The 63,360-nt window shown below is 41.9% G+C and overlaps 1 protein-coding gene and 1 long non-coding RNA gene across 2 annotated transcripts; one reads left to right on the top strand and one right to left on the bottom strand.

The window, feature by feature from the left end:
- Nucleotides 1-16,180: 16,180 nt before the first annotated feature.
- RSPH3 (radial spoke head 3) lies at nt 16,181-63,102 on the bottom strand. The gene is made up of 9 exons (XM_020809422.3): nt 60,897-63,102; nt 49,838-49,925; nt 46,484-46,625; nt 45,603-45,748; nt 40,746-40,949; nt 32,888-33,050; nt 29,672-29,758; nt 24,299-24,502; nt 16,181-16,728 (listed from the first exon to the last, which is right to left on the bottom strand). Exons 1-8 carry the CDS (start codon nt 61,019-61,021, stop codon nt 24,339-24,341), a joined length of 1,119 nt encoding a protein of 372 aa, XP_020665081.3. The 5' UTR covers nt 61,022-63,102; the 3' UTR covers nt 16,181-16,728; nt 24,299-24,338.
- LOC144585917 (uncharacterized) lies at nt 20,748-54,517 on the top strand. The gene is made up of 4 exons (XR_013540542.1): nt 20,748-21,130; nt 40,782-40,991; nt 45,626-45,740; nt 54,434-54,517. It is a non-coding gene; the product is annotated as an uncharacterized LOC144585917 (long non-coding RNA).
- Nucleotides 63,103-63,360: the final 258 nt, after the last annotated feature.

The following is a 63,360-nucleotide window of genomic DNA, read 5'->3' as shown; positions in this document are numbered from 1 at the left end:
GCTAGCTGGTCTCAGCGTTTCCAGCTTCAGTTAGATGTAGATCAGTTTAGAACCCAATCTGATTTACAATATAGTTTATTTGCATGGGGAAATCTGGTGGAGGGTTGAAGGGCAGGAAGACAAGGAGGTATGGGGGCTGCCTTTGGCGCCCTGGGGCTGCACACAGTTCAAAGGACTCCCTTTACTCACCCATGGTTTAAATTATAAGCATTATTTCTAAATCTGCATCTATAAATTAGCATTCACATATTCCCTCAGACTGGTGTTCCCTTTGGCCCTCTTTCTCAGTAATATACAAGTGACCACCCTGTTAGTAGCACAGATGTAGAAGTCATGCCATTTAGTTGATAAACACTAGAGCTGGCTAACAGCTCTGTGTTGGATTGAAGTAGAGCTGCTGCTAAACATGGTTGGAGGATCCTTGCAGAGAACATAAGCCCTAGATGAGGGCATTCTCTGTTTCTGTCAGTACTTACTGGAGATCATGTGTGGCAGTGGATTAAGGCCTCTTCAAGTGGATTACCCGATCAAGGCATTGTACTTTGCCTCTGAGAGCTTCTCAGCTATGCTCCAGTTTTGTTTTTCATCCACAGCTAGGCATTTCTGAAAAGGAGAATTGCCAAACACCGTTGTGATCAATATATGCCTGAATATGGTGAGGAAACATGCTACCTACATAAAATTGCCACTGGAGGGATATCTTAGGGAGATGGAGGCTACAGATCCAGAGAGCTGCAAGTTTGATTCCCCTCTGTGCATTGTAGGAAAAGATCCAGCCTCTGTGGTTTTGGGCAAAGGGCCCAGTCCCGGGGTACCCCGAGAAGAAAGAAGTGCTAAACCTCTTCTAAGTTTACCTGGAAATGTCATAAGTGGGAAAGGACTTGACAGCATGTTATTATTATTACTTTATTAGTATTTGTGTAGCTAGCTATTAAAAAAAACCTAAACAAACAGAAAGGGGCCAAGTTTCCATTACCAGTATGTGCAATGACAGAAACATTAGAAGGACTGTATTTGGTTACAGCAAAGGCTTGTCTCATTTTCTGTATTTTCCCTACAGTGGCCAACTGGGAAGCTCACAAACAGAATGAAAGCCAAACAGCATCATCTCATTCATGGTTCCCAATAATCTATATTCATGGGCATAGTGCTTCTTATACTAGAGACTAGGGGACTCTGTACAATGTAGTTCAAAAATCAACTTTTCCAAACTTTGATTTTGGGATTATTATAAACCATAGTCAGCAACGCAAGCATACTGGAAAGATGTGATATTAATATTTTAAATTATGTAAATAAATATTTTTCAAACTATTCAGTGTTGTCCTATCAAGTATTACTACTTTTTCAGTATTCAGTAAAGAGAGAGAGAGTAAGATAGAGTGCATAGAGTGTCAGTCTGGAGAAGCATATTCCCATAAACTAATCAGGTAACTTTAGGTTAGTCACCACTGTGAGAATAAAGTGGGGAAGATATGTTGCTCTGAGGTCCTTGGATAAAGAGCTGAAAGTAACAAATGAACATAACATTGTAACTCAGCAGAAAATGATAGAATGATAGATCTCTGATTTAAACTGGAGACTTACTTCCCTCAACTAATTATGTGAAGACAGAGGACTTATTTTCTTACATAATTACTGTTTCTGTAGTCTCAAACGTCCTTCAGGGCAGGGAACTGTCATTCATTCTGCAGGATTCTATGCTGCATTGGCACATTCTTGCTCTGCATCTTCTAGAAACTTCTGTTCCATATTTGAAATGAAGGGAGGCAAAGAAAGCTGTAGATGCTCATTCATGTTAGAGCATTTTCTCTATAATTTAGTATCAGTATATGGCTGCTTCTTGATGCGAGACATGCCAAAACCCAGGCATTGATTCCAACACTCAGGTATTGGGATCTATATATCCCAGGCTTTGGACTGATTTCTCTGGAAATGAGATACATATTGTGAGCTTAAGATATACAGGGTCAGATGGCTGACGGCTTCAGAATGTGGCTTTTAGATGTGCAGAGACACACCCTTGTCTTTTTTATTATCAGGTATGCCCTAGAACTGTGGTTGCTGCTGGAATTCACACATTGACCTTTAAATTTATTTCTGAATCACCACATTGTCTCCCACTCTCCCACACACTTCATTTTGTGGTTGTTGCTGATGGACCTGCTCCTGTGCCATCACAAGAACACACTCCCTAGTTTCAAGCTTTGGCTCTAAAATGTCAGGAAATGAGACCTGCTGACTGGGCAACTCGACTTGTCACTAAAGAGAAAAGCATGTGATTAGGCTCCACTATTTGAGAATGCAAGTGTGGGCTCAATTAGTCCCTGCACACAGAAAAACTAGCATGTTATGAAGAACACATTGATACTAGGTCATGACCTTTCTTCACAGTATTACAAATGTCCTCAGCCCACACTTAAAAAGCAAAGCAAGAGTTGCATTCCGGAATATGAGTAATTAGAAAAATATTTCACCCCATGTAATAATATAGAGAATGCTTTGTACTGATTTATTGTTTCAGAGATGAACTATATTAAGTTATACAATTAAAGTGCAACCACAGCTCTCTCTTTGAAAATCTACATGAGGTAATGGTGTGGCTAAAAAATATTGTAAATAAATAAATAAATAAATAATACATATTTTTATTCCCTGTAAGTCTCTGTAGGCATCCTTCAGTCTCGAAAGACTATGGTATCGTGCTCTGTATGGAGGACTTGGAACAGCGTCTAGTGTGGCTGAGGAGGCCAATTCGAGAGTGACAATCCCTTCCACACTGGAGACAAATCCAATCTGTCCCCTGTCCAGCTCCCTGGTTTTGCTTCCTTTGTGACTTCCTCTTTGCCTCAGCCTGCTGGACAAGGGTCTCTTCAAATTGGGAGAGGCCGTGATGCACTGCCTGCCTCCAGGCTGAACGATCAGATGTCAGAGTTTCCCATCTGTTGAGGTCTATTCCTAAGGCCTTCAGATCCCGCTTGCAGATATCCTTGTATCGCAGCTGTGGTCTCCCTCTGGGGCGATTTCCCTGCACTAATTCTCCATATAGGAGATCCTTTGGAATCCGACCATCAGCCATTCTCACAACGTGCCCAAGCCAGCGTAGACGTCGCTGTTTCAGTAATGTATGCATGCTGAAAATTCCAGCTCGTTCTAGGACTACTCTATTTGGAACTCTGTCCTGCCAGGTGATACCAAAAATCCGTCGTAGGCAACGCATATGGAAGGTGTTCAGCTTCCTCTCCTGCCGGGCACAAAGGGTCCAGGACTCGCTGCAGTACAGGAGTGTGCTCAGGACACAGGCTCTATAGACCTGGATCTTGGTATGTGTTGTCAGTTTCTTATTGAGCCATACTCTCTTTGTGAGTCTAGAGAACATGGTGGCTGCTTTCCCAATGCGTTTATCCAGCTCGACATCTAGAGAGAGGGTGTCAGAGATGGTTGAGCCAAGGTACACAAAGTCATGAACAACCTCCAATTCTTGTGTGGAGATGGTAATAGAGGGAGGTGAGTCCACACCCTGGCCCATGACTTGTGTTTTCTTCAGGCTGATTGTTAGTCCAAAGTCTTGGCAGGCCTTGCTGAAACGGTTCATGAGTTGTTGGAGGTCTTCAGCAGAGTGGGCAACAATGGCTGCATCGTCTGCAAAGAGGAAGTCCCTCATGCATTTCAGCTGGACTTTGGTCTTTGCTCTCAATCTAGAGAGATTAAAGAGCTTTCCATCTGATCTAGTCCGGAGATAGACACCTTCTGTTGCAGTTCCAAAGGCATGCTTCAGCATGACAGCAAAAAAGATCCCAAAAAGTGTTGGTGCGAGGACACAGCCCTGTTTCACTCCGCTTCGGATGTCAAAGGGATCTGATGTTGAGCCGTCAAAAACTACAGTGCCTTTCATTCCATCGTGGAAGGACCTGATGATGTTAAGGAGACGAGGTGGACATCCAATCTTGGGAAGTATTTTGAAAAGGCCATCCCTGCTAACCAAGTCAAATGCTTTTGTAAGGTCTATGAAGGCCACTAAGAGTGGCTGTTGTTGTTCCCTGCATTTCTCCTGCAACTGTCGGAGGGAGAATACCATGTCAGTGGTGGATCTATTTGCTCGAAATCCACACTGTGATTCCGGATAGACTCTGTCTGCAAGCACCTGGAGCCTCTTCAGCACAACACGGGCAAGCAGCTTCCCTACAACGCTAAGAAGAGAGATACCACGGTAGTTATTGCAGTCACCCCTGTCACCTTTGTTCTTGTACAACGTGACAATGTTTGCATCCTTCATGTCCTGTGGTACTCCACCTTCCCTCCAGCAGAGACAAAAGATTTCATACAGTTCGGTGATGATGATCTCCTTACCGCATTTCAGCACTTCAACAGGGATGTTGTCCCTTCCAGGTGCCTTGCCAGAGGTGAGGGAATCCAAGGCCGCATTTATTTCTGCTAGGGTTGGTTCACTGTCCAGCTCTTCCAAGACAGGCAGGCACTCAATGTTATTTAATGCTTCTTCGGTTACTACATTCTTTCTGGAATATAGCTCGGAGTAGTGCTGCACCCAGCGTTCCATCTGCTGTGCTCGGTCCTGGATGATCACACCTGTAGTAGACTTCAAGGGAGCAGATTTCTTCTGTAATGGACCTAAGGCCTGCTTGATACCATCATACATTCCTTTGATGTTACCTGTGTCCGCTGCTATCTGTATCTGAGAGCAAAGCTGAAGCCAGTAGTCATTGGAGCATCTCCTGGCAGCCTGTTGGACTTGGCTACGAGCAGCTCGAAGAGCTTGCAGGTTGTACTCGCTAGGACAGGCTTTGTATGCTGCTAGAGCTCTTCTCTTATCCTCAATGGCTGGCATTAACTCCTCCGAGTGGGCTTCGAACCAGTCAGCCATCTTTCTGGTCTTCTTGCCGAAGGTGGACAAGGCGGTGTTGTAGACAGTGTTCTTGAAGTGTTCCCATCGTTCAGGTGCATTTACATTAGCTGGACCTGGAAGGGTTTCCTCGAGTGCTTGGGCAAATTCCTTCACTTTTCTTTGATCGCGAGTCTTGTTGATGTCAATACGTGGTCTTCCTTCCTTTTTCATGTGATACAATTTCTTTGTTCGCAGTTTTACTCTACTACACACCAGGGAATGATCAGTATCGCAATCAGCACTCTGGTAGCTGCGTGTGATCGTAACACTAGGAAGGCTAGAACGTCTAGTGAGGATCAAATCGAGCTGATGCCAATGCTTGGATCTTGGATGTCTCCAGGAAACTCTGTGTTGCAGCTTCGTATTAAAGAATGTGTTGCTGACACAGAGACCATAGTAACAGCAAAACTCCAGTAAGCGTTGGCCATTTTCGTTCATCTTTCCAATGCCAAAACGGCCTAGACAAGTGGGCCAAGAATTGTGATCAGCACCAACTCTAGCATTAAAGTCTCCAAGAATGAACAGTGACTCTCTTTCAGGGACTTTTTTGATAGTAGCTGCCAGATCGTCGTAGAATTTGTCTTTCACTTCTGGAGTGGATGACAGTGTTGGTGCATATGCACTAATGAGGGTTACTGGTCCTGCTGATGAGTGGAGCTGCAGAGACAGGATTCTTTCACTCCCCACAGTGGGTGGAACAATGCATCTCAGGAGAGTGTTTCTGACTGCAAAGCCAACACCATATTCCCTGGTCTCATTCGATGGTTTTCCCTGCCAGAAGAATGAGAAGTTTTTTTCTTTGACAGATCCCGAGTCTGGCAGTCTTGTCTCTTGCAGGGCAACAATGTCCATATGCAGTCTACTCAGTTCCATGTCAATGACAGCTAGGTGACAGGTATTCTGTCACAGATTGGTTGTATCACATATCCAATACATGTGCCAATACTGAACCTTCCCGAGACCAGCCTTGATACCTACCACACAGTCCAGGTGAACCTCTTGCCACATAATGTATGGAAAGGCAATTGTGTTTTAAACAGCAGCTGCCCAGAAAAGGATCTGTGGGAACATCTTCTACAGGAATAACCTATGAATTATCCCATAATTATTTTTAAAACTTTCCTGTAGACGTAATGCAAGGGGCTCAGTGCTTTGGAAATTTCCCTGAAAATAAGGTTGTTCAGGAAATAAAATGTCACAAAAGTGAAGTTTACTGGATCAAAGTCAGTTTTGGGAAATTAATCTTCAGAGAGACAGTGATATGATAAAAATCAGATATTTTTGATCCATAACAATAATAATAATTGGGTGCCATGAAGTCAATTCTAACTTATAGCAGCCCTTTCCAGGGTTTGCTAGGTACAGAGTGCTCAGAAGTAGTTTCTCATTCCCATTTTCTGGGGTAGCCTTGGGACTGGGCATCTTGCCCAAGGCTACACAGGTTGGCTCTACTTCTGGGAGGCATAGTGTGGAATTGAACTCTCAACCTTTGGCTCTGCAACCAAATATTTAACTCGCTGAGCTATCCAGCCAGCTTTGATTCAAACAGAAGGTGGTTAAAGAACTGTGAATCCCAACCTCAGTAGAGCCATTTAATCAATAGAATGTACTGAATTGCATACTTTATTGTTGTTTTGACCACTTTGGTCATGCAACTTCTACCAATTTAAACTTAAGTACAAATAGTAATATGTACACACAAACATGGTGCCAGCTTAACAAACACAATGCTAGCCAATTAAAAAATACAAATACAAATACACGAATTTGCCCAAATGCTGGATTAAAACAAAATACAAAAATATTAAAATGCACATGCATTCTCAATTTAAAAAAAGTTATTTCACCAGCAAAGGACATAAAAGAAATAGAACTTACATAAATGTTGATTTAACAAGTCCAAGTCATTTAGTGTGTTTACTCTAGTTAGAATTAACAACAGGATTTATTCTAGGTGGTTTGGCTGGTTTGAACTCATGTTATTGCTTTGTTAACTGTATGTAACTGTTTTAAAAGGAGGCAAATAAGATAAGAAAATTGTGATAGTCAAATGGTGACAAGATGATACCTTTCCAGTTAGCTTCCACTCATTAGTGAATCTTCTTTTAGCAAAATGGAAAAATGCAATGGGTTGCTATGGAAAATATTATCTAGGAATATTTGCACAGCATTAGGATGATGGGAGTTTCACAGTTATTTCTCAATAGGAATTCCCAATTGGAGATAATTAACCTTTGTAGCTGAAACGCTAGGTGAGAGAGGCAAGATGCCAGGAATACACCTACTCAAAGAGATTCTCTTTGTTCTGTGATACCATAAGCTTGCTAAATTTAGGTTTGGTGCAAACAAGGGCAGTGCGACCGAAACAGAAGAGTTGCAACACAGAATTTTGCATGCCTCTTCCCTGAACTTAGCAGAGGCTAATGTGATCCAGTTTCCCTCAAGATGCTCTCATAGGTATTAATGTGGCATTTCCCAAGAGTTGCAAAGTATTATGAACAACTTAGCTGTTACAACTTAAGATCTAAGAGGTCAAGTATGCTTCCAGCTTAATTTAAAAAGTGTATATAGTCAGATTTCAAGCTAATAGATCTACCACCGACATGGTATTTTCCCTCAGACAGTTGCAGGAGAAATGTAGGGAACAATGACAGCCACTCTTTGTGGCCTTCATAGATCTTACAAAGGCCTTTCATTTGGTTAGCAGGGACGGCCTTTTTAAAATAGTTCCCAAGATTGGATGTCCACCTCGGCTTCTTAACATCATCATGAGGAAATGAAGGGCACTGTAATTTTTGATGGCTCAACATCAGATCTCTTTGACATCCAGAGTGAAACAAGGTCCTCGCGCCAACTCTGTTTGGGATCTTTTTTGCTGTCATGCTGAAGCATGCTTTTGGAACTGCAACATAAGGTGTCTATCTCTGGACTAGATCAGATGGAAAGCTCCTTAATCTCTCTAGATTGAGAGTGAAGACCAAAGTCCAGCTGTAATGCGTGCAGAACTTCCTCTTCACCGATGATGCAGCTGTTGTTGCCCATTCTGCTGAAGACCTCCAACAACTCATGAATCACTTTGGTAAGGCCTGCGAAGATTTTGGATTAACAATCAGCCCGAAGAAAACACAAGTCATGGGCCAGGGCATGGACTCACCTCCCTTTATTACCATCTCTACACATGAATTGGAGTTGTTTACAATTTCGTGTACCTTGGCTCAACAATCTCTGACACCCTCTCTCTAGATGTCAAGCTGGATAAATGCATTGACAAAGCAGCCACCATATTCTCTAGATTCACAAAGAGAGTATGGCTTAATAAGAAGCTGGCGGCATATACCAAGATCCAGGTCTATAGAGCCTGTGTCCTGAGCACACTCGTGTACTGCAGTGAGTCCTGGATCCTTTGTGCACGGCAGGAGAGGAAGGGGAACATGTTCCATATGTGTTGTCTCTGACACATTTTTGGTATCACCTGGCAGGACAAAGTTCCAAATAGAGTAGTCCTAGAAGGAGCTGGAATTTTTAGCATGTATACATTACTGAAACAGCAACATCTATATTGGCTTGGGCATATCATGAGAATGGCTGATGGCTGGATTCCAAAAGATCTCCTGTATGGAGAATTAGTGCAGGAAAATTGCCCCAGAGGGAGACCATAGCTGCGATACAAGGACATCTGCAAGCAGGATCTGAAGGCCTTAGGAAAGGACCTTAACAGATGGGAAACCCTGACATCTGAATGTTGAGCCTGGAGGCAGGCAGTGCATCATGGCCTTTTGCATTTTGAGGAGACACTTGTTCAGCAGGCCGAGGCAAAGAGGTAGTCCTGAAACCAGTAAAATCAGGGAGCTGGACAGGGGACAGATTGTATTTATCTTCACTGTGGAAGGGATTGTCACTCTCAAACTGGCCTTCTCAGCCACAATAGATGCTGTTCCAAGACCTCTATTCAGAGCACGTTACCATAGTCTCTCAAGACTGAAGTATGCCTAGACACACATATAGTCACAGTGTTCACCCGGATCATTAAACTCTCCACATCAGTTTCTATTCCTTTATTCTAGTATTATACCAGATTTCCTTTATCTTCCTCTTGAAAATAGATAAGGTTTAGATGAATTTTGAACTCAGCACGCAAAATATTGCTTGTTTGTTTTGATCTGGAAACAACCCTGCTCCAGATTGCTGTTTTAGAGTTCTTTGTGTATGTTATGTGTTGTAAAGTCAGAAATGACTTATAACAATCCTAATAACCCAGATTAATTAAATACTTTAAGGTGTGGTTTTACCAGTACCACCCTCCTGATAGTTTCCATGGCCAACAGGGTATTTGAACCCAGAATGCCTGAGTCCTTATCCATCACTCTATCTCCTAGACCACACTGGATTAGGAAACTGTTTTATTATGCTGTTCAGCAACTCTGTAAGTTATTAACATGAATACTGGATTGGAACAACAGCTTTGACAAATACATATTTAATTCTTCTCTTGAACTACTTCCCAAGTCTATACAGCCCCTTCCATATATTCAATGGATCTAACAGATGGAAAGACCATAGCTTTGGCAAATAATCAGTTGGGAGGCAATGTAGAACAGGAAACTAGATATACCCTTAAAATGGGAAATGCAGTTACTTGACCTTGTGCAACACTCTGTCTGGTCAACTAATTCTGATGTTTTTCTTATTTATAGAATGTATTCACAGTTTTTGAAAGCTAAGGCATGGGCTAACACAGTCCTAGTGCAGAGTTGGTTTTTTGAGCAACAGAAAGATGAAGAGAAAGAAAATAAGGTTTCCATTGCTTTTAAGGATGTCAGTCTTACTGGCCCTTCTTGCATTCCACAGCCTTACGTGCAAAAATTCAGCAGCTGAAACTTTTCCTGGTAGAATTGATGGGAGGAGAAACTACTCATGCTTCATTTGTGTGTGTTAAACTATTGTCATAGGAACAGGAACATGAGCAAGACCAGTTAAAGACTCAGGAACTTTAATTGCTTCTGTATAATTATTGCAGCTCTGCACCAGTGTGTCCTGTTCTTGAGGAATGTGGAGACTAGCAGTTTTGTACTCACTGCTGTTCCTTATCTAATCAACCCCTGCAGCTCCTTATCTAAGCCAAATCATTGGGACTTTTGGAGTGGCACTGCAGAAGCAAAGAGCTATTAAGAACCTCTGTGGACAGGATGGGAGAGGGGTAGGAAAAAGGAAAAAGGAAGCATAAGAGGCTGCTTCTCACCTGGCCACACAGAGCACTGAGGTAAATCTAAAACAGATGGCTTATTCACTGCCTCCTCATGACACACCCAGCCTGATGTACACAACTGTGGAGGAATTCACTATGATTCACGGCACAAAAGATAAAAAAAAAAAGTACAGTGCAGTGTGGGCTAGAAACTCCAGTCTAAATCCTTCCTTAAATCGTGTTCTGCAAACTCAGGCAGTTAATTATTCTCTTAGAACAGTCTCACGCCTTCAGATCACCCCCGCTGTTTTTCGGAAATAGTCTGATCTGTGAAATGTTTTAATTTTTCCTTCCTTTGTCTTGGTCATGGAGAAGCCAGCTTTTGAAGGAACTCTGGTACTTGTCCCCTTTAACAATAGTTTGATCGGCAGCAATAGCACCATTAGCACAGTGTTACAAAATTTTAGACAGCCGAGTTCTTTATATTAAACACCTTGTTAAAGCAGCATACATTTTAAATAGTGAAGCTGGTATTTTTTCCTGGCCCATTTGTAACTGTTAAAACCCCTGTTGGCAAACAGCTAGTGAAGATTTGAAGGAGAAAACACACATCCAGACATAGAAGGAACGAAACTGAAGGAATTGGGTTGCGAGTTACTTCTTTCGGGTATGCAGTTTCAGATCTCAGCAGGACAAATTAAACAGCACCAGAGGAATAGCTGGCCCTTACGCAGACTTTCCTCCAAACAAGTCCCATTGAACGGAAACGTACTGTATATCGGAGCACATTATTAGCGTTTGGAAACATTTCCTTTTATTTTATTTATTTTGTAGCCGTAGTCGGTGTCTCCCCCCCCCCCCCACTCATGCGTCACCTCCCCAGGGGCTGATGGGAATTCAGGGATCGGAATGCCCGAGTCTAGTGTAGAAAGGCGAGCAACGCACCCCCCCCCCGTTGCTGCTTTTCGGTCAAGCAAAAAGGGGGGGGGGTCAGGTCAAGGCCGAGCTCCCCATCGCCCGTCTTTTGACTCTGGAAACTCAACTGCCCCGGAGGGCTCTTGAAGCCAAAGTCTCCCTCCCGCTAGTCCTGCCCAGCGCGCCGCTCCGACCAAGACCGCGGAGGCAGCCGCTTCCGGCTCTGTCAATGGGGCCCCACCCGTCCTTGTCTAGTTTCGCTCTCTCGGGGAAAGGGGAGGCCGTGGAACTTGCCCTGGGTGCGATTGTGACGGCACAAAGGGTGGCCGGCCAATGAACGAGAGCGGTTAAAATAGCGCCTTATAAATAGCCACGGGAGGCGGTGAGCCGCACCGCTCAAGAGCACCTCCGGGGAGTTCCCGCAGGTAGCGCTCCTTCCTGCCGGCGTCAGGATAACCTTCCTGCTACCCTTTTGTCCTTCACCTGCCTGTTTCCCCGGAAAGCTGCCTGGCTCTGCTTGGCTTTCCGTATCTAATGTATAGAGTGGTTAGTACTGCCAGCTGGCAGGATTAAGCTTATGTTCTGGAATTTTTATAAGTCCTGGTTTGTCCGTTTTCCTGTCTCTGGTTGTGATATGCAAGGACCTTTTATTATGCCACGTTTAAAAACTGAGTGATTGAAAGGGAACACTTAGTTAAGTCAGGGTAGGTCTGTGCTGTTCTTTTTGTTGATAGCAGGTAGCGATGGTTGCTCAAGTGAATGGCCAAGTGTTTTTTCCTTTTTAATAATTTCTTTCTTGTTGCATTAATTATATCCTGGCCCTCCTCCAGTGAGGGGCTGAGGCAGCGCTACATAGGGCTTTCCTTCCCACTTTGTCTGAGCCTGGCCTGCGATTGTAATGGGACTGGGCCTGAGGTGATCCAGTGAGCTTCATGGCCAAGTGGGGATTTGAACCCTGGTCTCCCAGTCCAAGACTCTAACCAGGACACCGTGTTTACTCTCTTGTTTCTAGAAGTGGCGAATTTGATTCCTTATTTGTGAATCAGTGAAAGATAACTTGTTCATTCAGCTGAACCCTGCAGGTCAGATGAAAGGTCAAAATATCCAATATTGCATATTGCTTTCATTTTAAAACTTTTTGATTAGGGATGTGACCTGTTTAGTGTCCCCAAAGACACACAGGTTGGTTCCGTTATCTGCCCTGGGCCCTTTTGGAGACACCCTGGCCTGATCTTTGTCTGTGCCAATATTTGTATGTTTCCAGATACAGTATCTGATTGGAGGGGAGGGGACATCATTGCAAATAGGGAAAAGCAAACCGCTGTGACTTGGAGGCTACACAGAGTCCTCAGAATTATTTCTGGCAGAATTATTCGCTCGTTTCTATGCATAGCCATGAGAACACAAGAAAAAGAGAAGTAGAAAACGGCTATTTTTGAAATTCTGCAGTGAGGTCACCACACCAACAAGAAAATGGAAACTAAAAGTGTGGGTGAGGGAGCAAGACAGTCCATAGCATTATAAAGTGAACCACTCAGGTCCATACATTAATGCAAGTACTCATCTTTACCTACATGGACCCTCAGTCCTGGGAATGTAACTCATCAGTGTTTTAATAGAAGTGGGGAAATTGATAGTACGAAGTCTAGACAATATGCTACCCTGATAGAAGTCCCTCATTTAGTACTGTAGTTTTCCTGGTGAACTTCCCTCCCAGTGTTTGTTCTCTAGTTAGAAAATGTAGAAAAAAAGGAAAGTGTCTAATTTTAAGACATTTTCAGATCAAGAGCTTCTCATGCTAGCAGTCAGAAAGCTCTGTGCATTGTTCAGTCTTTTTCTCATTCACAAGGAACAGACAGAAGCGGAAATGAAAAAATAACGAAGGTTGTGAATGTAGAATGTTATCATTTTAAGCCCCCATCAAATTTACTGAAAATAGTTGAGTGATGGCATAATGAACTCCCTTATGTGAATGTGCTCTGAAGCCATTAGCTGATCTAGGCCATTGTTGTCAAGAGGGTCTTTTCTAAGCTTTGGGCAGGATTTTTTCTTAGATGCCAGGATTTAATCAGATACCATCTTCATGGAAGGTCATCTACCACTGACCAAAGCTGTATGCACAGCCAGTGTTTTTTTTAATCAAGTTCATAAGGTAAAGATGCCAGTTGCCTGTGAAAACCTTTATTTCAACTTCATCTTCTGGAATGGAGACTCTTTCTTCTGGAAAGCTAGAACAACCAGTATCATCCACATATGATGCCATTCATGCTTTTAGGATAGCTGGTTGCCAGCAGTGAGACCTGGAAACAGAGACATGTTCAAAGTAGTACCTTTCCTGTAGAACTGAAAAGAATACACCTGTAGCTTACATCACTCTTCAAAAACACAGGGAAATGAAGTTCAAGAAAGGCTTGTTATGTTAACAGGTGCTCCTGCTGCAGCTGCAACCAGCACTGCTATCCGTTGGAGAGTGGGCTAATGGTCACCTTTTAAGACTTTGTTCTGGATCATGGATTTAGGGTTTATTCTAAGAGTTCATTTGTGGCCTAGGGTTAATGTTCGCACAAGGCAGCTTGAGATAAAAAGATAATAGGTGAAAGTAAATAAATCTTTGGCAAATGAATCTGTACATATGAAAAAATGTCTTATAATATTTAAGCTATAACCACAACTTTACTGGGTGTGAATAGAAAAAACTGTATTGAGGAAGATGCAATTTAAACAGCCTTTTAATACCAGGTTCTTTGCAAACTAAAATGATTAGCAGATCAAAAAGCAAATGCTCTGCGCAAAACCAGATTGGGAAACTATCATGGTGGGTTTTATGATTAGAGAACACTTATATCATAGAACTATCGTCACACTGTATTTGCCTTCACCAACATAATCTGAAAAAATATGGATAGGATTATAAAATTACATTAGGTTTGTAAATATAAATGTCCCAGTATCAAACAAGTGACCTTCTAGGTAATAAGACTAGGCTATAGTATCCAGAGAAAAATAAACAATATTAATCAGTAGTTGTAAGTATGTCTAGCCAATGTTTGGTTTTATACCAGTAAAGGAATACTGTTTTGGAGCCTAACTGGAAGTCAAAAGGGACACATCGGTACTGCCACCAAGTCTTTCTCCTAAACATTTCTCTCTGAGAATGCCCTAACTAAGGCAAGACTGTGTCCCTGTTACTCGCCAACATTCTATTACAGCATCACACTGTGCAACAGTGTAATTCTCAGCACTAATTAAGTAGTCACTGCAAGGATTCCTCACCATGCACCAATGAGGTGGCCTGGTATACAAGCAAGAATCCAAATGGTGACTCATTAGTGGTAACCTAGTGGTAAATTAGTGGTCATTTGGTGTTGCAAGTTATACTTTTGCCCTTCTGTCAGTGTAAACTCTTAAACTTTGCAAAACAATTCTGGTCTATGGGTATTGCATGCAGGGATTTAGATATGTTGAACATGCCCTTCTTTTATTTGAGCATCACTTGAATCATCCATTTTGGTCTTTATTAACAGCTTAAGGGAGATATGTGCTGCCACTTCAGGTTCCCCACACTTACTATTTATCAGTTTTCAGACTTTCAAGCAACTGCAAGTGATGAATTTAGAATCCCTAACATGAATGAAGGTAATATGGGCTGGATTAATGTGTTTCATTTAATTCTGCTTGGAGCCACATCCTGTGCTGGCAACACATCCCTTCTCCTCCTATAACCCCACTGTATAGCACCCTTTAAGTCTGTATATTCCTGATCAGATGTGGAATTTTCAAGGAAAATGTTAATGTAACTTCTGGAGGCTGTTGCCTTTTGATTTTCAGCACCTTCTTTTTACCTGCTGATAAATACAAACATACTTGGAGTCATCCTACTTCCTGCTTCTCCTCCTCCTCACTTTTCTCCCAAGCCTGCCCTTAATTGCTGCCTGCTTGTTTGCTGGCATGCCACCACTGCTTCTTCTTCTTCTTTTGGCCGTGTGCCTTTGCCATTGCAAAGTTAAAACACTGCATGGAGGTATTGCATTTGTTCTCCTCCCATAGGCAGATGTAGCTGGAAGGACTTGGAATTTGGCTCTTCTTTTTTTAGTGCAGAAAAATGTGTGGAGAGATGTGGTCAGTGTCACCCGGTGCTTTAGAAAAGGAAAAATGACCAATCTGGATGGTTAAAGGATGTTTTTAGTTAAAATTCATGGCTGAAAATGGAGGAGGAAGGAAGGAGAGGCAGCAAACTATAGAAGCAATGGGAAGGAAGGGGTGGTCTCAAAGACTGTGAGGTGTGAGGAAAACCCTCCACACAGCAGGAAAAGTATGGGTCGATCCACTGTGATTTGCACCCATGGCTTCCCTGGGTGAATTCACTGTAGCTGTCCAGATTTTCAGGAGTCAGCAGGGGCAGAGGAAGAGAGTTCAGTTTACACTGAGCTGCAAGAGCAGAAGTTGCCTTAAGAAGGTGATAAAATGCTAATTTCCACTCCCCCATTCTTTTTAATGGGTTTCGTAAGTTTTCTAGGGAAAGCTTGTTCCAGCACTGAGGTGGAACCTTTAAAACACAAAAACTGTTTGGGGACAAGAGGTGTTCAGTTGAGGGGAGCTGACAACCCCACAAGCGCTGTTTGCTCTTGGTCAGGCGATCACACTGACAGAAACTGGTCAGTGGGCTTCCCCACATTGAACTTTATGTTGTGTAGTCACCAGGCTTTAATTCAAATTTCTCAGTACCCTGTTTGACATAAATTGTGGGGTAAATAGCCAATGTAGCCCCTCATTTAACTTTGACAGAGCAAGGTCCCTACAGATGCTGAGTGTTGAAGGAGAACCGTGCAAGAATGTATATTTCTAACAGGTGTGGGCTGAAAATCTAGCATAGATGGTGATGTCTAGTTCATGTGGTGTGTTTTACTCCACTTATCTAATGCAGATTCCACCTTGCAGGTAAATTAGGTCTGCAGCAGTAATTGGGATTACCAAAACCCTAGCCTAGATGCATGTGAGGGAGGTTGTCAGTGAAGGAGGAAGTTAATATTTCCTTAATTGGGAATAGAGGAATAAAGTCTAGATTTGGCCTTGGAGGGCCATTCTCTATAAAATCTAGATTATTTTTAGTTTTTTTCTTTGATTTCAGGAGGAATACAACAGACAGGAAATAATACGACTAAAAATGACATGGCAGCTGTATGAAAGTAATTTATTATGTCCCACAAACAACTATTAGCATATTACAAAAATAAGACAACACTTTCTAAATTATAAGATATATTTAATATATTTTGATTCTTGCTACATAAAGGGTGTATAATAATAAGTATTACTAATAGTTATTTCTGTTTTCTTCTGTTTATATGATGTATGTCTCACCTTTAAAAACAATTCCTGGGGCCATTAAACAAATTATAAATAAAAACGCAACAATACTAAATATACCAGATAAAAGGAGCAAAATCAAAGATGCATGTTGATAAACATATATAACATTTATGTGTGTACATTTTGCTAAATTAAATCAGTGTAAATTTTTTTAACAAGTACAATAAATGATAACAAAAGCAGAGGAAAAATATAACTAAAATGTGAACAAAGTAGGAAACTGGCAGCTAACTAAAATCACAAAGGTTGCAGAAGTTTATAGCATAATGATGCTCAGTTTTCAGTTGAACAAATCCAATATTCAGTAGATATTCTCACATATTTATGGTAAATCTTCTTGTATATTTTAGATTACCTGTAGAAACATTTTGAAAATTAATTTTAATTTATATATGGTCTATTTCATCTAAGAAACTAAAAATGTTTACAGACTTTGCTATGGAGAAATATCATTTTGAACAAGATTCTCTGTTCAGTGGACTACAATCCTTCTACATTCTAGAAGGATTTGAGAACACCTGGCTCTAAATGCTTTCCAACCTTGGCTTCCCAGATGTTCTTGGACTAAAACTCCCAGAAGCCTTCACCACTAGCTCTACTGGACAGGTTTTCAGTGAGTTGTAGTCTAAGAACATCTGGGCACCCAAAGTTGGGAAGCACTCCAAATCATCACTTAAGAAGTCCTCAGTCTATTTATTTATAAAATCCAAATCCAGTTAAAGAGATCAGCAAATCATGAACATTTAATTTTATCAAGGTTCTCAGTCTGGAATGACTCGGCCAGGTTAAAAAAAATTAATTGATTTTAGTGTGAGAAAGAACACAGTTATTATTTTCCAACTGAAAATAGTATCACAAATTTATTAATTTTGTCATCCGTATATATCATGCACTTTTGTAGAAGAACCACTGCTTGATATAGACCTGTTGTCAGATAAAGATAGTATTACTACAGCTGATGGGTGAATAGGGCTGATTCATTTATTCATCTGGACTGCTGGCTAAGAATTTCAGATGGTGGCTTATGCTGTTAATGCTGTCTTTTAATAGTGTTGGAGGATTTTATTTGTTAATTCCTTTTTGGTTGGCAAAGCATAAAGTACAAAAGCCAGCTGCTGCACAGGAGAAACATGAAGAAGAACAGCTGAAATTCCCACCTTCCATCCTGCTCCTTTTGTCCTCACATTTAATAGCCCTTTGTATATAAAAATCACTCTGCAAGTAGCTTAAGTAGAAAAGGGAAACATATATACTCATAGTTGAGAAACTGCAGCCCAATTAGAAAAATAAAAAGAATAAGAAAGAAACTAGTATTAACCATCAGGGAGACTAAAATCCACCATGCTGGCCAGAGGTCAGCAGGAAAAGTGTACGTGTTTGCTCAGGTCAGAAGTCAAAGAAAAAGAGAAGAACAAATAAAACATCTGGAAGCAAACAAATAGAAAGAGGGGGTGGGAACTTGCCTCAAGCCTGGGAAAAAGGATTTTGTTAATAAGTTAGTGACAAGGCATAGTTACGTTAAGCTATGAAGCCCTCTTCCCACTGAAACACAGTGTTAGGTTACATACAAGATTGTTATTTTATCCAGCACTCCTTTTCAAGCATGCATGCAACATCCCTCAAGTTCCTTCTTGCTTCATAGGTTCCATAAACAATCTCTTGGTAGAAGCTTGGTGAGGATATCTTTGAAGCTGGACAGAAGATAATCTGGATGATCCCCATCTTGGTTAGATCTCATATCAAGTGGTACCTCACGCCAATGTGTTTGGTGTATATACTCATCTTCTCACTTTGTGGCAGCTTGATGCTGCTCTCGTTGTCTTCCATTACCTGGATTGACATACAGTATCTTCATCTATCCCAGAGTCATTTAGCAGCTTCTCCAGCCTTAGTGCTTTTGCTGCAGTGGTGAATTCTGATTGTGGAAGACAAAGCTAAAACAACTTGTTTATGACTACTAGCCCATGAAATAGGCCCACCACCCTACAAACACAGGAATCCATTTATGGTCCTTTCTGTTGTTTGTCTTGTCTGCATTTCTGTACCATATAAACCTTTGGTTTCTGATGGCTGACAGTCCTAGCGTAAAGTCCATAGTTTCTTTCAAATATCTAGTTACTCTTTTGACAGTTGCCCAGCCACTTAGTGTTGGTGAATTAACTTTTCTGCTGAGTATTTTTGTAGTGGTAGCTATGTCAAGTCTAGTAATGGTTGTTAAGTGAAAAAAGCTTTCCTATAGCTCTTCTTTACTTACTGTTGTTTGATTCACTGTCCTCTCTACCTTTCAGAAAATCTGTTGTCATGTGTGTTGCCATCTCAGAGGCCTAGTGAGTCTACAAGCTCAATTATCTTTTACTTCTGATTCAGCAAATATGAACCATCTGCCTCCCTTTCAGTTTGAATGGCCAAATGTTGCATCTCCTAACTCCTTTATAACCTCTTTGATAAGCTTCTTTTCCAGTTGAGTTGCCACAGTTAGGTGATCAACATAGGCAAAAATAAGGGATAAATGTCCACTTTGTCTTCTGGTATACATGCACTGTTCTGCATCATCTTGCTTGAAACCTTGTTGCAGCAGCATTTTCTTCATTTTTTTCATTCCAGTGTCAAGCTGCTTACTTCAGTCCATACAGGCTGTTCTTTAGTTTTCAGACAAAATCAGGATGCTTTTGGTTAATGAAGCTGAGTGATTGCTCCATATACAGTTCATCTGCAATCTCTCCACGTAGTCTTGATACCTAGATGCTTGTATCTGTTTAGAGGCTGCTACGCTCAGGAACATTCTTATAGTACTCTCGTTGAACAAGGAACATGGGTTTTCTCCATACTGCTGCAGAAACATTTTTGCAGACAGTCTTACCTTGTAGCATCCCACTTCTCCTGTTCAACTGTTCAGTTTCTTCCTAGATTACTTGCTCATTCACCACCAATGACTTTACGAGGTAGTTCAGGTGAAGAGATGGTACACTGTTGTTGTGTCTCAGTGAGTGTCTGATGGCTGGCCCTGGAGCAGTGGTCCCCAACCTTGGGCCTCCAGATGTTCTTTGACTTCAGCTTCCAGAAATCCTGGCCAGCAGAGGTGGTGTTCATCAAAATGAACCACATGTCTTGTGCTGATTTCACCTTTTTAAAAATATTTAATATGAGCTATCACTTCCTTTCCAAAAAAAGGAAATAGTGGCTTAAGTTCAACATATAGAAAAATTAATTCAAACATGTTTTTTGGGGGGAAAGAGAAAGAAAACCACTTAGACTACATATTGTACTGTAACCTGTAGCTCTCCAGTTGTTGTTAGATTACAATTCTCATCATCCCTTACCAGCACAGCAAATGTTGCAGTCCAACAGAATCTACCCCTAATTTAGACTAGTCAGAATATAGAAGCATTCCTTTTATCTTGGTGTTCAACAGACTTTGCTTTATAACATGGGCTTAATGAATAGTTACAGCTTGTTCTGCAGAGAATAGGCAGAATAGATGACGCAGTTTGACAAGGTGGGGCTGTTTTCCTGTGCAGGTAATGATTAAGCTAACCTGTTACAGTGGAATGCAGCAAACGGTAATATTCCACTTTAACTGGTGGCATAGCTATACAGTATATGTATCCAACAGATACATGAAACAGCAGAGGTAATCCATTCTGCAATATCCTCTGATTGCACATAGCACACAGTGACTCACCCAGAAAACATAGAAACAAGAGCCCCTCCAAACATGCCCTGAATCTAATCTAATCTCTACCTTCATCTTAAATAGTCAGAAAAAAAGAGTAACTGTGCCAGGAATAAAGCCAAACGGCAGCTTCTGGTATGCAGAGAACAAGCTACATCAGGTCTCATCTTCCCAACCTGTTTTCAAACTAATGAAGTAATACTCATTTCTGTTGTCTCTCACTTGTTAAATATATTTAGGCATTATAAGTGAAATGAAGAGTGTCTTCTGCTCCCATGAGGGAGCCTCGTGGTGCAGTGGTTAAACTGCTGTACTGCAACCAAAACTATGCTCACGATCCAGGATCCAATCCCAGGTAGCCCATTCAGGGTTAACTCAGCCCTCTATCCTTCTGAGGTTGGTAAAATGGTACCCAGCTCACTGGGGTGTGTGGCCACTATATGTATCCTCCATAATTAACTCGTAAACCATCCCAAGACTGCCTTAAGTGCTATAGGGTGGGTATATAAGCAGCTCACTTTGCTTTTCTCATCTCAGCTCTCCCTATTACAAGTGGTCAAAATTCCTAGTTTTATTTAGATAGACTGGATTGGATACATTCAGGTACACCATGGCCAGAATCCTACTGGCTAGTTATGCCTGCATATGTATAATAGCATGAATTACTGCAGTGAATTGCTGCTAATTTACAGGTTGCCACTTATATCTCCTATATGATTGGCATTCAGTGAGGGACAGAAGTGGGAGCTTGTTAACTCACAGCAATTCATCGCTGCAGTTTATGCCATTGTGGTTACACCATTGAAATTACTGGTAGAGTTCTGGCCATTACCTTAAAACCACATTTAAAATGATCTGTTAACGTGATTCACCAATTCTTTGTAAGTACTGTATATATTTGTTGACAAAACTGATTCATCAGTCAATATTGATTTTCAGAAACTCTGATTCAACACTTCTGAAGGAAGGACGTTGCTGTGATGGAATGTGTGCATATAATCAAGTTATCGTGTCTGCAAACCTGCTCCATGAAAAGTACTGCTCTCTACATTGAATGGCAGGCAGCAGCTCTCTCAGATTTCAGGTAAAGGACTTTTTCTAAGTTGGCTGCCCAAAGTCACTGGCCATGCCAGATGGGAGAATTCTGGGAGTTTATTTATTTTATTTATTTATTTAATTTATATGCCGCCCACACTACCCAAAGGTCTCTGGGCGGCTTACAGCATCCAAAATACAACAAAGATATGCAACAATTAAAATACAATTAATATATATATAAAATTGCCATCGGACCCACAGCTAATATTATAGGAAAGCAAGTTTCCTAAGTGCTATCTAGGTCTTGCAATTCAAAATCACATGGGTTGAGGGGCTTTAGAAATGTAAAGCATGTGATTCACCACTAAAAAACTATGATAGATACAGGCTAAAGGCTTACATCCTATTATTTGGAATTAGTATAGACGAGGAATTTGTGTAAGTTCAAAATACCACCTGAATTAAAAAAGAATGTTGTATGTAGTACCATATTGTTTTCTTTCTTCCTGGCTTATTTTTAAATTAACAGACATCCTTAGCAACCCAGCATGATTTCCTGCTTGAGGCCCTTTCCAAATTTAAGTTGCGTAGTATCTAAAGCCAGCCAAGTCATCTTTGCAAAGAAGGCAGGCAGGTCCACAAGGACCTGTCCCATATCCAACCAGTAAAAAAATTGAACAACTTCCTATCCTTTCATGATGCCTTAAATCCATGGCCTAAGGCTACTAGTTAAGTCTGGCTAATGGCAGGACTTCTTCTGAAAACCATACAATAACAATAACAATAACAATAACAATAACAATAACAATAACAACAATAACAACAACAACAACAACAACAACAACAACAACAACAACAACAACAACAACAATAACAATAACAATAACAATAATAATAATAATAATAATAATAATAATAATAATAATAATAATAATAATAATAATAATAATAATAATAATAATAATAATAATAATAATAATAGGGTTTTCTAAATATGGAAAATCAGGTATAGAAATTCTAAGTATCAGAAATGGTTTACAAGTCTCTTCTTGTTGGACCAATCTGGGACTGCACAGCTGGCCAAAAGCTACATAGGCTGGCATTAGGGAATGAATTCCCATCCTCAGGCGCCAGAGTCAAATACCCAACTCGCCCCCACTATCTAGCCAACTGCAGCCCAGATATAAGATCTGGAAAATATTAGCAACTGAAGTTACATTCCAGCATGGAAGCATGGCCTTGATTGTTGAACGTTTCCAAGCCTGATTGAAGAGAAACATCACCCAGAACAGCGTGATGACAATATGCTTGAAAAGTGCAGTCCATTGTATGGCTCCCCTGGTGTAAGTCCCACCGACTTTCATATGATTTACTTCAGGGAATTCTGCAAACCTATGTGCATTTTCCATTGAATTCAGTAGACCATAATACTTTCAGACAGATATAACGTCATGGTTTTAATCGAAATATATGGAATGTCAGCAAACGGGAAGGTGTGTAAGTCATAGTAAAGTCATTCACTGACAGCTACAGAATTTTTGCTTTTAACAGTGTCACTGACATCTAGTGGTAAAGCATATTGAACATCTGTGATGTAAATTTAAAATATTTCAAGGATATGTACTACATACTAATGTTGCAGGAGTGGCACATACCTCACCCTTTTTTGCCACATCAGAGCCCTCCCTGCTACTCCTTTTCAGAACTTGTCCTTCCCTGCCATAAAACTGCATCAACTGAAAGTCAGACAACAGGACATTTACATTCTTGCAACAAACCCCAGAGTCTGACCTGCTGTGGTTTCAGGGGAATACCAGAGCGACAGAGCTCTCCACAGGGTTCAGACAGCAAACTCACAACTCTGTAAACATACACAGAGACTAAGAATGTGGCACAAATGAGTTTAAATCCAAAAGATTGCTTTTATCAGTGAGTTTAGTGTGCCCAAAAGTGGGGTTAGACAGAAAAATGTGCTGTGCCAATATCATCTTCTCAACTTGCAATATTTTGCTACAAATATGAACACAGTACTATTTCCCTTCATTTTGAAAGAATTTAATTGCATGGGCTATATAAAGCTGTAGTCATGAAACCATACTTTATAAAACTGTAATTGCTGTTATTTCTTAATTCATCTGATAGTGTAGATGTGAGCATGACAGCCACCATCCTACGCATCTTAATGTGGAACTAAAAAAACCCCACTCTGCCCTGCAGTGGGATGACATCATATCCATAAGGCTGATCCATGGGGTTTCTTTATTCATTGTTATTTATCTAAAACATTGTACTGTATATGCTTCCTTTCTCCTAGAAAGGATCCAGTAAAAGGGGCTGACAGTGCAGATGCAAGAATAGCATTTGTTATCTGAATAGCACAGCAGAACTTTGAAAACATCAGGCAATGTGTGCCAATAATTTGGGCTCTGCTTCAGCAAGATGTCTTGAGACACCACTGTGCAGACCCATTGATTTCAATCAAGGGGTGATATCAGATAACATCAGAAGAAATGACAATACAGATCCATCATGGATCCTGTGAATGAACCCAGTTTCTGATGCCATGTTTTGCATGATGGACAACAAATTTGAAACACAATTCAGATTGTTGTCTTGCCCTTTCTGTTGTGCTCCTGGCCAGCTCTCCAATTTATTTTATTTTTTGTAGCAGCAAATAGTATGCTTTCCTTTTCCACTTACTTGCTATTTAATTTTTCATGCATTATTGTTCTACTGCACTTTGTCTGTGTGGCTGTCTGTCCGTTTCCCCTCCCCAGTTTTAGGGCAGAGCTCTGGAAAAGAGACCACATCTTTAGCTAAATGGGGATTTGTTGTTAGGTGACATCAAGTCACATCTAATGTCTAGCAACCCTAACGGGCTTTTTAAGGTATATGAGATATTCAAGGAAAGGTTTCTACCATTGCCACATCCCAGTGAATTTCCATGGCTGAGTGAAATTCTGTCTTTAGTCCCAGTCTGTCTCTTTATCCAGTCCACCACGCTGCCTCTCTGAATGGGCATGGACACTTCCAAATCAGTCCCATTGCTCCGCAACTTCAATGACTACCTTCACAGTCACCTTTAAGCCAGTGTGTGAGGACTGTAGCCATAAGCAGGCTGACATTCCCAATGTGATAATCACTCTGTTTTCATGGATAAACCAATGCTGAGCATCTTTTTTGATATGACCAGTTATTATTTTTCCCCCATTACCTGATTTTTTGGGTGATTATTGGTCTTCAAGCTTCATAGTTCATGACCAATCTGAGTGTCCTTTTGCACCAAAATAGCTTCTTTCATCATCCTTCTGAGAGGGAAATTGGAAGGTTTTCTGTTTTCGATAACTTTGTGATTTACTGAGCAACATATTTTCTGCAAAGTCGTCCAACCTCCTTTTCTCCACCTCGTTAATTAACACTGAAAAATTAGTTATTTCAAGTTTGTTACTTGGAATGAGATGATCTCTTCTAAATTATAATCAGGAAGGCAGCTACATTAATTAAATTTGTATATATATTCAGGTTCACCCACAAGAAGTCTTGGAGAAATGCATCCTTCTATACACATATAAGAATAGTAGATCAAAGAAGTGGAAGTTTCTTTATATAGAAACATTTAAATTGCTTGTTAATTTTTTAACCCCTTGTCCTTTTTGAACTTTGAATCGTGAAAGGCAGTAATGAGACTGTCACAAAGTCTGAGCAGGAAAAAAGTTATTTTTGACCACAATGCTGGCCAGGGGAATTCTGGGAGTTAAGATCCAAAAAGTAACGTTTCCAAGCTGAAAACACAGTAGGACTGCTTCCACAAGGCTTTGTGTGTGTGTGTGCATGCATGTGCGTGCATGTGCTTGCGTGCATATGCAATAGTTCTGCTGCAAATACAGAAATTTGGAGGGGATCCAGACAGCATCATCTTTCATTTGCAGCAGAGTGCAAAAAATGGTCTGAAGCTCAACATAAAAAAAACACTAAGATCATGGCCACTGGTCCCATCACCTCTGGGCAAATAGAAGGGGAAGATATGGAGGCAGTGACAGATTTTACTTTCTTGGGCTCCATGATCACTGCAGATGGAGAGAGCAGCCACGAAATTAAAAGACGCCTGCTTCTTGGGAGGAAAGTGATGACAAACATAGACAGCATCTTAAAAAGCAGAGACATCACCTTGCCAACAAAAGTCAGACTAGTCAAAGCTATGGTTTTCCCTGTAATGATGTATGGAAGTGAGAGCTGGACCATAAAGAAAGCTGACCGCTGAAGAATTGATGCTTTTGAATTGTGGTGCTGGAGGAGACTGTTGGGAGTCCCCTGGACTGCAAAGAGAACAAACCTATCAATTCTAAAGGAAATCAACCCTGAGTGCTCACTGGAAGGACAGATCCTGAAGCTGAGGCTCCAGTACATTGGCCATCTCATGAGAAGAAGTGTGAAGACAAGAGCAGAAGGGGACGACAGAGGACAAGATGGTTGGACAGTGTCATTGAAGTTACCAACATGAATTTGACACAACTCCGGGAGGCAGTGGAAGACAGGAGGGTCTGGCATGCTCTGGTCCTTAGGGTCATGAAGAGTTGGACACGACTTAACAACTAAACAACAACAACTAAAGTGCTTACCTGCCATGTCCTCCTTTCATTAAGGCAAAAAAGACACTGCTGCAGAGTGCCTCTGGATTATAATACCAGGGAGCTATTTGCATGTTTGCGGGCTGTATATTTGAGAGTCCTCCATAATCCAGCATACAAACAAATGGTGCATGCTGTACAACAAATGACCTTTGAAACATGTGTATTGCTACATTGGTGTTTGTTGCCCTAGGACAGTTAGAAGTTCCACTGGCCACTTGCAAGGTTTAAGGCAAGTCTGGATTCTAGTTATATCTGAGGAAATAGCTTCTCTATGAGTCTTGTGCTTTTAAGACTCTAAACAGACAGGAGAGTAAGAAAGGACAGAATCTGGCTAGAATGAAATACTTTCAAATCCCAGTAATTTCAGTTAAGGAGAAGTGTTCCAGTCAGTGGATCCAAAAATACTTAATTTTGGACAGTAAGTACCTGAAATTCAGAGTTTGTTTGTTTATAAGCCATAATGTTAAAAAACTAAACACAATAAATTATACATTAAAAACAATCAAACTATCAGTAGTTAAAATACATTGACTGATTAAAAACATCCAAAAGTTTAAAAAGAAACTTACTCAGATAAAAACCAGTGTTCAAGGATTCAGTTATGGTTATTAAAGGCCTGCCCAAAGAGGTGGGCCTTCATGTATTGGCAGAAGGATAAAAGGGAGCTGCCAGCCTAACCTCTTGAGGGAGAAAATTCCACAACCTGCGAGCAGCCACAGAGAAAGCCCTCTCTCATATCCCCATCAAACATACTTGCAATGGGACTGAGAGCAGAAGATAATCCAAGAGGATGATCTTAAGTACTAGGAAGTAGGGATGTGCACTGGCACCTGGATTTGGAATTCACATTTGAAATTGGGAGTTATGGCTCTTCAGAGCCAGAATCTGGAATTTTAAAAATTTGGGATATCCAGATACCTGGAACTTAGTTACAGTCAATATGAACATAGTGATTATTTTCCCCTTTGAAAAACAAAACACAAACAGGCAAGACATTTTTAAAGAATTTTCCTGTGTCCTTAGACACCTTCCTTGTGATTGTGCCAAACAAGAAGAATACACACCAACAGACAGCAGCACCTAGGTATTAGGAAATGACTGTAATGGACATTGGGATGTGGTGGCACTGCGGGTTAAACTGCAGAAGCCTCTGTGCTGCAAGGTCAGAAGACTAGCCATCGTTAAGATCGAATCCATGCGACAGAGTGAGCTCCCGTCGCTTGTCCCAGCTCCTGACAACCTGGCAGTTTGAAAGCATGTAAAAAATGCGAGTAGATAAATAGGTACCACCACGGTGGAAAGGGAATGGTGTTCCGCGTCTAGTCGCGCTGGCCACATGATCACGGAAACTGTCTTCGGACAAACGCTGGCTCTATGGCTTGGAAACGGGGATGAGCACCGCGCCCTAGAGTCAGACACGACTAGACTAAATATCAAGGGGAACCTTTACCTTTACCTTATAATGGACATGCTGATGGAATCCTGGAAAGTGGGAATGCCAGCAGGCCCCTGGGCAGCAGTGGAGCAGCATATAGCCTGTGGTGGATAGGAATTGTGCCAACAGGATGGGGCACAGCACAGTTGCATGACCAAGCATAATCTTGGAGTAACAGTTGAAAGAATGAAAGGCAGAAAGAGGGAGCAGCAGATTGAAGCATGGCATACCTAGTACCATTCTCTCTTCCTTAAAGGGGACTTCAGGGAAATTTAGCGGTAGTAGGTGAACCGTAAGGAAAATAAGCTTTTCTACAGATCCATGTTCCCTGTGTGATCAGTGTAGACTGATAATGTTCCCTGCCTAAGAGAACACCCTCTTAATGGGCACATGAGTTGGTGGGCAGGACAGTCTCATGGCCACCCTTGGGCAGACCTCCCCAACCAGACTCCTCCTCAGCCCACCAAGACAAAGGACCAGTCTCCTTTGGCTTGCAGGGCTCCTGCATGTATGCCTGTACCTTTGCCTCTGCCCTGTCCTTCCTCTGGGATGGCATCTCTTAAGGACAGGCCCCTGCCACGCTTGACAAAACAGTGACCCAAAAAGCTTACCCTGATGTTTCAGGAGTGTGGGACTCTAGAATACAACTGATGATACTGCTGTTTGGGGTGCTGGTGTCTTTCTGTTCTGTGTGACCCCTCAGTGCTAGCCAGATTTCCTTCACTAGCTGCTGCTGAATGTGATGGAAGGTTGGCTGGCATTTCCCTCCCCCACTGCTGCTTAAGATCCCTTGCCCGCTGTTTAATTTGGGGGTCCAAGAGGGTTGCTAGAATTTGCTCCTTTTTCCACCTGTGGTGGAGTAGGTTCCTTACTTTGTTGACCAGGGCCACTATATCAGGCTGGGGAAAAATGCTGTTTTCCTTCTAGGGAATCTCCCATTCACCTAGACTGTCCCATCATGCTCTCCATCATGCAAACCAAGCCCTGGAACATTGGCATCACCTGGTTAAGGATGCCAGCCTCCCCACTAAGGACTTGCATTGCACACTCAAACCTTCAGAGAGCACAGAGCACTTGACTCATAGTGCCCCACTCTTCTCTGCCCAGAGGAGCAGTCACACCAGTGGAAGTCTCCAGCGCCAAATACTGGAGTGTCCTTTGTTGCTCCAGCATTCTCCAAGCAGGTAGAAAGTGGTGTGCCATTGAGTTGCCACATCCTGGATTAGATGGTGCAGTGGCCATCACAAATTTTCTCGTCTCTACTGCAACCACTCTCTGCCCCAGACACTGTGGTGAAAACGCCTTGCCACCTTTCTTTCCCACTCCACTATATTGGGTATGCATGGGTCTTCTATACCCTGCAAATGACTAAGGGTCATGCGGGATGGTACTTGGTTAATGAGGTGCCAGTTCTTCCACTAACCTACTACCTCATCTGCCTTCTGATTGACCCAGAGCACCTCTGTCTTGTCTGGATTGAGTTTCAGTTTGCTTGCCCTCATCAAGGCTATTCCTGATACCAGGCAATGGTTTAGAACCAAGACAACTTCCTTAGAATTCAATGGAAAGGAGAAATGGTGTTAAGAATAGAATCATTTATTCTGTATAAATGATCTATCCGAATATGCTGATAAAGTTTTACATACTAGGCTGTGTTGAAAGTGTCCCTAGTGTCAATGGTGATCTAGCTGATGGTTTTAGAATCAGCATCCCTATTGTACATTGACAACAAAAGTATAGTGTTTGAACTGCTTGCACAAAAACTCATGATCTCCAGGCTTTAACTACATTAAGCCTATATGCAGTAACCCTTTATATATGTACTGGTCATGTGTCATTTACGGTAAAACCAGTCATTGTCATGTACAAGTTATTGTAAAAGGCCCAGAACAATTCTTGTGATTAAATATGTTGTTAATCACTGCCTGATAACATGTTAGACTCCCTTGGCACTCTCCAGATGTTTGGACTGTCATTCCAGTCACTCATGGCCAGTGTTCATTTTGGCTGGGGATGATGGGGTTACAGGTTGGGAAAGGCTAGCATATTTGATCAGAGCAATATGATTGTGCTGTTCTGTTATTTCATGAGTGTAATCTAGTTTTCCAGGTGAAGAGGTATCAGAAGACCATGTTTATCAGGCAAAATCCAAAGAAACAAAACAAAACAAGACAAAAACATGTGGCACCTTAAAGACTAACTGTCATATTTTATTGTGAGCTTTTGTGGACACATCCACTTCTACATTTTATTCTGTTTCCATGTGTCTGATGAAGTGGATGTGTCCACGAAAGCCCACATTAAAATACAGTATAATAGGCTTTAAGGTGCCAAATGTTTTTGTCGTTTTGTTTTGTTTTGTTTCATTGAATTCTGCCTGATGTGCCTGCACAGACTAACACAGCTACCTCTTCCAAACGTTGTTTGACTAGTACCTTGGCTAGAACAAGTTTTGATAAATTAGCCATGGATTTTATAATCTATACGAACTTTGGGTACAAACTGATATCTGCTAACTTACAATCGGTCACTATTCTTCCTAGAATCCTCTTCTCCATCTTCTTTTCTACATTCCCCATCACATAGGGAAGGAATTGTTCTTCAATTTCTATATGATATGAGAGAGAAAAACAAGCACATTATTTTCATTTCTGATTGCACATGCAAAATTAGATCCCATTTCCAGTGGGACACCATGGTAGTTTTAGGAGCAATAATAAATAAGAATGCTGAGCAGTAATGACTGGGACTGACCCACGATATAACTTTTGGTATTGTATTTCTCTTTGCGTGTCTCTCTGGATATGTATGTGTGCATTATAAGGTTGCTTGATGCACAAACAAATAGGCAAAATAATGTATAGCCTGATTTTATATACAGTTATTTGGTGGTAAGTTGCACTCTGTGTAGCAGGATTAATCCCCAAGTAAGGGTGTGATCACACAAGGAAATAGATTGCAATTTGGACCACTCCAAATTTATTTATTTATTTTGCAGAGGCATTCCCTAAAGTGATAAAATATGCCTACTCATCACAGCATGCGGTTTTTCTCACCTGTGTATCTTTATATTTTGATTGGTCATTGTAAAAGAAACACAGACTTACCGTAATGCATTTCTTTTTGGAATCTTATTCTGGAAATACAAATAGGCTAACTGTAAGAAGTATCCATTCATTAATGACTGCTGTCCTGCTTTCTACTGCTGTTTTGTTAAGAATCACAGTGTTTCTGTCTCTTTATGGTTCATTGATTTACTCTGTGCTTTTGTTTTAATTTTCAGTTTTGTTAAGATTATTATGATATCATTTATAATTTGGATTTTTGTCTTGTAAACCAAATGGAGGAGGATATATTTTTGATTAATATACAGTGGTGCCTCGACTTACGAACGTCCTGACTCATGACCAATTCGAGTTATGCCCAGCTCTGACCACAAAATTTTGCTTTGACTTGCGACCGGAGCTTCGAGTTACAATCGGGAAAAAAGGCAGGGAATTCAAACTGCTAACCATTGGTGGCCAAGAGGCTGCTTCTTTGTAGCTCTTTTTTCCCAGCGGTTAGAGTGTGCACATTCGGAGGAGGCTTTGGACTGCCTGGTAAGGTGGTGCTTTCTGCTTTCTGAAAACTACCTGATCTGGGTCTGTTTTGAAGCATAGTTTTGGACTGGGGGTTATGTTTCTGTACTGTGATGGATCTTACAGTCTTTGTTTATTTTTTTGGGGGGTGGTTTCCGTGTTTCCGATGGGTCTTGCAGGGTTTGTTTGCTTTTTGGCTTTTCCCCCCCTTCGGCCAGAATGGATTAATCGCATTTCAAATGGGTCTTGCAGTGGTTTTTTTCCTGGGTGTGTGATTTTTTTCCAGCCAGAATGGATTAATCACGTTTCAGTGCATTCCTATGGGAAATGGTGCTTCGACTTATGACCATTTCGAGTTACAACCATCTTCTGGAATGGATTAAGTTCGTAAGTCAAGGCACCACTGTAGACTGAAATTTAGTGCATGAATGTGAAAAAAATTCTGCAGTGTCAAAATAGGTGTTCTGAAATACTGTACAAAGCCCTTTCTAACACTACGGGTGCTATACTGGGCTATCTGTTGGATCCAGGCATTGCCAATCAAAATATTTAGGATTAGTATTTGTATCTGTAGTATAAATGTTTTCAAAGTATGTATCTATGCATCTGTGTCTCTATATATTTCATTTATATTCCACCTTTCTCTCTTGCGTGATTCCAAGATGTCTCACAATATAACTTTAAAAAATATATCAAATTGCAATATTAAAGCGACATTAATATTAAAAGATAGAATTAATGCAAACATTAACATTAAAAACATTAAAACATTTCAAAAGAACAATTGCAACAACAAAAGAACAGCACCCACCATCAAAAGGCTTCCCTTCATCAGTGATACAGCGGCCAAAGGCCTCTCTAAATAGAAGCGTCTTTGTCAGCTGATGGGACAGCAAAGAGTCAGCCAGCCTCACCTCCCGAGAAAGGGAGTGCCACTGCCTGAGAGGAGCCATTGAAAGGACCTCCTCCAGAACCCCTTCCTGTGGTCTCTGTGAAAGCAGTGGCACTGAGAGAAGGTCCTCCTACAAAGGTCTTAAAACATGGAGAGGCTCAAAGAGTAAGATGTGGGCCTTCAAACAGCCTGGAGCTAAGCTGTATAGGGTGCCATGTGCCATATTATACAGAAGGGTTTGGAAAATGATTAGCAGCCACCAGAATTGTTGTAGCATACTCCCTGTCATTAGCCTTCATCTTGTTCAGGGGTGTCCAACCTTTCACCTTCCCTGGGCCACATTAGAAGATGAAAATTTGGTTTGGGCTGCATTGGGGGGGCAGCCCTAGCTGTCCTCCACAGCCCCGCTCCAAGCGCGCTTGCCGGCAGCTGCGATCTCAGACAGCAGAGGCTGCCAGCTTCAATTCCGGTGGTTTTATGGGGCTGGGAGGCGGTCCACCTATTGACAAGGATGGCGCAATGCAGTCATGCAGGCCCCTTCTCCCCTCTCCTCCCCTCCCACTCCTTCCTTCCTTCCCTCTCCCCCCCCCCCACTGTTGTGGCGTGTCCCGGCCGCATTCCGGCCACAAGCGCCGGCAGTGTAACTTGAAACTTTGGAATTTCTTTAAAAATAAAAAATTGCAATGGGCCGCATTATGAGCCGACCTGGGCCGCATGCGGCCCTCGGGCCGCAGGTTGGACAAACCTGATCTAGTGCTAGCCCTCATCTAGTGCTAGAGCATTTTTCACCAATTGCACTTTCTAAATGCTCTTCAAAGCCAGACCCACAAATAATGAGCTGTAGTAGTCCAAACAGGATGTAACTAAGACAAGGGTCACTGTTGTCAGGCCAGACATATCAAGGAACGGGTACAGCTGTTACATTAGGTTTAAGTATGCCAGTGCCCTGGTGGGTCTTGGCCATTTAACCTCAAGGGTGAATCCAAAAGAACCCTCAATCAACAAAGCTGAATTTTCACAGTGAATGCTATTCTGTCTAGCACAGACTGAATCCTATTCCCAAATCTCTCCTTTCAACTAAGCAGGCACACCTCTGCTTTTCTGGATTGAGCTTCAGTTTGTTCACCCTCATCCTGCCCTTTATTGAACCCAGAGGCCAGTTTAAAACTAAGACAACTTCCTGAGATTTGAATGCCGAGAGAGGGAGGGAGGGAGGGAGGGAAGAAATAAAAATAAGAGATTCTGTCCAGTAAAGAATGGCACATACCTCTGTGTACATTGTCATAGAAGAACCCCTTATTCAAAAGACTAGAAAAGACTGAAGGAACGAGGTTTGACAGGTACTGTAGAGCAAATGCCCGAGCAGCAATTTTCTCACGGACTTGTGACTGGTTTTCCTGGGTTGCAGTCTGCTGCTCCATACGGTGTACCTTTAAATAATAATGGAAAGTGTAAGGCAGATATTTTTTCCATTGTCCCCCAAATGTTCTTGGACTCTTAAAAAGACGGCTTGAATTCCCACCTTCCATTGCCCCTTTGGCACTGAAAAGCTTATCAGGTCATTAAATGGTTGCCTGGTTAGATGCGGAGTAACAATTGTTTCCAGGTTACCAAGAGGAGGGTGACCTCTCCCCCCCCACAACACTGCCTTTTCCTGGCCCCCACCATACTTTCTGTGTGGCCACCTTTGTTTTGTCAAAGCATAGCTCTGTGATTTCATAATGAGTGAGTGCTGATCCAGGTCCAAGATTGTGAAGGTGGTGAGCTGTGTGGCGAAAGCTAAGAATCAATTTGTGATAGTGCTGCATGCCTGACTCATCATCACTTAACTGTCAGATGGATTTATATCAATTTGGTACATTTTATTTGGTAGAAGAAAAGCTGTTATTCTGACACAATGTCAGATTTAGAGAGTTGGAGTTTTGATATTAGATGAGTGAAAACCAAACTCTTTAAAACAAATAATTTTTGAATTACCATTTTAGCTATAAACCACTGCTCGTTCGTCTGAGGTGAGTGCAGTGATAGAATCTTATTCATATCCATGTAAGGTTTGTGAAAATTGTGCAGCTGATTGGCTAATGGCTAAGTGCTGGGAAGCATCTTTGATTATACAATCTGCTGCATGACAAGTCACATGACTGAGAAGCACCCATACACCTGGTTGACTTAGGTATACTTAGCTGTGACAAGTTATGCAAACAAGAATAGGATTCTGGCCACTGTATCTGAACTGAGAAAGTATGTGCAAGGGACAATATTTGTTGATGTGGCAGGGTCTACCTTCCTCACCTGACTCATCGTGACTCCACATTCTCATTCTCTTGGCAAATGCAGATTTTGGAACTTAAATTTGATAAACTAACAACATGTTCCGCTTTAGAACATATCACATAACTCTGGAACTCCAAATTGTTAAAAGCCTTTGTAAGTAAGAACAAACAAGGATTGAACAGTCATTTCAGATCTAAGCTTGTTTGCAGCTGGAGTTTAAACAAGTTGTTAATTCCCAAAACTTGGATGTAAGAGAGAACTCTGATTTGCATCTGAAATGGGCTGCAGTTCTCAAAAGCTTATGCCAGGTGAAAGCTTATTCATTTAAAAATAAAGCAAGAGACTTTGGATGTGATCAGATGCACATTTAGCTCTCTGTTTCGTCCACTGCAGGGATGAGTTGGTTTGCTCCTTTTTTCTGCGAGTACGCAAAGTACTCGCTGAAGCAAACCAAACTGTCTCGAGAGCGTTCCTACCTGCACCTTTCTGAGCCCGTGTCCAGGGCTTCTACATTTTGGTGTGGATAGATAACTCTCTTTTGGTCCATTTCCAGTGTGCATGACCTCTGGGAACAGACCAAAAGTGAGCCTTGTGGCTGTCAAGGCTCTTTCTGGTTTGAATTTCTGATGTGATGGAGTGGCTTACGTGAGCCACTTCAGGCTGTTGTCCAATTAAACCCTTCCTCTACTCCTAAGCAGAAGAGCATGGGAAGTGAATTTTTTTCTCATATAGCTATGAAAAATATTTTTTTTTGTTTGCCTTGAAGGGCTAGCTTGTCCTTTAAGACAAATATTTCTTTAAAAAAATAAGTGCTGCAAGCATCAGCAATGGTTTACTACAGTCTGGGGAAAAAAATCACTTCCCTTGCCCCGCTGCTGAGGAGCAGAAGAAGGGTTCAATTTGCCAATATCCTGAAGTGGCTCATTTATTAAGTCACTTCATCACATCAGAAATTCAGATTGGAAGGAGCCAGATCAATTAGGGTCGTTGGAGCTCCATTCTGCCATTTGGATGGCAGAATTGCACCAAAGAGCATATTGTATTTTTAACTGACCCTAGGCAACTCTTATTTAGCCTGCACTAACCTGCTCCAAACCAGCCCATGTAACCAAGCCCTCTTTTGCTTTTGCTGCAAAGGTTAACTCAGTTCTTCTGTCCTGAGCTTCCAATCTCTTTCTCCAGTACCCAGAAAAAGAGAAGGTTGAGCTCATTAGCACGAGACTTGCTGCACTTTTTCTTTATATGACTCTAACCAGTGACAATTGTATCATTATTTTTTTAAAAAATCAAAGATCATGCCGCTAGATAAGAAGTGAGGAATGTAAATTAATGCATATAAAGAAGGAACCACATTTTGTTGGGTCAGCAGTGTCATGGATTTGATTATGAAAATAGAATAGTGTTGTATTTCTTAGGATTTATTTCAGAGCTGCAACGAAAAAGCTAGAAATCTGCTTATGCCCAGGTGCTAATTAGAGAGAAAATGTACAAGGTCAGTTCTTCTCCAGCTAAAGAAAAAAAAAGAGTTAAGAAGAGCAAGCTGACCCATATCTTATCTCAACTCCATGGACAAGGACATAACTTCTTAATTTAAGGAAGATGGGCGAAGAGAGGAGAAGGAGAAGGACGGAGAAGAGATGACATACCGAGAGAAATGCAGCCGACAGAACTTTAATCAAAAGGATTGCGTAAGAATGCTTATTTAAGATCTAGTTAGACATTTTTTATTGTTTTCATTTTATAGAGGAAATAACTGGTGGCTAAGGCTGGGGGTTATTTTGGAAATACTAAATGACGTAAACTAAGCTTGTCGAAATGTTATCTTTTGTAATAAAATATAAAAAGACAAATTGTCTGTAAGCTGTCTCCTTGTTTAGACCATGCTACAGTAGTAAATTGGATATGTTTAAACTAAGATTGTTTTGATCTGGCCACATTACCATATTACCAAATGAGGGTCCTAGAGTAATAAAAGAGGAAGAGCAGACCTTCCAGATTGTTTATATAAAATCGAGACAGACTTGGGTGAAGGAGTGAGAAGTCGCCTAGGGCAAAATTACAGGACCCGGTTTTGCTAGCATTAGGGACTAATCATTCTGAATCCCTCTCTGTCTCGTGTAAAGGCAGTTCTAAGGAACGCTTTTACCACATGGTGGCAGCGGTGGGATCTGAGCCTTACGTGCCGTGTTTACAGTATAGTGGCAGATGGGATTTGGTTTGCGCTTTGCTCAAGGGCTGAATTAGCGCTGGTAATTGTTTTATGAAGGCAGATGTGTGAGCAAGCAGATACACACTGCTAAATAAAGGACAAGAGAAACTTCTCTGGCGTGAGCTTCAGAGCAAAGCAGAGAAGGTTGTAAATTATTGTGACTGGAGAACACTCCTATGCAGAAAGCTCAGGCTAAAGTGATGCAAGGAGAGATTCTGCCAGTGGCTTAAGAGTTCTAAGGAACAAGCATTGTGCTGTTTAAAAAGTGCCAGCTCGATTCACTCAGGTGACAGAGTGGCAAAATTGTTTTGAGTGTAGCAGGAGTCTATAAGGAGCAGCCAGGATAATAAAAGTAATTTAAAAGTGATTAAATAAAGTTTAAAAAGGAAAATTTCCTACCCCAAGCCAGAGCCAAAAGGATTTCCTGGAGGGAAAGTAGGATCAGTCAAAGTTGACAGTTTAATTGTTTTATTGCTCCTCCCGTGCTTCAGCCAAGGCTGCAAGGAGAGAGAAAAAAAAAAGGAAAAATGGCTTTTAGCAGTCGGTTTTCACTGCCTGAAGTATCAGTGGATAAGGAGATTTTGTCAGCAATGGAGCATAGTTCCTTACTGCAGAGTGGAGCAAGATCAACAACTATTAGTAGATCGCTACAGATACCCAAAGAATTTCATATGAGGAGTGCTGTCACAAGATTTACTGAAGAAGATGCCCAAAGGTTAATGGAAGCAAATCCAGAAGTTGTTAAACCAAAAGTGAAGCCAAGAAGGACACAGCAGTACACTGGGGCGGAACAAGTTCCAACTCAGCAGGACCTGCTAACAGGAGAAATAACCATGCAAAGGGGAACAGCTGGAGCAGAGGCCAGCAGCAGTCCAGTAGATGCAAAGGATATAAGTTTCAGGTTGCAAGAACAGCTTACCCTGATGATGGCAGACTTCATGGAGAGCCAGAGGCAATGGCTTGAAGCCCACTCCACGAGTCAGAGAAAAGCAAGGGAATACCATGAGATGAAACTGCATTTTTTGCAGAGGAAGATTGCTGAGGAAGAGTGGACCAGAGGCTCTTTAGGGAGCATGGACAGTGGAAACCTGTCTGATTACCAGGAAACTGAAGAAATAATTTCCTTTAAGAAGATTGAACCTACTCCCAGAGTTAGGAGTATTCCAGAAGTGCCTAGGAGGCAGAGCCTATATGAAGCTAAGAAAACAGTGGTTCCTGAACCAAGACAGTCTTTTGCTGGAGAGCAAAGAAGCATGGACATTAGCCAGATTAGTTCACCCTTGACTTGCTTTCAATGCGGAGGAGCCCATTTTAAAAGGGATTGTCCACGACTGGCGGGATCAACTAATCAAGAGGGGAAGCCAGTTGGCAAAACACCGGTACCTGCCCCACGAAAATTCCGACAGACACCCTTACCCACACCAAGGAGATTCGAGAAGGCACCCATACCAACTCAACGGAAATACAAATCAACAACCCCGAAGGTCAACTATCTCAGTGCAACATCGCTAGAAATACCAGAACAACCAACAGAACCACATGAAGTTAATCAACTAAGGAATGTGCCACCCCAGAGACAAGGAGGAGTCAAGCCAAATTTTTCTGAAAGCAGTGAAATGCAAGCAAAGGAGCCAAGGATTGTGCCAAGGATAATGGGCTTACAAGTAGCTCAAGTCTCTACAACAGTAAACCAGCAGATATCCTCAGGGGAGAAATTTTCAGTTATAGAGCCCAGTAGCATCCTACCGGAAGAACAGTTTTATTGGTCACTGAAAAATTTTTCGGAACCAGTAACCCTACATTTTTCTACGGGAGATTTGACCATAAATGCCTCTAGGGATACCGCTGCAGATATCTCTTTGATTAACAAACAGTTGGTGGATCCAGAACTAATCTTGAATAACCTGAGATGTCCAGTGAAAACATATGGATCAGGAGAAATAATCGAGAGATTCGTACCATTAGTCTACTTGCAAATTAGCTACAAAAATTGGAAAGGCGCAAAATATCTATTAGTGCATGAAGGCAAACCTGATTTTTTATTGGGAAACGATCTAGCATTTCTTAACCACCAACACACTTTAAAATCAGCTTCCATACAAGCAGTGACACGTGCGCGAAGCAAAGCAATAGAGCAAGTCCCAACTGAAGATAACTCTGAGGAGCAATCAGATGGACATGTAACGCAACATCAACCCCTTGCAGATGGAATGGATAGTACAACTGAGATAAAAACTGAACCAGAGGATTTACTAGTACCAATGGGATCAGAGGAATTCAAACGAAAACAGATGGAAGACCCTACATTGGATTCTTTGAGGTCTCAAGCCGACAGTTACGCGGTACAACCGGTACAACAAAAAGTAACCTTTTTGTGGGGACAAAATGGACTATTGTACCGAGAATATTTTCCCAAATCAAATGAACAGGCGGAACCAGTACAACAACTAGTGATTCCACAGAGGTACAGAGAAAGAATTCTGCAACTTGCCCATGATAATCCAAGTAGCGGACATCTTGGAATTCAAAAAACTTTAAGTAGGATTTCGCAGCATTTTTATTGGCCCGGCATTTCCAAAAACGTCAAGGACTATGTTAATTCCTGCAATTACTGTCAGAGAACGGGGAAACAGACCGACAGTACAAAGGCAGAAATGCAACTGACAGAAATCCCAGATCAAGTATTCCAATATCTTCAAATGGACGTACTAGGACCTTTTGTACCCACGAAGTCAAAGAAAAAATACATCATATCGTTCATCTGTCAAGCCAGCAGATGGATCGAGGCGTACGCCATCAGCAATCTTTCGGCCCAAACTATTGCTAGAGTGGTAGTGGATTTATGCTCTAGAATAGGGATACCAACTCAAATTATTTGCGATCAAGCCGGTGCTTTTAAAAGCGAATTGATGAGCCGAATTTGTGAGATCAGCGGAATTAAATTAAACTTTAGCATTCCTTATCATCCAGAATCTCACGGAATGGTGGAAAGAGGACAACAAACCTTGTTGAGAATGATTAAAACCCTAGTCCAAGAATATGGAAACATTTGGGACGAACTATTACCTTTTGTTTTGTTTGCGTACAGAAGTGCACCTCATGTTTCTCTGGGAGGTTTTTCGCCGAGTGAGGTAGTGTTTGGGAAAAACCTACAAGGACCATTAGATCTACTACGATCAGACTGGGAAGGTGTGGTCAGAAGTAGCACGGTTCCAGTCGCGGATTTCGTCCGGAAACTACAAGAAAAACTTCTAGCAGTGCAAGAATTGGCAAGAGACAATTTGTTGAAATCCCAAATAAAACAAAAATACTATCATGACAAGAAGGCCCGTCACCGAGAGTTTGCAGTGGGTGATATGGTACTTGTACTAAACCCGCTCAGACCTTCAAAATTGGAAGTAGTTTGGGAAGGTCCAGGGGAAATCATACAAAAAGTGGGAAATGTGAATTATCTTGTGAAAATGTTAAATTCGTCCAAGAAACCAGTTATGTATCATGTAAATAGTTTAAAAATGTATAGAAACAGATCTGCAAATAATTCTAATTGTAACAATGTGGGGAGAAAAATCGAACTTAATGTAACAGACCGTTAAAAAATTGTATGCTGATGTAATATAGTTACCTTGAATTCATGGTTAAAATTAACTTGCTTATTTTTCTGTATTTTTCATAGAGATGTATTTAGCCATAAGAAAAGATATATTACTGTTATGAATTTAATACTTGGTTAAGATAATTGTAAGTTCACATATAGTCTTGTTAACTTTTCATAATCAAATGTTAAGTTAGTAACAAAATAAGAACTCTAATAGTTCTGTATTTTGTATCTTTAAGGGGGGGCGTGTCATGGATTTGATTATGAAAATAGAATAGTGTTGTATTTCTTAGGATTTATTTCAGAGCTGCAACGAAAAAGCTAGAAATCTGCTTATGCCCAGGTGCTAATTAGAGAGAAAATGTACAAGGTCAGTTCTTCTCCAGCTAAAGAAAAAAAAAGAGTTAAGAAGAGCAAGCTGACCCATATCTTATCTCAACTCCATGGACAAGGACATAACTTCTTAATTTAAGGAAGATGGGCGAAGAGAGGAGAAGGAGAAGGACGGAGAAGAGATGACATACCGAGAGAAATGCAGCCGACAGAACTTTAATCAAAAGGATTGCGTAAGAATGCTTATTTAAGATCTAGTTAGACATTTTTTATTGTTTTCATTTTATAGAGGAAATAACTGGTGGCTAAGGCTGGGGGTTATTTTGGAAATACTAAATGACGTAAACTAAGCTTGTCGAAATGTTATCTTTTGTAATAAAATATAAAAAGACAAATTGTCTGTAAGCTGTCTCCTTGTTTAGACCATGCTACAGTAGTAAATTGGATATGTTTAAACTAAGATTGTTTTGATCTGGCCACATTACCATATTACCAAATGAGGGTCCTAGAGTAATAAAAGAGGAAGAGCAGACCTTCCAGATTGTTTATATAAAATCGAGACAGACTTGGGTGAAGGAGTGAGAAGTCGCCTAGGGCAAAATTACAGGACCCGGTTTTGCTAGCATTAGGGACTAATCATTCTGAATCCCTCTCTGTCTCGTGTAAAGGCAGTTCTAAGGAACGCTTTTACCACAAGCAGCATTTTGCACATACCTTTTCCCCTTTGGCTCGCCTCTCTCTTTCTTCAAGGCGATGGAGTTCAGCTATCTCTGCATTGCGCAGTTCCTGATAGGCAGCCTGGTGTGCCCGAAGCGTGGCCAACTCTTCTTCTTCTGCGACTTCTAACAAAGCTTGCTCTGTGGTTTTTCCAACCAAGACTTCAAGTACTGGTTTCACTTCAATGTCAAAGTCAAAGAGCTGAAGATAGAAATGAGGCTGTTCATCCTGTCTCCACTAAAGGTAACATCTTAAGAAGAGGAACAGAAGTCATTCACTTTAGAAAGAGAGGGTGATATTATAGATGAGTCTGGGTATTACAGTACTCCCCACAGCAGAGTTTAGGATGCGGCTTCTTAAAAGTGACTTGATAGTATTTCTCATCATCAAAATATTAACTTCTTATGTTGTTTGTTCTGGCCAAGAAACTTTTCAGTTTCTTTTGAATTAATTTTTTAAAACAAATATACATGCAAACACATAAAGGGCATAACAACAACATCACCAACAACAATCCCCTAATAATACACCCATGTAATATTTTTTTGAGGAATGAATACATCATTGTTACACTCAGTGGCTGGAATCCTGTTGGAGCAGGACTGGGACTGGCAATGGAGATTTTTGGATCTTAAAGTCTCCCCTCAATCCCAAGGACTCCCAAAAGCTTTCCTAGATTGAAAGGGTTCCCTGAGAAGCACCAGAACCTGAGAGATGGGATAGGAAGTTTTTAATTAAAGACAAAAGGTGATGGCTAATGACATCATTAGCTTTATGTACATGGAGCTGTGCCAACAGAATTCCAGTCATTAAGTAACAATGATTCCAGTTGCTGTGATTTTTTTTTCAACAAAGTAAAAAATTCTAGCAACAAACTAACAATTAGCTGAGTGATGAGATCGTTATTTCCCACATTTCCGTACTGAGACCCAAAAGACAGCTTGCAACATACAAATTACAGTGGTGCCTTGACTTACAAACACCCTGACCTATGAAAATTTTGGCTTACAAACAGCTCCGTTCGCAAAATTTTGCTTTGACTTGTGAATGGAGCTTTGACCTACAAACAAAAAAAGGCAGGGGAAAAGGGCGGGAAATTCAAACCGTTGGTGGTGAAGAGGCTGCTTCTTTGTAGCTCTTTCTCCCCAATGGTTCAGGAAAGGGATGTGGTGACAGCGGGGGTGACCCAGAAGGCTTGAGCCTGACCAGGAAGCCATTTGAATTTCCTGGGCTCCTGCCTCCCGGCTGCTAATCATCCATTACTGCTTTTCTTAGCTCCTGATCGTTGAGAGGATTCAGAGCTAAGCTAGACAAGATGGAATGGCATTTTAAAAAGTAGGGCTTTAACATTTTGCCCCCACCCCACTTCTAGTCCCCTGGGAGGCAGAGCCCGGCTGGGAAGCGAGCAGCGCAGACAGACCCCATGCTGGGAGGCAGGAGCCCGGGATATTCAAATGGCCTCCTGGCATCAATTCTTTGGCGGTCAGCCTTCTTTATGGTCCAGCTCTCACTTCCATACATTGCTACTGGAAAAATCTTAGCCTTGACTATGTGTACTTTTGTCGGCAAGGGGATGTCTCTGCTTTTTAAGATGCTGTCTAGGTTTGTCATTGCTTTCCTCCCAAGAAGCAGGTGTCTTTTAATTTCATGGCTGCTGTCACCATCTGCAGTGATCATGGAGCCCAAGAAGGTAAAACCTGTCACTGCCTCCATATCTTCCCTTTCTGTTTGCCAAAAGATGATGGGACCAGTGGCCATGATCTTAATTTTTTTGATGTCGAGCTTCAGACCATTTTTGCGCTCTCCCTTTCCACCCTCATTAAGAGGTTCTTTAATTCCTCCTCACTTTCTGCCATCAGAGTGGTACAATTTGCATATTTGAGGTTGTTGATATTCCGGCACTCTTAATTCCGATTTGGGATTAATCCAGTCCTGTCTTTCACATGATGTATTCTGCACATAAGTTAAATAAGCAGGGGGACAATATATAGCCTTGTTGTATTCCTTTCCCAATTTTGAACTAATCAGTTGTTCCATATCCAGCTCTAATTGTTGCTTCCTGTCCACATACAGATTTCCCAGGAGATAGATAAGGTGGTCAGGCACTTACATTTCTTTAAGGACTTGCCACAATTTGTTGTGGTCGACACAGTCAAAGGCTTTTGCATAGTCAATGAAGCAGAAGTAGATGTTTTTCTGGAACTCTCTGGCTTTCTCCATAATCCAGTGCATGTTAGCAATTTGGTCTCTAGTTCCTCTGCCCCTCTGAAATCCACCTGTACTTCTGAGAGATCTCAGTCCGCATACTGCTGAAGCCTACCTTGTAGGATTTTGAGCATAACCTTGCTAGCGTGTGAAATGAGTGCAATTGTACGATAGTTGGAGCATTCTTTGGCACTGCCCTTTGTGATTGGGATGTAGACTGATCTTTTTCAATCATTTGGCCATTGCTGAATTTTCCAAACTTGCTCGCATATTGAGTGTAGCACCTTAACAGCATCATCTTTTAAAATTTTAAATAGTTCAACTGGAATGCCATCACCTCCAGTGGCCTTGTTGTTAGACAAGCTTTCGATGGCCCACTTGAGTTCGCTCTCCAGTATGTCTGGCTCAAGGTCAGCCACCGCACTCTACAGGTTGTCTGGGACACCAGATTTTTCTGCTATAATTCCTCTGTGTATTCTTGCCACCTCTCCTTGATGTCTTCTGCTTCCTTCCATTTTTGGAGGTCCCTACCATTTTTGTCCTTTTTCATGTCCATCTTTGCACAAAATGTTCCTTTAATATCTCCAATTTTCTTGAACAGATCTATGGTTTTTCCCCTTTCTATTATTTTCCTCTATTTCTTTGCACTATTTGTTTAAGAAGGCCCTCTTGTTTCTCCTTGCTATTCTTTGAAAGTCTGCATTCAATTTTCTGTCCTTTCCCTATCTCCCTTGCATTTTGTTTCCCTTCTCTTCTCTGCTGTTTATAAGGCCTCGTTGGACAGCCACTTCGCTTTCTTGCATTTCCTTTTCATTGGCATGGTTTCTGTTGCAGCGTCCTGTACAATGTTACGAGCCTCTATCCATACTTCTTCAGGCACTCTGTCCACCAAATCTAGTTCCTTAAATCTGTTCTTCATTTCCACTGTATATTCATAAGGGGTTTGGTTTAGATTATACCTGACTAGCCCAGTGGTTTTTCCTACTTTCTTCAGTTTAAGCTTGAATTTTGCTATAAGAAGCTGATGATCAGAGTCACAATCAGCTCCAGGTCTTGTTTTTGCTGACTGTATAGAGCTTCTCCATCTTTGGCTGCAGAGAACATAACCAATCTGATTTTGGTATTGCCCATCTGGTGATGTCCATGTGTAGAGTCGCCTCTTGAAAAAGCTCTATTGGCCTTCCCCCTGCTTCATTTTGAACTCCAAGGCCAAACTTACCTGTTGTTCCTTTTATCTTTTGACTCTCTACTTTAGCATTCCAGTCCTCTATAATGACAAGAACATCTTTCTTTGGTGTTAGTTCTAGAAGGTGGTATGTCTTCATAGAATTGGTCAATTTCAGCCTCTTCATCATCAGTGATCGGTGCCTAACATTAGATTACTGTGATGTTGAAAAGTCTGCCTTGGATTAATATTGAAATCATTCTATCATTTTTGAGATTGTATCACAGTGCAGCTTTTCCCACTCTTTTGTTGACTATGAGGGCTGCTCCATTTCTTCTACAGGATTCTTGCCCACAATAGTAGATATGATAATTGTCTGATTTGAATTTGCCCGTTCCCGTCCATTTTAGTTCACTGATGCCCAAGATGTCAATGCTTATTCTTGTCATCCACTTTTTGACCATATCCAGCTTACCAAGGTTCATAGATCTTACATTCCAGGTTCCGATGCAGTATTTTTCTTTGCAGCATCAGACTTTCCGTTCACTTCCAGGCGTGTTCGCAGCTGAGCGTCCTTTTGGCTTTGGCCGAACCACTTCATTAGCTCTGGAGCTACTTATACTTGCCCTCTGCTGTTCCTTAATAGCATATTGGATGCCTTCTGACCTGAGGAGCTCATCTTCAAGCGTCATATCTTTTAGCCTTTTGTTTCTATTCATCGGGTTTTCTTTGCAAAGATACTGGAGTGGCTTGCCAGTTCCTGCTCTGGGTGGATCACATTCAGTCAGAACTCTCCAGTATGTTGGAACTGTCCATCTTGGGTGTCCCTGCACGGCATAGCCCATAGGTTCTCTGAATTACTCAAGCCCCTTCGCCATGACAAGGCAGCAATCCATGAAGGGGATAATATTGCATACTGCACAATAATTTTGGGCTACAGCTGTAATAATGTTTGGTATTTCTGCTGGACTCGAAGTGGCAGATGACTTTAATATATCCGAAAAGGATATTGACAAAAGTAAAGTGTGAACCTTACATGGTGCCTCCAAACTATCTCACTTGCGTCTCCCTTCTTCCAGTGCTGAGTTTGGAGGGAATTCAGGGAAATGAGTGATTTGCAAATGCTTTATCTTATGACAGTAAGGTAAGGATGGCTGTGTACTCCCTCAGGGAACCTGTTTTAGAATGATCAGCTATTGGGGTATAAAATAAGCCTGGGATTTGCGTCTGAGGGCATTCTGTGTCATGGAAGGTTGATTTCCACCTGATATGGGTGGTTTGGGGATCTGGGAGACAAATCTAGGCCTTGAGCTGGACTTTGCACATCCCATGTATAAAGAGAGCAACAATATCTGGGAAAAGTTTTTTTTTTTACTATTTTCACTATTTATTTGGTATCAGAGTATTTTAAAACACTTAGTTCGCTTTTTACTATTTTTTCTATTTTTGCTATTTAGCTGGGCCTTTATTAGAATCTTTAATACCTCTCCTTCTTCTATTTGTGTAGATGCATCTGACCCAGTCTTCTCTGGAATGAAGAAAGGGCTGGCTTTTCTCCCCAGAAAAGCATCTGTTTGACATTCCATATCAGCTTCAAGGACACGATCTGCAATTTCTTCCAGGTATAATTCTGAAATAATTATGCAATACAGACTGGTTTTAGCAGAGGCTCAGGGGAGTGGGGGATTCTATCCTTCATTTACCCAACACATTTTCCATAGAATATTTACTAAAGCAACTATGATTCATTCATCTTACATTTATACATTCCACCAATATCGTGGCTTTCCTCTTGGTTCACATGATAGCATGTATGGTATATACATCTTGTGTTCCTCAACCTAGAACTGTCAAGATCAGTGGTTCCCAACTTTGGGTCTCCAGATGTTCTTGGACTACAACTCCCAGAATTTAATAGGAGAAACTGGCTATGGCCTAAACCCAGCATTTTCATAGTGGTCAAATACTAGGATCTTCCCCCTACAGCCATCTGTGCCACCCAAAACCCTGCTTCAGAAAGCTTCCCAGTAAATGCTGAGAATGTTTGGAAAATAACTATGGGAATTATCTGCTCCTAGTTGCAGTCATGGAGAAAGTTCTGCCAGCAGAACAACCCTGTTGGATCCTGATCTATGTATTCCTTTCTTTAAAATATTAGAAGAAAAAAGAGTTTGAAAGAAAAAGACAGGAAAGAAAAAGGCTGCTTTCTGTGAGAGTCTAGGCTCTGTTGTTTTTGACTGATTTCTTTCAGTTTCCCAGAATGTTTATACACTATCTTTTGACTGTCTGTATAGTATAAACTATGTTGATCATGAGACAAGCATTTTTTGACATATGATAACCCCAGGCCTTTCAGGTGCTCTACCTGTCTGCACATCAGCACGTCTTGTAACATCATCAACTTCTGGGGCATGTACTTCACTTTCCTCTTTTGCACGCCTTCTGGCAAGCATCTTTCTGTGGGCTTCTTGTTGCTTCTGAATCTCAATGGGATCAGGTTCAGGACTCTGGAAAGGAGAGAGGAGAGAGAGAGAGAAAAAACCCCTCTGCTATATTAAAGCAATGTTCTAGTACAGCAGAGATGGGGAGGAAGTATTTTGGATGGTAAAGTCATGAGAAACTATTTTGTTTATTTTCTTACAGTATATTTCACTTTCTGCCCCCAAGAGGCAGTCAAAGTAGCTTTCAAAATATTTGCACAACAGTATAATGCTGAAGTCTAGTATCTGGAATAGAAAAAGCATCCACTGTTCCTGTGGTGGTAAGGACATTTCGGGCAGCATCACTGGCCCTTCTTCTTGCTCTTCCATAGTTATCACCTTCATCTGTTCCCTGCTAGGCAGGAGGTTTGCCAAGGACCTTAGTGGCAAGGGGGTGAGTTTAAGCAGCAGCAGCTTGCTCAGTCTATGATGGAAATGAGGGCCAAATTGTACATTACAGATATCAGTGTGTCACTGGAAGCTGAAATCTGTTAATTTTTCGGGGATGTGGTTCCATAAAATCTTTGTGATTGAGCCATCATACTTGTAAACAAAGTCTGTGCTTGCCTCCCAATGACCAATTACGAAGAAAACAAGATCTTTCACAAATCATGGGAGTTGAAGAAATGCTAACAAATGCTCTCGTCTAATAACCCACTCTCTGTAACATATATTTTGGGTCCAGGTCCTCCCTTGCCAGTAGTTGCTAGGTACATCTCTTGCTCAGGTCCTCTCAAGAAGTGTGGGGGGGACCAAGCTCATTCAGACTGCGAGGAAGACATCTGCAGCTTTTGTTACTGCTGTTCAGTGCATTTGCCTCCTGCTTTTAGAGTCACAGGCATTCAACAGAACACAGAGAAAAACAAGTCTCCCTAAATCCCACAGGGTATACAGATTGGATGCATGTTTACTGAGCATTAGTTTTACTGAGTGTTAGACTGATTCTCAAGTACATACTTACAGAAATAAAAAGTCCATGGGACTTAAGTTTAATCATCTTTGGACAGTACCCTATATTTACATCTTAGCCCAACAAAGAACAGTGGTGAAGCCAGAATGCAGACTAGGCCAGTGAGTCTTGCCATGCTTTTGCAAACACTCATAAACAGCACATATATTGGAGAATGAAATATTTTGACTATCATTTCTTGGCAGTCGAAGCTTTCGAGTATTCTATCAATTATGTGTTAAGTAGGGAATAGTTTTGTATATCATGTTCATTGGTGTACTATGTGCAGCTGAGCTCTTGTAAAGTGAATGAGATGCATCAATAGGAAAAAACAGGCATTTGTAGATTTGTGAATTACACAAGGAGACTCATCATGGAAGCCGCAAACAGTGTCCTCCTTGCCCTTAGATTTCTTCCATTCAATTAAGAAATGTCATCATGCCTGCCAAGCACTGGCAGGGGCCTTGGCTTGGAAAGTAGGGCAGATTAGCCTCAAAGAGTCCACAGGAGGAATTTCTCACCCTCCCCTCTGATCTGCAGCCGTCTGTCTTCCCATCCTCTGTAAAAAAAACAGAGGTAGGGCTCACTAAGTTAGGGCTATCCCATTTCCCAGCTGTTTTCCCCTACTTCACATGTTTAGAATGTTTCTCTCCCCACCCCAGTGGATTTATTAGAGGGGGGAGTTGCAGGTGGCTTTTTTTGGGGGGGAAGCATGAATCCAAAATGTTTTTCAGTGACCTTCCACAACTTGTTTTAGTATCTAAGGGATCGTAATAAATCACCCTCTTTGTGACAAACAGATAAGAGAGAAAGACTAGGATAGGTTCGGCATTAGCTGCATAGTATCTTTTCAGACCCACATTATTTAAATGTTCCTTTCCTAGGGGGTAATTGGTCCCAGCTTTTTGTCATCCGTCTCCTCTTAATCTGATTATGCAGCATCCCTTCTGATGACTGATGATTTCTTGTGAAGGCAGATTTTCCAAGTTGTTGCCCTTTTGGTGTATTTAGATTAGGCATCCTTCAGTCTCAAGAGACTATGGTAACATGCTGTGAATGGAGGACTTGGAACAGCATCTAGTGTGGCTGAGAAGGCCCATTTGAGAGTGACCATCCCTTCCACACTGAAGACAAATACAACCTGTCCCCTGTCCAGCTCCCTGATTGTACTGGTTTCGGGACTGCCTCTTTGCCTCGGCCTGCTGGACAACGGTCTCTTCAAATTGGGAGAGGCCATGCTGCACCGCCTGCCTCCAGACAGTGATCACATCTGCTTGGGGAATGTGGTTGTGTCCATAGCCCTCTGCAGGTTTTACACCTGAAAATATAAGGCTAAATGATGGTGGAGACATGGGGCAGACAATCATGCTTGGTCTCCACCCCATCTCCACCTTTCCCAGAAGTAAGACAGACCTTTGGATGTTTAGCATGCAGTGTCTAAGGAGGGTGCTTACTGCATTCCTCTGATCTGGATACTGATAAAGCAGAGCTCTTGATCATGGGAGTACTACACATGCAGTCAGTTGCACACACACCAAAGTACCTCTGCAGACCTTTGCACTGATGTGTGGAGTGGGGCTTATGAGAGTTTCTCCTGCCTCATTCTGTTTAGAATCTTTCATGCTCTCAAGTACAGTAGAACATCTGAATAATAATCTTCTTATACCTGCATACCCTTTCTGCACAGGCAACTTGTGATCTTAGCAGAGGTGGGGGTGAGACCTTTCTGCTCTCAGACCATGAGGTGATGGTGCCTTTCTGTGGCTTTTTGTGTCTTGGACTTAGATTCTAAATTTTGGCGCTAAAGCAAAGCCATCCACTCAAGGCAAAGCAGCAAATTGTGCCATTCCTGACCCTTTGGGGGCATAGCAAAAGTCACAAAGATGGATTCAGTGTGTCTTATAGAATCAGAGGAGCTGAAATTTAAGTGCTCCTTTAAAAAGACATACAACACCAAAGCATTAAATGCGAGCAAAACTATAGGTTCACTGAATACCTAATTTGATATGTCCACAACTGGCTTCTGTGTGCTTAATGACTACTGACACTTGAACTAACTCCCTTGGAAGCAGTTGTGTTTCATTCAGTGTAAGGTAACAGGAGATTTCTATTTTCGTGGCAAAATTGTTCTGGCTCATTTGTGCATGCAAATAACAATTGGATGACTACGCATATGGGAACCAACTTCCACAATATTTTCTGGCACAAATATATCCATGTCCAGTGAACCTTTTCTTCCTTTGCATATTTGTGAAGGAAATAAAGGAAGATATATGAAAAAGAGACCTACCCAAGGTAATGTGTGAGCAGCATATGTATTGCCTCGAACCACACGCCGGCCATACATGAGGTTCCCATACCGAACTGGACCGTCTGGACTGCAATACAGAAAATTAAGAAACACACATTTTAAGTGAAATCTAAAATAGTTTTAATCATGTTTTATTAGAGCAATCCAAAGAAGAACAAAATGCAGGGAATAGCCATCCCAAGTTCAGTGGTGCCCCGCTTGATGATTACCTCTTTAGACAACGAGATCGCTATAGCTATTGCAAAACGATATTTGTATGAGGAAAATCTGCTTGATGATGATTGATTCCCTGCTTCGGGAAATGATTTTTCGCTAAACGACAATCTAAAAACAGCTGATCGGCGGCTCTCAAAATGGCTCCCCACTGTTTTGCTGACCTCATTTCGCAAGACAGGGAGCGGGAAATGGCCACCATATGGAGGATTTTCACTGCACGAGCAGGTATTTCCCTCATTGGAATGCATTGACCAGTTTTCAATGCATTCCAATGGTGTGTTGTTGTATACATGGTGTAGAGGGGCGGGGTAAAAAATCCAATAAATAAATAAATAAATAAATAAATAAATAAATAAATAAATAAATAAATAAATAAATAAATAAATAAATAAAACATACATACATACATACATACATACATACATACATACATACATACATACATACATACATACATACATACATACATACATACATACATACATACATACATAGGTAGACTATCTAACCATCTAGAGCAATATTGTCTACTTTGGCCACATCAGCTAGAGGTCTTCTAGAAGGCTATTTCCCTGGTCCTTGGTTTAGTTGGAAGTGGCAAAGATAGAGCTGGGATGTTCTGCATACTGAGCATCAGGGCCCACAGAGCTGAAGTGCAAGATAGTTTAATTAGCAGAGATGATGACATAATCTCCACATTGCTCAGGCTCCTTTGTTCCTTCTAAATTTAGCTGTAATCCTCATGATAACCATGTGTGGTGGAGGTGAGAACAATATACTATGATGAGCTGTCCCTGCTGTAATACAAAGTATTTGGAAGTAGTTAGATCCAGAATGGGCAGTTATGACCATGACTTTTATAAAACAACTGCCCTTGGTAGAAACAAAAAATGGTAAACTGGTTTATTGACATTGATCAACAGAGCTGTCTGCATTTAAGACTCTCATTGGGGGTGTGGCTGTGGAGACTTGTGATGAGCCTGCACTTCGAAAACTGACCACTGCAACAATGCTAAGCAAACTTTGCTAAGCATGGTTGGGATCTAGATCAGGGATCTCCAAACTATAGCCCGCGGGCCGCATGCAGCGTGCCTTGGAATTTTATCTGGCCTGTTCCGTTCAGCCCATGTGCGCATGGGGTGTAGGTATGGGCGGGCGTCCGTGTGGGTGGGGTTGCGCGTGCACATGTTCCTTCAGCCCTCAAAAAATGAAGCATTAATCAGAATTTTAAAAAATATATTTCACATTAACTAAAATTTGCATTTTTCATTAAAATGTGGTCTTTTTGCAAAATACAATTGTTATTTATTTATTTAAAACATTTCACACCATCTTTCTTCTTTAAAAAGACCCAAAGCAGCTTACATCATTAAAATACAATATTGAAACTAAAACAATAAATTTGCAAACACTAAAAAGGAACAAATACGACTCTGAGAGATAGTAAACACAAGTAGTACTAAAGACTCAGTCAGAGCCACCATGCATAACAATCTAAAACAGGGGTCAGGGAACTTTTTTACCTTTTACCCCCTAAAAATGTATATATGCCGACATTACCCCCTTGATTTAAAAGGAAGGATCTTGGTCATGTGCGTCTCAGTCACACATGGCCAGTCGAGCGCCGCCGCTGAAGCCTTGCTGCCTGCAGCCGGGCCGCCTCCTCCTCCACCTGGCGGGGGTGCGCTCAGTCCTTGGCCCTGCAGGGGTGGCTCTCTTTCTCCGCCGGCAGGCAGCTCCTGGGCGGCCATCGAAGAGCAGCAGGTGGCTCGCCTGCCAGGTGCTGCCTCCTGCACTGGCACTGGCTCCTGCGGCTGCTTGCCGGGTGGCTGCGTCGGGCCTCGCCATTGAAGCACTGCGACAGCTGCCACATGTAGGGTGAGAGGTTCTGCCAGGCCTGGCTGGCCAGCGTGGAGGTGTCGCCGAAGGAAGCCACGCAGCCGGCCGAGCACTGCTGCCGCTCGATAGGCTCCTCCGGGAATGAGGCATGGAGTGTCGTCGTCATCCCGGCACCGGGAGGCTGAGCCTGGCCTGGGCCACCGTCATGGCTGCGCCCGCGATCCACCTCTCTGGACACTAGAAGGAGGGGCTCCTCCTGGCTGGGGCGCTCTGGCCGCTCGCCCCGGCCTCATCCTCTGCCATGGCCAGTCCCGCCGGTGCCTCAGCGGCCGTATGCCGCCGGCCAGGGTCCGTCACCGGCCATCATCCACTGTGGCTCGGTTGCAGCTGGGCCAGAGAAGGGGGCAGGAAGGGGGCAATAGGGCAGCCGGGGACCCCCCTCCGAGCAGAGGAGGAGGAGAGAAGGGGGTTAGGGTCGCATCCTCATTACAGTGGGGTCTTGACTTAAGAACGGCTTGAGTTAAGAACATTTTGACTTAAGAACCACTCTCATAAGAAAATATTGACTTGACTTACATACTTAGATTTGAGTTAAGAACTGGAAAAAACCCATGTGGGAGGCAGGGAAAGTGCAAAATTTGAACTTTCAGTTAACTGTTGGCCAGTGAAAAGGGTGCCTGTCTGCTTCCTCACTCCTCCCAGCGTTTAGAGAGTGGATTGGGAGACAGTCTTCAGACTGCCTGGTACTGCGTGGACTGTATTTTCCCTGCTTTCCCTGAACCTTTCTTGACCTAAGGAAAAAAAAAAGAAACAAAATATCCCCCTCTAGTGGTCGAAGGCGGAATAGCAGCTTCCCATTAGTTTCTATGGACGGAAAAGAGCAGATACGGATCAAATGGTTTTCAATGCATTCCTATGGGAAATGCAGATTTGACCTGAGAACTTTTTGACTTGAGAACCGCCTTCCAATACGGATTAAGTTCTCAAGTCAAGACCCCACTGTACCCCCAGGATTTTCATTTTTACTCCATTTGGGGTAATTTACCCCTGTTCCCTTACCACTCATCTAAAAGTTACTCACATAGCCAGTTGTGTGGTCAGTCACTCATGTAGGCCTTTTGCATTTAGTTAGCAAATGTCTCGGCTCATGCAATTGAATGAGGAACAAATATGGGGCCACTTTTCCAAAAGGCAAAAAGAAGCCTTTGAATATCCCGTTGGACTACCAGCTAACAACAGATGCCATGGGAATCTGGGAAGTCAATATTGGATAGTCTTTTAATAATACAACTGCTGACTTAATGCAGATTGAACTCGTTGCAGTTGAAAGTGATTCTGGGATGTTAAATGGACCAACATGGTAGAAGCAGTAGGATGCTCTAAAATGGATGACATTTTCTTACAGAATGTCATTTGTAAGCAGATTTAAGGGATCAATATTTCAAACCCTTAACAACTGCAATCAAGAACAGCTTCCTTTTATGGACAGTTCCATTTCTGCTAGCTGGTACAGACTGCTATATATCCTATAGGACTACTACATTAATTAAACAAGCCATGGAAAGACCGAACTCATTCCCTGCTTCACAATCTCTCTATAATTTAATTTTACGATTTGATACCTATCTGAAAATACTTATTTTATTATTTTGATATTTTATTATTTTATAATCTTTTGATTATTTATACATATGTATTTACTGTATATTAGATGTCAATTATAAGTGGCTTAATTTCTTTTTATGTGTACAGCCTGACTGGTTATGAAGCAATAGAGTAATAATGACAGGGTTGTTTTGAACAAAAGCCTCTTCTACAGTTTGTTTACCAAAAGGGTTCCAAAATGCAACACACACACAAAAACCTTGTAAACTCATCTATTCTCATTTGTGCGAAATCTGCAAAGGATTACTTCCTTAGTCTTTTTTAAAAAAATCAGCATCTTAAGTGTTGCAGTATTTTCTACCTCATTAACTGGGAAAGTGAAAACTGTTGTGAGGGCTATGTGGAGAATGGCCTATTTTAATGAGCTCATGAGGACTGTTTTGCTTTGAAATCCATCCTTTCTTCATCAAGATCTCCAGATATCTAGAAACACTGTAACACTTCAGGGTAACTTTCCCAACAAATGCCAACAGATGGTAATATTGTATAGCAAGGTGATCTATATCTATATCTATATCTATATCTATATCTATCTATCTATCTATCTATCTATCTATCTATCTATCTATCTATCTATCTATCTATCTATCTATCTATCTATCTATCTATCTATATCTATATCTATATCTATATCTATATCTATATCTATATCTATATATAAGCTGTTATCAGAGAGCCTTTGGTAGACTGCAATTTTCTGATTCGTATTGATTTATCCATTGGCTGTCTAACCAGAAGCTGAGCTTCAGAGAGACAAGGCTGCTGTACAGAATAAGATACATACTTTGAGACAACTAGTTTACACTGTTAATGGGATGTTTTTTGTTTCAATTATTTTCATTTGTATTCTCAAAGGCTAAAACAACCGGAAAAATCGGCAGTAGCTGAACATGCCGGACATGAAATCCTATTTCAAAAGACAGAAGTACTGGACAACACTGTTACATACAGCACTGATGTTACCTGTCTGTCATGGGTTTGGAGGGAAAGTTCCATCCTATGGGGAGTGGAAGGCGGGACATCAGGAGGAGGGGCTGTACTGTATATATGTGTGATGCGTGTGTGGAGAAGGGGAGACGCTGGGATGTGACGAAGCAGCAGCTGGGAAGAAGAAGCTGGTGTGGGAGTCTGTGTGTCAGACAGGGTACTACTGTGTGTCAGTACCAACCTGATAGGTTCAGGTGTCTGTTGGTTAGCCAGAACTGATAGGTTCAGGGTCTGTGCTTCAAGTTAAGGGTTCTGTGTGAACCAAACTGTGTGTATGTATGAGTGAAACTAAGCCACGTTACTATATCTTATTCACCTGATCAATTTATTTTCCCTGTGTGTTGTTTTAAATAAACCTTATTCTTTATTTGTTTAAAAATCCATCCCTGGTCTGTGTGACTTCTTAAAGGGAATGGTTGGTGGCAGCTTAGTTAACGTGTGGCAGATCCCAGTAGGTCTGGGTTTGTCACATTGATTGGTGTCCAGCGTGTGGGATACGACTGGTCCAGTTGTCCAGCGGTCCAGCAAAGCCTTGGCAAGTGTGCCCAGAGCAAGGGGGGTCTAGTCAGGGACAATCTGAGGCGCGTAGGTAATCTTCTAGGTGTACCTCACGGGGAGGTGCGCTAGTAGAAGAACGTGCCAACTGGGGAGACTAGATTAGGGTGCTCTGAGGCAGCCTGTTTTTGGCGGGAAAAAAGCTGAGGCAAAACTGTATAGTAACAGTGATTTAGCCTGCCTGCTGAGAGGCCCAGCAGAGGGGGGTAGACTCTAGTTCGCAACTGTTGCAAGTAGTGCTGAAGGACAGCAGCAATCTATAGGGAAAGCTGGTTCTGAGGCAAAAGAAAAAAAAAGTGGTCGTTTTATTTTGAGGCTTGACTTTTTAAAGCAGCCTGTGCTGGGGGGGGATTATGCCCTTGACTCGAAGCCAGATGGCAGAAATGGGTGAAGTGAAAGACCCCCAGGTAGACCAAGGTTCTGAGGATGAATTTGGCTCAGTGCAAGGTGACAGCACGGGAGAACAGAACCCTGAACTCAGAAAATTGCTCATAGCCCAACTGCATGAATTCAGAATGAAAGAACTAGAGAAGGAGGAACAGATTGAACAGCTTAAAATAAGAGGAAAAGAAAGAGCTGAAATCAGTCAGGCAGAGGCAGATGCCAAGAAAAGGGGAATGGCCATGAGGATGAAAGAGATGGAACTGGAACACAGAATTAGAATGGCACAATTAAAATTAACATTCCTAAATAAGAAAAATAACAATTTATCAGTTGAAGAAATTTCGGAAAGAGAAAAGTATGAGGCTCAGGTCAGACAAAGTGAGCAAGATCTTGAAAAATATACTCAGCAAAAAGACATTAAATTAAAAGAAATCAGAGATGAGACTGAAGAAAAAGTAAAAGAGATAAAAGCTAGGGCTGAGGAAGAAATTTTACAGATCAGGGCTGAGTTTGAGGCCAAGCAAAAGGAGCTGGATTTGAGAATAAAAGGGAAAAGCCAGCAAGGGGGAGGGGCCCATGGTGCAGGGAAGCCCTCAGAAATGAAACCAAGACCTCAGATTTTGGAGGGAAAACCAAAACAAGATGAGAGAGAATCAAAATACACCAGAAAATGTTATTTCTGTCAGGGAAAGGGCCATCTAATCTCAGAGTGTGAGAAATTAAAGCAGCTAAAAGGAATGGTGCCTCAGGAGTCGAGTGGAACCAAGCCAAAAGCTGTGTTCTGTGTCCAGAAAGAGCAAGGCTCATTGTCACTGAGGGAGCCTGTTGCCATGGCGACTCAATCTGGAACAGCTACATCTGCTGATCAGGCTGAGGAAAATGGTCCTCTTGTAGAGGTCAGGCGCTGCCTGTTGGTGAGGACAGATTCCCAGTTGTTTGAGACAGCAGGGGTGGACGTAGGAATACTTGACCGTCAGTATCGGGGGCTGCGGGACACTTGTTCTCAGGTGACCCTGTGCCATCCAGATATTATTCCTAGGGAATATGTAATCCCAAATGAAAGCATGAAGGTGGCAGGGATTGAGGGGCAGATAATCTCACTGCCAGTCGCGGAGGTACCTGTCAACTTTCAAGGCTGGAGGGGAGTTTGGCGGCTAGCGATTTCATCGACTCTGCCAGCAGCCGTGCTCGTGGGAAATGACCTGGCTGAACATGTGAAAAGGGTGCTAGTGATTACACGTTCACAAGCCACCACGGGGACAGTTCAGGGGGGTAATGATGAGCCCGAGACGGAAGCAGAGGGGAGTTCAGAAGCTGTGGTGGAAACCTTAACCACAGACAGCAGATTTGGACAGGAGCAAAAGGCAGACGCCACTCTCCAAAAGTGTTTTGAACAGGTGACTGACGCCCAGCTAACACCTGAAACCCCAGTGAGATTTCTGGAGAAGAAGGGGATTTTGTATAGAGAGACCCTGAGGAATATCTCAAAAGGGGGAGATGGGATCAGAAGTCAGCTGGTGGTACCTGAAAAGTATCGCCCCATGATCTTACAAAGGGGGCACTCTGACATGTTTGCTGCACACTTAGGGGTGAACAAAACACAGCAGAGAATCACACAGAATTTTTACTGGCCTGACATAGGGAAGCAGATCAGGGAGTTCTGTAAACAATGTGATGTGTGTCAAAGGCAGAGGAATAGCCGCGACAGGACCAAAGCAAAGTTGTGCCCTTTGCCTGTGATTGACACTCCGTTCAAATGCATAGGGGTGGATATTGTGGGACCTTTGCCCAAGGCCACAAAGAGGGGGAACAGGTTCATTCTCACCATTGTGGACCATGCCACGAGGTACCCTGAAGCCATACCCTTGACTAACATTGAAACTAACACAGTGGCAGATGCCTTGGTGGGGTATATGTCCAGGATGGGATTTGCCTCAGAAATAATCACAGATTTGGGCGCATCGTTCACGTCAAAGCTCATGAAACGCTTATGGCAAATCTGTGGAATTAAGCACAAGGAAACAACTGCCTATCATCCTGAAAGTAAGGGGTTAACTGAGAAGTTCAATGGGACTCTAATGCGCATGATTAGGGCTTGCTTGGCAGAGAATCCAAACAATTGGGACCAGAAGCTGCAATCCCTTTTGTTTGCTTATCGATCAGTGCCACAAGCCAGTACCGGGTTCAGTCCGTTTGAACTTTTATTTGGGAGAAGGGTGAAAGGGCCCCTTGATTTGATCAAACAAAATTGGGAGCAGATCACCCAGGATGACCCACAAGGTGTTGTGACATATATAGACTCTTTAAGGAAGGACCTAAAGAGAAACCTAGAGCTAGCAGCAGAGACCCTGCAAGCTCAAAAGGTCAGAAAGAAAGTTTGGGATGACCAGAAAGCCGGGGAGAGGCACTTTAATCCAGGGGAGGAAGTGCTTTGGCCTAGGCTCTGCCTAGAGAACAAACTGCAGCTGGGTAGCCCAGAAATAAAATACTTGGGTCACATGGTAGGGGGAGGAGTGATAAAACCCCTAGAGGCCAAAATAGAAGCAGTTCGTGATTGGCCCAGACCCAACACCAAGAAAAAAGTCAAATCATTTCTTGGGTTGGTGGGCTACTACAGAAAGTTCATCCCGAGGTTTAGCGAGATTGCGGCTCCGCTGACCGATCTGACGAGGAAGAAGGCTGATGACCGCATCCCGTGGGCCAGCGACTGTGAGGAGGCGTTCCAGAGGTTGAAGCAGGCGCTCATCAACTATCCAGTGCTGCGGGCTCCAGACTTCGACCGGGAGTTCATCATCTACACCGATGCGTCTAACAGCGGGGTAGGAGCAGTTCTGTGCCAGGAGGATGAGAATGGTGACCAGCATCCAGTGTCCTACCTGAGTAGGAAACTTCAAAAAGGTGAGAGACATTTGGCAACCGTGGAGAAGGAGTGTTTGGCCTTAGTCTACGCGATCCAGAAGGCCAAGCCTTACATCTGGGGAAGACATTTTATTCTGTGCACTGACCATTCACCACTGCAATGGTTAAAGACAATGAAAACCCACAATAGCAAACTTATGAGGTGGGCTTTAAACCTACAGGACTATGACTTTGAAGTGAAGGTGGTCAGAGGGTCAGTGAACTGTGTTGCTGACGCCTTGTCAAGAAGACCTGAAGAATGAAGACGGCGAAAGAAACATGGACTATATATATATTGATGACAAAAAGTTAAATGTACCTGTTTTTTGAACTTGGTTTGTATGAATAAAGGTAAATTGATGTAATGTATATGGTAAATGTTTAAATGCCTAATTGATATGGTTAACTTAGAATGTAAGTATAAGTAAGTATGATATGGTATGTATAACTGTTGTTGTGTGTTTTATCCAGGTTGTTTTTTGGGAAAAAGCACCTTAGCTTTCCCCCTACAAAACAACTTATAAAGAGGGGAGGTGTTACATACAGCACTGATGTTACCTGTCTGTCATGGGTTTGGAGGGAAAGTTCCATCCTATGGGGAGTGGAAGGCGGGACATCAGGAGGAGGGGCTGTACTGTATATATGTGTGATGCGTGTGTGGAGAAGGGGAGACGTTGGGATGTGACGAAGCAGCAGCTGGGAAGAAGAAGCTGGTGTGGGAGTCTGTGTGTCAGACAGGGTACTACTGTGTGTCAGTACCAACCTGATAGGTTCAGGTGTCTGTTGGTTAGCCAGAACTGATAGGTTCAGGGTCTGTGCTTCAAGTTAAGGGTTCTGTGTGAACCAAACTGTGTGTATGTATGAGTGAAACTAAGCCACGTTACTATATCTTATTCACCTGATCAATTTATTTTCCCTGTGTGTTGTTTTAAATAAACCTTATTCTTTATTTGTTTAAAAATCCATCCCTGGTCTGTGTGACTTCTTAAAGGGAATGGTTGGTGGCAGCTTAGTTAACGTGTGGCAGATCCCAGTAGGTCTGGGTTTGTCACAAACACAAGCAATCATTATGTTAGATTACACAGGCAAGCCATTGAAATCCACAAACATGAGCAAAACTTCAACAAAAAAGAAGAAACTCAACAAAATCTGGCTCCCAGCACTGAAAAATACAGCCTGCAAAAAGATCAACAAACTCTACCCAGCCACAAGGACCAGTGATCACTGCACACAAAAGACTAGCTAACGACACCCATCAATCACAGTGACAGATCATCTCCCCCTTACCACAACAATACACCCATAACAAAAACACCCCAATCATCATAATAATCCAGTCTCCTGAAAATGACAAAAAGCTGATCCCACAACTACAAATTCTCAATTATCCCACACCCTGAACCAGAACACAGAGTTCGAACTCCTGGCCTCTGATGCTGGCCACAGAGACTGGTGAAACGTTAGGAAGAAGAACACGGCCAAACAGCCTGAAAAACCTACAGTGTTGTCCTGTGTCTCAAGTGTTGTTTCCTTAAAAATAAATAGATTATACTGTCCATAACTTAGATTATTAATAGATTAACTTGTCCCAATTACCCATGGGAATAATAAAGAGGATATTGGAAGAAAAGGGCAGCGTGACCACTACTTATAGATTTTCAAAGATAGCCTTGTCAGTGACAGAAAAATGACAGAGGCATCATTTTTTTCCAGAGTTGAACCATACATGACAGATACACCATCTCTTGAAGATGAAATTTTTCAAGTGCTGAAAAATGTGTGATTTGTATTCGCGAAGGCTTTCACGGCCAAATGTGTGATTGTCACAGCAGAAACTTTTCTCATCACCTGCATTTTGGAAATTAGCTGGCGTTGTTTTGTCATTGATCTTCTAGATATACATGTGAACATTGTAAACGATTGCTCAGTCATGAAGGTTTCCCTGCCTCACGTCTCTGGAACACTAATAGATTTCAGCGTTTGATGGTCTATCTGTAATGTATCTGTAATGACTGTCAGTTTTGTGCATGTTCATGATACCTAAAAAGACACATTAGTTAGGTATACACAATGAATGAAAAGAGAAAGTAAGGCCACAAAAACAAATTATTGCTTTCTCCTGCTTATCATCTGCAGTAGTGGTGGTGAGGAAATGCATGGCTCACATGATAGTATAAGAATTAAAAGTTGATGTAATTTGATACCAAGAGGACTATGGTGATATCCATAGTGTGATCTTGGCATCTCCCCTTGTTCAGTATTGAAACTTTAGGCAGAAATGCAACAACTCTGAAATTGGTGCAGTAACCAAGGGACACACTCAATGCTCATATGAATGCAAAGGACATACTTGACAAACAGAGCCAGACTAAACAGTAGGGCAGAGAAAGAAAGCAAACATGCAGAGGGACAAAAACCCAGCCACGCCAAATCAAGTCATGCTGGGATTGTAGGTCATGGCTAGGGTGGTTTAGGGTCAGATACCATTACTCACCTTTCTTTGGTTAACATGGACTTTCGATAACGCTTTCTGACAGGCACAGGTCGAGGGTGGCTGCTATAGGAGTAGGTTCTAGATGCTGTTGATGAGCCGTCTGGATTGAGAATCACTGAGGTCATGTTGGATCTTAGCCACAGTGGGTTCCAATAGACTTAGTAAAGACTTGGTGGCATTATGAAACAATTCTCCCTGCCAACAGTTGCTACATGTTGTGGAATTCCATTCTTCACAGTGGTTGCCAAGGTAAACCAGTCCTGCCTGATTTGTTCTGCTTCTTAGTTGGAACTTTGCTAGTGTTCTCAAACCATTGTTAACCTTCTCCTGCTGAGTTTTAGGCAGACTGGGTGAATCTTGTCTTTTCAAATGTGCCTTGGTAACTTTTTAGATTACAGTGAATAGAGATAAATGAAGACCCTTGAGACAGAAAAAGAATGTTGTTATAGAGCTGGTAACTGCTACCTCACAAAGTCAAAGTGCATAACATCCAAAGCTAGCCAAATTATTAAGACATATAAGGCAGAAAATCCCAGAATGTCTCACCTTTCCATTGTAGTAAAAATGGCTACAACTAAAGTGGCCCTTTTTAAGTGGGCTGGTGCAGTCTAAATAGGGTAACCTGAGAGTACGGGGAGGAGCAGTATGCCACAGGTGTGATCCTGATATCCAAATGCCATATTGACCTTAAGCAACCCTATTTTATCAATATCTATGTGCTCTCAATTTCTGGATTCATGCATTGGCTTACTAAATGAGCCACTTAAGGATATTGGCAATTGAACACTTTCTCTGCTCCTCTTTGGAGGAGCAGTTGAAATGAAATTATTAATGTTTTGCCTCTGCTACATCATCACTGATACACTGCATCACTTAAGATTTTTTTTAAAAAAAATTCTTTGGCACTGCACACAACACAGTTGCAGTTTCAACTGGCAGTTCACAAAAAAGATAAATAAAAAAATTAACTTCCCCTACCCTTCTGCAGATGTTCAATTTGCCAATAACTTGAAGTGGCTCACTTATTAAGCCACTTGACAATTCTGGAAATTGATAGTGATGGGAGTCTTGGCAGCTTTGACAGCTGCAAGCCTTGATTTTTTGTATTTTCTCAGTGATCATATGCCCTAGAGACAGACCAAACTAGAGTGCATCTGCCTGCACCAAAAAAACCAGAAGTCCCTGACAGGCTCAAATAGATGCGGGTAGGGGCACTCTGGGAACCACAGATTGGTGCATTGTAACAACCAGGTATCTGATTTCAGGGGAAAAAGAGCAAACTCTCCTGCCCCTGCAGCCCCCCAAACAATGAGACAAGTGCCTGTGTGATCAAGCCCAAAGTAAATTTGCTGCCATATTGTAACACACCAGACCCACTGTCAGAGGGCCAGACTTGCCATAATGTGGCATATCATCATCAACTTGGATTGCCAGTTGACAGAACTGTTTATGTTAATAAACAAAGGAGGGTCCACCAGACCAGTAAAGGGAGGTTTTACTAATTTGCAATGTTTGTTAATTCATTCCTCCCCTATAGCCTGACATGTGGCCCCTTTAATTCCGGGGTAACTGCCAGTCTTCTGGAGCAAATTCCTGAAGCGCATAAGGAACTGCAAGGGGAAATGGGGGGGGGGGGAGAGTCACAGAATTTCAACACTCTTTCTGTCGGTTGTAGCAACCTTAAAGAATAATTCCAGATATGAGATGCTACCATCTCAGATCAGACTCAGAAACACAGACGATATTGAAACAGACTGCTGGTCAAAGCTTCAGATGCAGGGGTCAAAAGAGAGCCCTGGTTAATGGTTAAGGAAGTGTGGATACAGGACAGGTTTTGAGGAGAGTGTAATGGTCCTGTCCCACATCATTTTGTTGAGTACAGAAACATGACTCGCTAAAGAAAGGGAGACAACTGTATCTGTGTAGCTCCTACATAAGCAGAAACTTCCCAGATCTGGGGCTAGGGTTCATGTGGAGAGACTGCTTGGATAGAGAAACCTCTCCCTAGTTTACTGGCCTCCATGCATGTGGTCTCTACACACCTCCTTAATGAGTGAACAGGTCTTAGATGTTTAAATGAATGTGTATTCCCCGTAACATTGTCCCATTTTTCTTTTCAGAGTGGTATAGATTTATCAGATGGGCGGGATATAAATCAAATAAATAAATAAATAAATAAATAAATAAATAAATAAATAAATAAATAAATAAATTTTCCACCAAAGAATTTCTTTCGAAATCACAACTTTTGCTGGGTTAACTCCTGGGAATTTTACCACAAGATGTCACTGCAACCCTCGTGTGCATCCTGTGGGCTGTCTTTCATTCTCTGAATTGTAGCTTTGTACAATGCTCTTTGGCACACGACTGTTGTGCATTCAGAAACAAATACTACTGTGAATTGTGCAGACCTTCGTGCACAATAATAGAAACATAAAACCCTGAGGGACTGAGTTCGAAACAT

The sequence above is a fragment of the Pogona vitticeps genome, chromosome 1 (assembly GCF_051106095.1).
Source record: "Pogona vitticeps strain Pit_001003342236 chromosome 1, PviZW2.1, whole genome shotgun sequence".
In the NCBI taxonomy this organism is placed as follows: domain Eukaryota; kingdom Metazoa; phylum Chordata; class Lepidosauria; order Squamata; family Agamidae; genus Pogona; species Pogona vitticeps.
Note: the sequence above shows the minus strand (reverse complement) of the source record. Positions and strands in the feature narration are given on the sequence as shown.

Bases quoted from the DNA above. Each gene is read 5' to 3' on its own strand.
- RSPH3 (XM_020809422.3), bottom strand. From the start codon at position 61,021: ATGACCTCAGTGATTCTCAATCCAGACGGCTCATCAACAGCATCTAGA. The intron at 46,626-49,837 runs GTAGGTCTCTTT...TCTCCTTTCCAG, and splicing joins CTGCTCACACATTACCTTGG to AGTCCTGAACCTGATCCCAT. The intron at 33,051-40,745 runs GTATGTGCAAAA...TATTATTTAAAG, and splicing joins GGCGAGCCAAAGGGGAAAAG to GTACACCGTATGGAGCAGCA.